The sequence below is a fragment of the Aedes albopictus genome, chromosome 2 (assembly GCF_035046485.1).
Source record: "Aedes albopictus strain Foshan chromosome 2, AalbF5, whole genome shotgun sequence".
Taxonomy (NCBI): domain Eukaryota; kingdom Metazoa; phylum Arthropoda; class Insecta; order Diptera; family Culicidae; genus Aedes; species Aedes albopictus.
The window spans coordinates 261,896,919-261,952,663 of NC_085137.1; the positions used below are offsets into that span (position 1 = coordinate 261,896,919).

General features: G+C 38.2%; 2 protein-coding genes and 2 long non-coding RNA genes across 8 annotated transcripts; 2 read left to right on the forward strand and 2 right to left on the reverse strand.

Moving 5' to 3' along the window:
• The first annotated feature begins 205 nt into the window (after positions 1-205).
• LOC109421517 (polypeptide N-acetylgalactosaminyltransferase 2) lies at positions 206-54,892 on the forward strand. Of its 5 annotated transcripts, none has more exons than XM_029872368.2 (3): positions 206-539; positions 693-1,110; positions 52,701-54,892. In XM_029872368.2, the coding sequence occupies exon 3, from the start codon at positions 52,904-52,906 to the stop codon at positions 54,623-54,625; it is 1,722 nt and encodes a 573-aa protein (XP_029728228.2). In that variant the 5' UTR covers positions 206-539; positions 693-1,110; positions 52,701-52,903; the 3' UTR covers positions 54,626-54,892. The 5 variants fall into 5 exon arrangements, with proteins under 5 accessions (XP_029728228.2, XP_062707661.1, XP_029728230.2 ...); XM_062851676.1 differs by lacking the exons at positions 206-539; positions 693-1,110 and adding exons at positions 21,940-21,955; positions 22,181-22,331; XM_062851675.1 differs by lacking the exons at positions 206-539; positions 693-1,110 and adding exons at positions 21,962-22,141; positions 22,181-22,331.
• Positions 30,179-30,821, reverse strand: LOC109411918 (uncharacterized). The gene is made up of 2 exons (XR_009997706.1): positions 30,709-30,821; positions 30,179-30,634 (listed from the first exon to the last, which is right to left on the reverse strand). It is a non-coding gene; the product is annotated as an uncharacterized LOC109411918 (long non-coding RNA).
• LOC115259673 (uncharacterized) lies at positions 31,895-32,986 on the forward strand. The gene is made up of 2 exons (XR_009997707.1): positions 31,895-32,013; positions 32,078-32,986. It is a non-coding gene; the product is annotated as an uncharacterized LOC115259673 (long non-coding RNA).
• LOC134288804 (uncharacterized protein K02A2.6-like) lies at positions 38,069-41,594 on the reverse strand. The gene is made up of 3 exons (XM_062854684.1): positions 41,341-41,594; positions 39,235-41,284; positions 38,069-39,070 (listed from the first exon to the last, which is right to left on the reverse strand). The coding sequence occupies exons 1-3, from the start codon at positions 41,592-41,594 to the stop codon at positions 38,069-38,071; spliced, it is 3,306 nt and encodes a 1,101-aa protein (XP_062710668.1).
• Positions 54,893-55,745: the final 853 nt, after the last annotated feature.

A 55,745-nucleotide genomic window follows, 5' to 3' on the forward strand; every position in this document is an offset into this window, starting at 1 on the left:
TGTCTTGGGTCCCATGAACATCAACCCTTTAGAAACGTTAATAAAATCACGTGCGGCTCAAGTGCACACGTGAGTGCATGAAACACATACTTATTCAATTTGTTTGGATTTATTATCATGAGTGTTGGTAGGTATTGCACTAAACTATATTATCTACGTATTTGTATTGGTTAGTGTTATGTCATTACGTTGGACTCTTGGGCTTTTTTTAAATCACTGCATTCCACAATGGATCCTAAATTTGCTAAATTTATGAACGCAAGGCGCTAGATTGCTAATTTGCTGTATGTATTTCTATATATGAAAATACATTTTACATGAAAGCCTTTCAGCATTCTACGTACAAATCATGTAAAACAATTTAAACCTTGTCTTCGTCAGTACCTTTCGATCATCAACATCATTTCTTCTTTTCATGCACTAATTTACTTACTGATACATGCATATATAGTCGGCAATCGTAAATACAGCTGTAGGATTGTTTATCAACATGTCAAAATTCAGGAGCTAGATGCATGTGCAATAATTATCACAAAAAGGTAAACTACTTTGACAGAGTCAAGGATAAAATATGTAAATTCATAACTTTATTGCTTGAATCTCAGTGTCGCCTACATTCGGGTTGATTGATTTCTTTTGAAACTATTTACATCGATATAACTGCCTTCAATATTCACTTGTTTACATTTCAGGGTTGTAAAAATCCAAACTGCTCTGCTTATCGATTTTTACAACGCACGCGTACAGATAGTTTGCATCTCCCAGAAGTCATTAAAAAAGGTCGAAATGCTAGACGCAATTTATTTTTAAACCACTCGCTATTTCCAAAGTCTTTGCAAGTCTAATTTGGCAATAAACATTGGGGCTAAGTGCGTTTGTAGAAAGTGAAAGTAAAAGATCATGTAAACGATCAAATAATTTCTCACACCACGTTGATTATATCTGTGAAAAGTGATTACGGCTGAGAATCACATTGAAGCTTTTCTCTTCTGCCTGAATCCTACGGAAAGACATCAATTCCAACAAGATGCATTGATCTACGAAACAGTTTTTGTCCTGTGTACCTTCACGAAAATGCGATAATATTCTTGAATGGACTGTCAGTCACAGGTACTGTAATTTAATATAAACAATCATCATGTTTCAAATTAAAAAAAGCTAAAATATTGTATTATTTCTCTTTATAGGGCATTGGTTCCCTTATTAAGCATGTGGTTCCCATTTTCATCCTACGAAAAACAAGGGATTGGAGCGCTGTTTGTTTTGTTTCTTATTTTTGTATTTTTTGTTAGAACTGAGCACCCATGTAAACACAAAGAACGGAATCAATCGGTGCCGTAATCACTTGTTTTCGAATAGGATGAATATGGGAGCATGAGATTACTGATGGCACACATACGCTATTAGACAGTTCTAATGACCACATAGTTTCAGATTACACTACCCACCAACAACATGGGATTGTTTCATTCAATTCTGCTAAAACACATTATTGCGACTAAGATTCGGATTTACAAAAGCAAAAGCAGATTTGACGGTTTTGAATGTTATAGTGCAGAAATATTGTTAAATCTTGTATGTTTTTTCGTATCAAGTTTTATAAAAACACTTTTATATAGCTATAGCTCAAAGATAGAAAGAGGTGCGTTACAGTGTTTTTGTTTTTGTACAATGATGACTGTGGCATCTCATTTGAGTTGCTTTATGAACATTATGCAACTCAAATGAGTTGTATAATGAAAAAAATCATTGCATAAAACTTTGTATGGAACTCTTGCAAAACTCGATTTTTTAGCACTCTTCATATTTATCCAACACGACAAGCTTCGTTGGATAAATGTACGACTCGTGCTGAAAAAATCTACTTTTTTGCAACTCATTACATAAACAACTATTTCTTCGCGAACAAATAACTTATACAGATGATTTTTGTTGTAAACGGGTTTAAAAACCAGATGATTTTTATTGCACAAAAAAAATAAACTATACAGCATAAGGTGACCCCATAGTCACAGCTGTAAAGGCGTGGGTATTTATTCAGCATGACTATGCTGAAGGTGATGGTTTTGATTTCCGGTCTTTTAATTATTTGTTATTGTGATTTGAATTATTTGTAAAGGAAATTTCCTTGACTTCTTTGGGGCTGTCCGTTTATTCCGTAAGGTATTTTTAACGATTTTTTGACACCGCTACCCCCCTCAAAAATCTAAATATTTTTGTATGGCGCGTAAGATTTTCCAAATCCTCCCTCCCCCATATATGCTTACGTAATTAAAAGACGGTCTCTTAGACATAAAGTATCTTACTACTTTAGGGCTTAATATTTTGCCGGGATTCAGCTTTCCGGGAAACGGTAAAAAAGATAACAGTTTCCCGGGATCCCGGAAAATAAAGAATTTTATTTTTAAGTGAAAAATGTATTTATTTGAAAGAAAATCGTTTAGTCAGATATCATATTTTTCCATTTCCTATTGTAGACTGTGCACAATACAGCAAATTTTATGATAAAATGGTTTATATTTTACCGTCAATGCATTTTACCAGCATTACTTATTGAAATTTTGAACGCCCAAGTAAAAGTTTTAATACTTTCTGCACTTACTTCGAGTTTCGACTGTTGGTGATTATGTTGGAAGGGGAATGGCGTTCAGTCTTTGGAGGAATAACTCAAAAACGGATTCTTAAGCTTTCATCCATCATTGAGTTATTCCTACAAAGACTGAACGCCATTCCCCTTCCAACACTTTCTGCACTTAGACATAATTTATTAGGGTTTTGTCAAGGATTCGTTAAACCCTTTTAGGTTTACTGAAGCAGTTCATATTGTAAAGCAGCTTTAACGACACAAGCAACTTCAAAACATTTTGTAGATTTATAAGTATCCAGCGAATAAAACCTATCTACTTGCCTTTTTGCCAAACAAAAATGTTATTGTAAGCGAACTGTTAAGTACGTATTAAAACTAAGTACTAAAACTTCTTTCAAAGCCGCATACATGCCATATCTTCTTGGTCTTAAAACCTGATAGACTGCAAAAAAGTAACCTTAAACCTTCTCGGAATTACCATAAGAAGCAATACGATCTTCTTTTGATTAATATAGGGTATAGGCTTTCCGTACGCTTTATGCGTTATCACAGTGCCCTTCTCAGGGCGCTGTTTGAACCCATTGTGGTACGCTTATGCGTTATTACAGTGTCCTTTTCAGGACGCTATGTGAACCCATTGTGGTACGCTTATGCGTGTATGACGATCCTATTCCCTTACCTGTCCTTTCCCCTGTCGTATTATTTTTCCTTCCCTTCTCCGTCAGGTAAATGATGAATAGGCTCGTGTTCATGGCGTTGTACAAATTTCCCAAATGGAGGAGAACGTGCCTCTAGAGCCGACCTACTGATACCTGATACTTAATACCCTGTGTAAAAATGAGTTTGCTTTAGGATATTGGCTCACGAACGAACAGGTGAACTGTTTTTTAACATATTTATAAACTCCTACGTGATCCATTTATAATTGGAATCATTTATAATTGGAAATGTTATTCTGATACCATAGGCACATGATGAACGTTGTTCTCATTTCCTTCTCCATTATTTAGTTGCAAATGTCTATCTATTAAAGCGCATGCATCGAGTGTACTTCACAAAGTAGAGTTGAATTCACCTTAAAATTTTGTTCAATTTGGTCAATATTGATGCTAATTATGGCAGAGTCACTGAAAATTCAAATCCAACAGCAATTTCAATTGCTTCTTGCCTTCAATACGAAAAAAAGAAGCATCATAAATGTGTACCATCGCACTTAATCATGCATGGAAATCGCATCCGAGCCAATTATATAAGATATCTTATACTACGGCACCGCACACGGATGAGCAGCAGAATGCCACCAACTTGAAAGGCAAGGCCATATGCAGCTGCAAACAGCAACGGCGATCACGATTCACAGAGGCCTGCCTCGAATTACCCTACTGCCATACTCGCTGGTTGGGGGAGCCTTCGTATTGACTCAGTCGTGGGTGAAAGTATACGATTACTACTGCGTCAACCCGACACCGTTTCATCTAACGCAGAGGTTCCCAAACTCGCCCAGCCAACAAGTATGTTAAATTTCAAAGAAATAAAAAATACCTATTTTGCCAATTTGACGTCATGTGGACCAAAATACGCCCCCCTGCCCGAAAGGTCCCAGACCCTAAATAAACAAAACATTACAAAAAATGTTTTAGCTCAAAAGAAATAAAAAAAGTGTGAAAGAATTGGTTTTGGACTTTCATTAAGAGTTTTGAACTGTCATTAGGAGTTTTGGACAATACATTTAAAGGTAAATAATGTAATGATTATTCGGATAGCCAGGAGATTGCCAAAATGTTTGGCATAGGCATTTTTTTTTTCTCTCACAAAAAAGTTCAACATGCTGGAATTTTTTAAAGAGTGCATCAAACAATCTCAATGTTTGACTGTTTGTCAACCTATGTTCATCATTGGTACAAATTTGAGCTCGATTGATTGATCTTTCGCAAAGTTAGAGCCGTTCTGGTTAAACACTATTTTTTAGACAACTAATTTTGAACTGTCATATCTCGGAAACCAGCGAAACCAGTGAATCGAATTGAATGAAATTTTGAACGTTTATCAACAATATATGGGTAACTCTCGCTGAGACCGGCCCACTATTTACACCTTGTCTTCAAAAATGTTTAAGGTGCTGATTTTCTGAAGTCCTCGCTAAACAAGTAAGGAAAGTGCATTTGATTATCAACAATAATTCGCTTTGAGGTGATTTTTGGAGAAACTTTCGAGTTATAACGGTTTAAATGAGCCACCATTTGACTAAAATCGAGGGGTCTGCAAACATTGTTGTGGGTCTTACTAACCCATCAGTTTGGGTAACCGAATGCATTTTCCTTACTTTTTAGCGAGTACTTTCAGAAAATCGCCACCTTAAACATTTTTGAAGACAAGGTGTAAATAGTGGGCCGGTCTCGGCGAGAACTACACATATATTGATACTTGATATGACTTTATAAAATGTAATATTTTCTCACGACGATAAAGACCCAAAAAGTGTCTATCCATTATAGCTTTTTTCAACGTTTAAAAAAAAAGACGCGGACACCGTCTTCAGCAAAAGGCTGCACAGACTGAATGAAACTTAATACTAGACAAGGGACACATGGAGCATGCACCAGTGGATACGGAGAAGAAACTATTCTCACGAAAAGTTCCATCGCCCGGAGCGGGAATCGAACCCTCACCCCACAGCATGGTGCACGCTAACCCTCAGTTACCCAGATTGATGTCAAAGCGACCCAGACTGAGCAAAACTGCAGTTACTCTAAACTGAGTAAAGGCACCTTTACTCAAATCTGGGTTACCGATGTTGGTGGCAAAATCTGGGTAAACAATACCCAGCTTCTCCGGGGCCTTGATTTTGTTAATTTATTTTTAATTTAGATTTTGATTAAAAAGCTCTCAGTTGCCACGTGCTATTCACTTACCTAATGCTGGAAAACAGTTCCCCGGAATAATTCCACTGTTTTCCCGTCATTTATCGGCATATTTTTTACGAAAACATTCATAGTTTCCAGCGTTCTCCTGACCGCTGCCATATTCTCAAGCCAAAAAGTGACAAAGTGCCGATTACCCAGATCTTTACCCAAATTCAGCGAATCTGGGTTTCCGGGTTACCCGGATTTTGACAACTGCTAACAACATGAAAATCCGGGTCGAATCGACCCAGTCGATGGGTAGTTTCAGGTTAGCGTGATGCGATTAACCGCACGGCTACGAGGCTCCACGAGTACCTATGTTTTAAAAACTTGTGAAGCATTAATATATTGATGACAATCGTTCAAAATTTCATTCGATTTGGTTCACTGGTTTCCGAGATATGACATAGCATAGCATAGCATAGCATAGCATAGCATAGCATGAATAATTCACTGGTTTCCGAGATATGACAGTACAAAAATAAGTTGTCTAAAAAATAGTGTTTTACGAGAACGGTTCTAGCTTCGCGAAAAATTAACAAATCGAGCTCAAATTTGTACCAATGATGCACATTTAATAGGTTGACAAACAGTCCAAATTTTGCTTTCACATATACAAAAATTCAGCTAATTACTACAAATCTAGTACTTTACTGATTGCGTCCTATAGGACACGATCGGTGAAGTACTGTATTTGTAGTAATGACCTGAAATGTTGTATGGCGAGAAGGTAAATTTTCCGTTTCTGCAAGGAAATTGTGCCAAAAGTGTGGGTGTTAATATTCCTTGTCTAAATTGATGCTGTTTGAGCAAAACATTGGAAACTGTGTTGTTGTTGTCTCCATTTCTTGTCTCTGTAACTGCACAGTTTTCCAAAGTTTTGCTCAAATTGGACAAGGAATCATAACACCCACGCAGAGCTTTTGTACCATTTCTTTGCAGAAACGGAGAATTTACCTTCTCACCATACACAAATTCAGCTCATTACTGCAAATCTAGCACTTCATAGTACGCAATCAGTGAAGTACTAGGTTGAAAGTAGTGAACTGAATTTTTGTATGATGAGATATCATATGATGATCAATAGGACAGATCAGTGAAGTACTAGATTTGTAGTAATGAGCTGAATTTTAGTATGGTGAGAAGGTCAATTCTCCGTTTCTGCAGTGAAATGGTGCAAAAAGCGTGGGTATTATGATTCCTTGCCTAATTTGATGCTGTTTGAGTAAAACTTTGGGCAACAGTGTTGTTGCTTTCTCCATTTCTTGCAACATAAACAACATAGTCATCCAAAGTTTTGCTCAAACAGCATCAAATTTGGCAAGGAATCATAATACCCACGTTTTTTGTACCATTTTATTGCAGAAACAGAGAACTGACCTTCTCACCATACTAATATTCAGCTCATTACTACAAATCTAGTACTACACCGAACGTGCCCCATTCTCCATTTCTGCAATGAAAAGATGCAATAGCGGGGGTATTATGATTTCTTGGCGAATTTGATGCTGTTTGAGCAAAAGTTTAAATAACTGTGTTGTTGTATTACATATTTATTAGAGTGACTGGAAGGGTCGCTCTAATATTTATTTCTTGCAAATTCAACAACACAGTTACCCAAACATTCGCTCAAACATCATCAAATTAGTCAAGAAATCATAATACCCACGCTATTTGCACCATTTTATTACAGAAATGGAGAATTGATCATATGATATCTCACCATACAAAAATCCGACTCACTACTCTCAATTTAGTACTTCACTAATTGCGTCCTTAATATCAAAGTTAATTGTTTATAAATAGCTCAAAACTAGTTTAAAGTTGAAATAAGTTGAAAGGTTCAAATAAGTTGGAAGTATAAATCAAGCTTTATTTTTTATTTTTTTTTTATAATATTACCAACCTTAACCAGAAATGAGTATTTTTGGCATAGCTGTTTATCGGCCAAACTCATAATTTGAGAACCCATGCGTTAAAGCAAATATTATATTTTTCTACATGTGTGTGATTTTGGCAAACTCCAAAGCATGCACAAAACGATAGTTGATTCCAGATTGAAACAAGTTTCCACGGTGCAATGTACTTGAACCGTGGCTTTAAATATTCACCTGTTGATTCAACTTACGGAAATCGTGATGCATTGAATTTATGTATGTATGTGCGCGGCTGTACTCGCCGATTGAAAGATTCTATCTTCAATAACGCCGTTTTATAAAGGATGTTCGGATGATTGAGTCCCGAGCAATGTCTGAGAGCAAATTGATAACACAGCGCAACATTTGTTTGTCTCAAGATCAAACTTATGTGTCTCATACAGATTTTGGGCCGTTGAATCCGAATCTGGGCTCAGATTTGTCCAGCACGTCACAGTTTTGAACTATACCTCAAATTAAAGGGCAAAACATGCGGTTTTGGGCTTTTTTAACTGCCAGTCATTGCATGGAAATATTTTTTTAAGCAATCAAAAGCAGTAAATTGATCAATTAACATCTACATTAACAACTCATGCAAAATATTTCGTTTACGAAATCAAATATGATAGATTTAAGCATTTTATGTTAGTATGGAAACTAGGGTGACTTGTATGGGAAATACGTACCTAACAAAAATCGCATAAAACTATCAAATTTGATTTGGTAAAATGAAATATTTTGCATGAGTCGTTAATTAAGATGTGAACTCGACCAATTTACCTTTCGATTGCTAAAAAAAAATCCATGCTTAATGGCTGGCAGTCAAACAGCCGAAAATCGCATATTTTGCCCTATAAATTGAGGTATAGCTCAAAATTGTGACGTGCTGGAGCAAATCTGAGCCCAGATTCGGATTCAACGGCCCAAAATCTGTCAGAGACACATAAGTTTGCTCTTGAGACAGACCAAAAGTTTATTTTTGTTACGCTGTGTAACTTATGTTGTGATATTGGAAATAACTCAGGATGTTGTCGTTTTAACGGTTGAGCAATGAGCAAATGACAGCAGGAAATTGTTCCTGTGCTAAAACATTCCCGGTGTCGAAGAACGTTAGAAAATGTTTTTACTGAAAATGGATTTTTCTCAAAATCTATGAGAGATACCCAACTTCCGAAGCTGGGTATCTCGCACAGATTTAATTGGAAGGCATTGGTGAAAATCCGCATAGATAAATACTATTTCTGGAATCGTTAATATGTATTATAAGATGTATTAAGGCTGATATAAATTTCATTTTGACTTTTTGACTCCCCCGCCTTTCAAACATTTTTGGCTGGATTTTGTATTGGGAGGGGACAGAAATAAATATCAAATTATGGGGTCTTGCTGAAAATTCTTCAAAATAAAAAAAACGATGAATTTTAAATATTTTTCAGATTAAATGCTGTATTACACTCGTAAACAAAATAAAACGAAAATCGTAAAAGTTCACGACCAAAATTTTTGATGCACAAATATGTGCTGATATAAAGATCATGCTTCAAGAAATTTTAAGTAGAACAGTTTTTGAGTTTTTCCAAAAAATTGAGCTGTACAGTTTTTAAAAATATCTAGCGCTGAGGTCAACCAATTTTTAATCTTGATGCTAAATAAAAAGCTAAATATAATATGTTTCGTCCATTTGAACACACTTTTTGCATAAAATTAGTGGGATTTGTATTATTGGTGATTATATTAGCCAATCTCCTTGAATATGAGCAAAATTACCAAAAAATAATGAAGACTCGTATTTTTTTCAGTTAGAAAAAAATAATTTAAAAAAAATGAGATAGCTCAAAGTACATTTGAAATATTAGATGTTAGCCAGTAAAAATTTCAGCTCAATCGGAGCATTGCGTACGGGAAAAAATGTATGAAGGGAGGAACTTTGCCTAAAAATAGAACAAAAATCGATTTCAAATCGACAATCTTGTATGGAAAGACGAAAAAATTTCCGCTCTACTGTATTTTTTTCCTTTCACGTTTTCGAACTCTGGGCACGATTCTATACTAAAAATGATCATCAGCAGGGCGCAAAATTTTCGAGCAGACGAGTTGAAGTTCACCGTGCGACAATTTTCATTCACTTGCCTGCATATAGGCCTTTTCAGTTGACAGGTCCGTGTATGCCACTGTTTACAACTGCCGAACAAAGGCGCAACCGCTGAAATGTCATTTTCATAGAAGAACTGTCAAAGGCTCCCAAAATCAGCTGATTTTAAACGTCTTCTGATCAGGCCTATTCACCATATTCATAGTCAGCTGCTCGATACTCGTTTGTCAACTGAATGAAAGTCAATAAATATTTGTAAACATTTTACAAAGTGTTAAATTGCTTATAAAATATTAATGTTTTGATTACATTTAACGGTTGTTTACACATATCTGTAAGGTTTCGGATTCGAAATCTAATTAAAACAGTTTGTCGATGTTGATAACTTACATTTATTCCTCGCTTCGAATTCACCCGCATCCAAAACACGCGTCCGCGACTATCTCACGCTCTGTTATTCTCCTACCGTTTCTCTCCACGGATCTCTACAACTGTCTGTCGCCAAGGTTGCCAACTTACCGATCTGAAAGTGCTAATGTAGTGTAACAAGTGGAATTGGCTTATATTATTATTAAGACCCTACATCCCCCCTTGACTTTATTGTTTTACATACTGTTCATGTCCGATATTCATCTAAGTAAGCTGGTTTCCGGTGAATGCGCGTTGGACGATCCGGTACTGCCTTCGAATTCATTTCATTTGTTGGCTCTATGTCGTCATCAGCCAAAAAGTTTTCCTCTTCAGTAGGGCTTGCTCCAGCTTGATCGTTTCGTGGGAAATGCTTCAGATGTGCGATGTTTCGCTTGAAAAGTCGGCCAGATGTAGACTGTAAAGTTGCTTCTGATCCATTCAAACTAACTATCTTGCATTCGTCCGGATCGAATGTGCTGCAAAGCTTATTCTCTTTAACAATGCGTTTTGCCACGACCGTATCCCCTTCTTGGAAAGTAGATGGTTTTGCTCTTCGCCTCGCATCTGCATACTCCGCCCCTTTGATTTTGTTTGTCCAATCACGGTCTCGAATTTCCTCGTCTTCAACACGACCTTCCTCAGCGAATACCGGAATTTTGTCCCGCAAAATACGCCCAAACATTAGACTTGATGGTGAAATTCCCGTGGTCGTATGTGGGGTAGAGTTGTACATGAGAAGGAATGATCGTAAGTCCCATATCCAGTCAGATTTTTGCGAAAGTTGACTGATTTTTAGCCGCTTAAGTATTGCACGGTTGGCTCTCTCCACCTCACCATTTGCCTGTGGCCAATATGGTGTGGTCTTCAAAAGTTTTATCCCGTACTGTTCGCAAAATGACTTCATTTCTTCGCTTATGAATTGCGGGCCATTGTCAGATCGAATGGTTTCGGGCATGCCAAACCTACAAAAGGTTTCGTGCAATGCGTCTACGGTCCGTTTTGCCGTTGTTTGTCTCATCACCACCGCCTCGGTGAATCTGCTGTAGTAATCGACCATGACAAATACGGAATGACCTGATGGAAGCGGTCCCATAAAGTCTACTGCAATGTCGGTCCACGGCTTTTCCGGCATCCTAGTTCGATGAATTGGCTCCGGTACCCCTGGAGAACCAACCAATATGCACTGCTTACAATTTTTCACAAAGTCTTCTGCATTCTTATCGATTCCTGGCCACCATACCTTTTGACGAAGACGGCGTTTCATAGCAGCAATTCCAGGATGTGCTTCGTGTGCTGCCTCGAGAACACGTTGTCGAAGAGATGAAGGGATGATCAGCCTATTTCCTCGAAGAAGAATTCCTTCTATTCCGCTGAGCTCGTTTCCAAATGGTTTGAATTCCTTCGGCATCTCATCAGTCGACGTTGATTGTAAAGCAGTCAAAACCTTTTGAATATTATCGTCGCCGTGAGTTGCTTCTACGATTTCATCGTACTTTACTGCGACTGGCATCGATTTTTCGGCTAAACTTCGAATAAATGCGTCGGCTGTCTCATCAAAATGCTTAGGAGAAGATACAGATAGTCTCGAAACCGCATCGGCTATATTCGCGTTTCCAGGGATATGTTCCACATCGTAAGAGTAAGCTTGTAGCCGAAGAACCCATCGCTCGATCCTCGCACAGGGTTTTGATCTTGTGCTGAATAGAAACTTGAGTGCCTTGCAATCAGTCAGCAGTACAAACTTTCTGCCTTGCAAATATAATTGGAACTTTTCGACACCCCAAACAAGTGATAGTGCCTCTCTTTCAGTCTGAAAATATTTTCTTTCTAGATCCGTTAGAGCCTTACTGGCAAAAGCAATTATCTTCGTCTGACCATTTTTGTCTTCTTGAAGGAGTACAGCTCCTAAGCCAGTCGGGCTTGCGTCGGTTATGAGCTTTGTGCGGTCTTTGGGGTTGAAAAATCCTAAGCACTGAATTTTGCAAATGGCAGATTTTATGGACTGAAACGCCGAACTTTCCTCGTCTGTCCATTTGAAAGGTACATTTGAACGAAGTAAATATCTCAAGCAGTCGGTCTTTGAAGCTAGATGTGGTATGAATCGACCCACGTAGCAAACTAGCCCCAAAAAACTTCGTAGCTCGGATACGTTTTGAGGCGCCCGAAATTGCTGAATGGCAGCCAACCTGCTTTCCTTCGGCCGAATTCCCTTTGCAGAAAGTTCGTGTCCCAGAAATTCTAGTGAATCAACATTGTATACACACTTTCGATCATTCAGCAGAATGTCGTATTCAGACAATCTATTCAGGGCAGCAGCCAATCTCTTATCGTGCTCTTCTTGGTTTGTACCATACACCATCACATCGTCGAGATACACAACTACTCCTTCAAGTCCGGCAAGAATCGATTCCATAACTTTCTGGAATAGCTCTGGTGCGCAGCTTACACCAAACATTAGGCGCTTATATCTGGGTAAAAATGATAATGGAAGTAAAACAATGATGTTCTCATGAAATTTCATCTATTTAAAATTCAGAAATAACAAATTCATCCGAAAAAAAAAATCATATACGCAAAACTTCCCCCATTACCTGAACAGCCCGTATTTAGTGATAAACGTAGTAATTGGTCGTGATCTCTCTGAAATTTCTACCTGATGGTAGGCGTCCTTAATATCTATCTTTGAGAACCGTACAGCACCATTGACCGATCCCAGCAGTTCCTCAACTAGAGGCAAAGGATGGGTCTCTCGGAGTACAGCCTTGTTCGCCTGACGCATGTCGATGCATAGACGTACTTCTCCCGAATCTTTCGTCACCGGGACCATCGGCGAAACCCACGGTGATGGCTCTGCAACGCGTTCAATGATGTCTTGTTGTAGTAATGTGCAAAGCTTCTTTCCAATTTCTTCCTCCAAAGCTATTGGAGGGCGCCTGTAAGGCTGTTGAACAGGCTGGATGTTGTTATCAATCGGGATCTCCACAGTTACTCCTCGGATTTTTGGGAAAGGTTGTCTCTGTTCAGCACGCACCGAATTTACATTCAGTCCGATCCTCAATACTTGTAGCTCCTTCGCTGTTTTGTCCCCCAGCAAACACTGTTGGCCGTTTTCTACAACGTAGAATTTCGAGACAGCTTTTCGGCCCCCTGCCTCGATCTCGGCGCGGAACATTCCTTTCATCTTCATCGGCTCGTTCGATGCGTACGCAATAAGGGTTCGGTCTACTGCCTTCGTCATGTCCACAACGTTTACACCAGAATCTTTCATCTGCTCCCAAACATCACTTGTAATCACATTCGCATCAGCTCCTGAATCAATAGTCATCGGGATACTGACCCCGCCAACCTTGAACTCAAATACGTTCCGACCCATGGCGAAAAAAATGTAGTCTGATGCTTGCTGTTTATCATCTTCTTCAGTAATCGCACGAATTCGCTTCGGCGGTGGCAGCCCTCTTCCAGGTGATTGTTGGCGCCGTTTTTGAGAATCGCCACGAGAGTAGCATCTTTTGGCCCAGTGGCCAAGCCGTCCACAATTAGCGCATTTTGTGTACTTTGCCGGACATTGATCATTTCCTTGGACGTGGCCTTTGCGGCCACAGCTGTAGCAAATAAAGCGGTCAGTTTGACGTTCAGTTGAACGGTTGTCATAACGAGACTGATAGCGAGGCTGAAACATGCCTTCTCGTTTCACGATTCGAGGTTTCCAATTTGGGTTCCGTTCAGATATCTTGTTAATCTCCCGTGGTTCGATGGATGGCGCAGGTTGAAAAAACTTTTTGCAATGTTCGGCTGATTCAACCATGCTTGTTCCTAAAGCAACAACTTCCTCCAAGCTTCTATCTTTCTGCAGAAGTTTAATGCGCAAGTCTTCTGAGGCACAGCCTTGCGCGATTCTGTCTGCAATGAGTTCATCTACTACATTTGTATCATACCCACATCTTGATATCTGTTTGCGGAGCCGCATAACAAAATCGGCAAACCGCTCGCCAGGAGATTGGGTAATTTGATGGAACAAGTGACGTTCATATGTCTTGCGACGGAATGGCTCAAAATACTCGTCCAGGCATTTGATCACCACATCGTAGAAAGGGGGATCTAATGCGACATGTGGAACCTGGTTTACGCCTGGAAGATGGCGCAGCAATTCTTGGAGCCCAGGACCACCCAAGTACGCCAACTGTGCTCGTCTCTCCGATTGAGTTTCAATACGTTGTGCAACAAAAAACGACTCCAAGTCCAACTTCCATATCTCCCATTCGGAGGGTAGTTTACTTGATTCGATGCTAACATCGAATGGCTTGATACGGCTTGGCAGGCTCATCCTGTGTTAGAAATATTAAGGAGTAATGTAAACAAAATTGAGATTCCTGTATCTTCATGATTGTGCACAGAAACCAAAATCGTCATTGTTGTTGTTGTGTGCCAGTAAAATTTTTACTTTACCATATTTGTTCACAAAATAAATATTTGTCGAAAAATATCAGGATCAAGAAAATAACGGAGCCCAACATTACCCAGTATGTTGAAGAAAAAAAAAAAACATAGCATAAAAAATGTTGCTCCTGGTCATGTATTTGGAATATGCCTTCCTTTCTCCATCAGAGGAATCAAATAAAATTTTCCACTTACCTTTTTAAAACTGCAACATCCCAATGAGAACACCTGAATCTACATCAAGTTCTGTCGTCCTTCAATATAGAGCATGATTAGGGGAAAAAAACAACAACAACAGCCAAGTAATATAAATGTGCACTGTTTGCTTAATATTTTTATCCTTTTTCACGTTTAATTTATTTAGTTTTCGGTACACAACCATATCTCTCTCCAAATACATCAATAGATCGGAAGCACATCTCTTAGTGGTACACAACCTCTCTCTTTCTTGCTCTGCACAAAATGTCGATCAATCAGGAGCACATCATTTCGTGGTACACAACCTATATCTCTCGGACTTCACAAAATACATTAGTTGATCAGGAACGTATACTTTGGTGGTACACAACCTCTCTCCTCCTGCTTTTTTCATTTATCTTCAGAACTTCACATGACCTTCACAAAATATCCAGTATCGCTCCGGTGGTACACAACCTTCTCTTCTCATCTCCCAGCATTTCCAAAAATAAAAAAAAGGTACTTAACCATTTTCTTCTTTCTCACTCTGTTTCTGGTACACAACCGCATTTTCTCTATTGCCCCTCATCCGGTATACTATTTCAGTACAGTGCAATATCCACCTTCAGCTATGCGTGCAATTGATTTGATTCCACTTGGTACGTAACCTTCACTTTTCTCATAACCGAAATATTTCGATTCCCCGATCATCACACAAGCATCTCTTCTTTAGCATAGGTTTCTCTTTTTTTTGCAATTCCAAACTAACCTCACTTTGTTTCCCCGTTCAACTTCGTGACGTTCTCTTCGTTTTCTCGATTGGCACCATGGTGAAATAAAAGACACACAACAACAACAATATCGATGATTCTCACTAACACTGTTTTCGAAGCTTTTCGAAAGTATTTTTTCATGTTGCACATAACCTCCACGCTTACCTTCTGCTGGGAGTCAAGGGCAGAAGCAGCGCCCCTTTTTCTTCTCGCTCACTGTACTCGGAATTTTCGCCGTTCGCAACAACCCGCTTTTTCACTCGCTTTCCTGAACTAAAACCGAAAATTGTTTTAATTTTGATCCTCGTCGCCAAAATGTAAGGTTTCGGCTTCGAAATCTAATTAAAACAGTTTGTCGATGTTGATAACTTACATTTATTCCTCGCTTCGAATTCACCCGCATCCAAAACACGCGTCCGCGACTATCTCACGCTCTGTTATTCTCCTACCGTTTCTCTCCACGGATCTCTACAACTGTCTGTCGCCAAGGTTGCCAACTTACCGATCTGAAAGTGCTAATGTAGTGTAACAAGTGGAATTGGCTTATATTATTATTAAGACCCTACAATATCTTTTCCCATTTGATTGTAGTGGGGTGTTTTTGGAAGGAATCGTAGCCAAAAACGTAGGTACATAATTATGAAGATGTTTCTCGATCGGCTTCATATTCACATATGCATGTCGCACTATCAAAGTTATCCCGTTTTACGGTTTCTGCAATAAGGTTTGGATACCTATCAGCCATTCCATGAAAAAAGAATAAGGCTATCCATGAGACAGATGCGATCAGCTGATATTTTTTGTTTACCATGTATTTTTGACACTCGATGATCGGGGTGACAGTTGAAAACCAGAGAAAATAGGTAGAAAATCGTTCAAACGGCAACACCTTTTCTGTTTTGATTTCATCACTCGGATGTTGGCAACTGCCGTAAAGCAGATTAATCCACCCATCGAAGGTAGTACGTATCTCGTATACCGCATCTGAAAATTATTTATACTATTGTTTTATTAACTAGGAATTATCAAACTGGTGTTCCAAAATGGAACAATTTTCAATCATTCAAGGAATCAATGTTGTTTACACTGTCATTCGTGAAATTTAAAAACTTTTCTGAAAATATGTTTGAAATGAACGCAATACTTATCTTCACTTATGCTGCAATCGTCAAGGTTTGTTGATTTTGTTCATTAGGATACCAGTTTGACGGTTCGATAAGGTATTTTTGGCTTCACACTATAGACGGTGCCGCTGGAAGTTCATTCGGGCAGCGAATTTTGACACCACAGCGGGGTCGACTCTCAACAAGTTCTACCCAGCAAAATATTTGTTTAATTTTTTGCAACTGGTGCGATAAAGTTGCAAAAATATGAGCTTGTGCATTAACTATATGCATATGCATCACTTTAAATGGAAATTCATGTAAGAAATCAAAGAAAAAAAATATCAGCGCATTTTGGTAATGCATCTCCGAGTAGAAGTTGCTGAGAGTCGACCCCGCTGTGCTGTCAAAAATTTTCAGGCTTAGTGAACTCAATGTTCATCGGTGCACTCGTCTATTCGCTTCTCTATTTTCTCTGGTGAACACAAAGGAATTTGTTAAGGACCGACGACACTTGACGAAACTTTGTTAAGTTATACTCACACTGTGTTTACATTTCTGGCGGTCACCCCCATTGCGAAAAGTCGTTATGGATTGCCTTATAGACTCGAAAATAAAAGTGCTCCGATATTACTCAAATACGGTGAGAATGATCTTTACCAAAAATAGTTAGACCCTAGGTTAGACCCGTAATTTTTAGTTTCGCCATTAGGGTGGCCATTTTGAAAATAGGGTGGTAAAAAACGACATTTATCATTATTTTTTATTTTCAAATCGTCATGACTTTAAAACCAATAGACCGATTTGAAATCTTTTTTCACGAATGAAAAGATTATTAGTTCTTGATTGTGAAAAAAAAACAATTGTATTCTTTCATTTGCAAAAAGCGTCAAAATATTATTTTTTATGATTTTCACAATGTTGTACCACTACATTTTTTTAATTGTTTTAATGAAAGCTTAACTATTTTTACATAACATATAAAAAATAGAAATGCTCTTTAAGCCGTTTTTTTTTACATTTTTTGAAAATTTCAAGTCTTGTGTGCATATGCGTATGGAATGACCATGCGTCTCCATCATTTCAAAATAGCTGTTTATTTTATTTATTATTTATTGTTTGATAATTTTAATATATTTATATTTTTATAAATTGTAATTGGTATAAAATTAAAGATTATAACTGTATTTTTTCATGTAAAAGTACGTCTTCCGGTTGTTTACTATTTATATCAGGAATACTTTATTCTAACGAGCCTGGATAAAACAAATAGAAGAAACGTCAATTTTTTGTCATCCCCATAGTTCCAATCGAGCATCAAGTAGGACACTCCTCAAAACGACAAGGATGGGCCACTTTGGTATACTCGAGAGACTTCACTTTATCGCTTAAAACAGTAATCAGCAGTGCATCACGTAATGGTATGCATCACGTTCATGTACAACCAAAAATCAACGAACATTCATATGACATACATGCTATTTATCATCCACCCTCGTACGATGTCCACGATTTCTTGAGTAATCAAGAAACTGATTATATCTAATACTGCACATAATAGCACTTGCAACAATTGTTTTGATAGGCGAAATAAATATTACTATAAATTTGGCGAACAATAATAAAGATATAAAAAGCTTTTACAATCACATAATTTCAAATGCACTAAAACCTTTCTAACGAAACCTTCTAGTTCCAAAATTTCAGATAATGTTATTTATTTACCGAATGGAAGATGCATTTCGTATTTGTAATCATTCAATATTTTCAGAAGTCAATGATCATTTGATAATGTTATCTAAAATAAAGCTATCTGTTGATACTAGTTGTATGTATTAAGCAAATTAAGAACTACATGCATTACTCCAAATTGAGTTACGTCATTTCTAAGTAGGTTAATAGTTATTTATGCAACAAGTTGCAAAATGATGATTTTTTCAGCACGAGTTGTACATTTATCCAACGAGGCTTGCCGAGTTGGATAAATACGACGAGTGCTGAAAAAATCGAGTTTTGCAATGAGTTGCATACAACATTTTTTGCAATTATGACAACAAAATACCCTTGAGTACGATCATTTCTGACTATCCCCACATGTCTCAAAAAAAAAACCACGTGTGAGCATCCGCACAAGCGTTAGTTTTTCAATCAGGTAGGCTGTGTTCATAAGTGTCACAAGTACTCGGAGTCACGTCGTCAACAAGTGTTGTTTGCTGCTACCGCTTCTCACTCTACGTCTGTTTGGCTGATCAAATCAGAATGGAAATAGCTTCTATTCAGATTACATCTGTCGAAAAGACATAGAAGCAGCCACCGCATCCACATAAGACCACGGAAAAATATTAGTGTTTCGGAAAACTTGCGAAAAGTGTACCGCTGCAAAAGTGCCGAAAGGTAATACTTTTCGGCACTCTTAACAGTGCTGAAAAGTACTACTTTTCGGCACTCTTGAGCTAGTAAAGAAAAGTAGGCCATTTTGGCACAGTTTTGGCGATTGAAAAATGCAATCTTATGCCACGTAATTGCAAAAAATCAATTTTCGCACCGTCGGTCACTTTGGATTTCAACCAAAAGCATAATAGCGTAATGCATGTCAATATATTGCGTTGTTTATGCAGTACAGTGGTTTTTCGGTTTTATCACGATCAAAAAAAATTTTACCGTGATATAAACGAAACCGTGAATTTGGTGAAACGAGAAAAATGTATTTTTTTCATTAAAAATCGTTCAGCTGTAATAGGGTATTGGTTCCCTTATTAAGCATGTGGCTCCCATTTTCATCCTACGAAAAACAAAAGAATGAAGCACTGTTTGTTTTGTTTCTTATTTTTGTATTTTTTGTTAGAAGTGAGCACGCATGAAAACAAAAAGAACGGAATCAATCGGTGTCGTAATCGCTTGTTTTCGAATAGGATGAAATTGGGAGCGTGAGATTACTGATGGAACACAAACCCTATATATGAGTCGTAGTTCACATTTTTTAACAGTTGTGGTGGACTGGGCAATGCAGTATTGATTTTATTTTGATTTCGGAATGTTTTAGAACAAGTGTGATAAAAAGGAAACGGAAATCGTGATAAAATCGAATAGAAAAGCGTGAATTCGGGCGAGTAGTGATTAAAACGACTAGTGAAACGCCACTGTACGTACAGCTTCAACAGCATGGTTACTTGGGCAGTTCAAACACCAAACTCACAAAAAAATTTAAAAAAAAAACATCAAAAGTAAACCATTTGACAAATTTGTCGATATCCGACCAAATCCGCAGGGGTGTAATCTTTCATGGTCGATAGAGCAGATTCGATTCAATATATCTTCCTTATTTTTATTATTCGTCGTAGCATAAAATGTTAGATAAACTGATTACATGTGCGAAACACCAAAAAATTTTTTCGCGAAAAAACAATTTTTAATGGTAACAACCTATTCGGTCTATAATTTAAACGTCAAAAATGAAAACATCAGTGATTGATATAACTCGTGGTATCATCGATTTATAATTCTGTTTACGATCTGAAAATGATAATCTATAGTACATATGTACATTTAATACCATTTTATTAAGGTCATAATGCGACAAAAAATAGTTGCATTATGTATGATTCATCTGGTTGGTAAAGTGCGGAGAATTGGTCGTTTAAAATGGATTTTGTAGTGCCGAGTTGCAAAATATATATATAGTACGGTAAAAATGCTACTGACCCAGCTTGACCAAGCCAGACCATACCAAGTAATATTTTCGAATGCAGGGTCGAGAATCGCGGGCAATCCTGGTCGGGATTAAACGAGAATCTAATTGATTGTCTAGAATAGAATATTTTTAATCATTTGAGAAGACTTCAATTGGAAAACATAAACTTGACAATTATGTGTACGCTAAACTCACAAACAAACAGACGTAACACCATAGACTAATTTCAAGACCTCGATGTACCAAAGAAAACGATCAAATTCTCGGTGACCAGTCCGGTACCCAATAAATATTTATAACCGTGTATTTTTTTCCGTGTAAATTGCCTTTTGTGTAAATTTTATTTAGCGTGTTACACTGATCTGACAGCTCTGACAGTAAGGGACTAAACATAAATTACGTAAAGTGAGTACCGAGGATTGTTCACAATCTGCGAACTTGACTGCGGAAAAAAATTGCGACCATGACGCCGCTGGTAACACCCTGATCATTCCTGTCGTACACCGCTTTAACGACCAATTTTAAAATTTGATAGTTGACAAACGTGGCACTCGCAACGGTTTCGTTCGAGTTTGACGTTTGCTCACTACCGCCACCTAGTTCATGGATGGTAAAGCTCAGTCTTTCTAGCATTGGTCAAATAAGCTTCCGTGACTATGTTGTAAATCGAAAAATGTTGGGAGTCTTACCACCGACGAACCGACGTGACAGCTAGAACAAACAAATTCAAATTTGTTGTCCGCGACGCCATGATGAAAAATAGCCGAACACTATCGCCACCTCTATAACGGCCTGCGTTGGTATGCTAGCTTGATACCAAACCCCCGTGTGTTAACATAGGAAGAGGTTCGCGTCTACGCTGATTTGACAGAAGCGTTCGCTCGCTTTGCTGGTCGACCGTTAAATTGAGGGGGGACAGTTTTGAAACACCACTGTCACGTCGGTTCGTCGGTGGTCTTACGTCTGTTTGTCTTACAAATCTCACGTTTGTGATTAGGGCTCTGTATTACTGATTCCCTGACAGATAGAAGGCAGTAATCCAGATCAAACTTCACGTCCGCACCAATAGTCTTTTTACGACTACGGCTCAATGAACTGACATTACGTTTATTTTTCGCGCACGCCTATTATTACTGGGCTTGATTTTCTAACTTCTGATGTCGCGGTTAGTGATCACGCTTCAGAGCAAATTTCTCTCCTATACTTTAGCATACATACCAGCGATCGGACGGTACATTTTACCGCAAAATGAAACAAAATGTATACTTTCACATTATCACCACTGACTGGCATGATTCGATGGTATATCCATCGTCAAACCCTCTCTATTGAAATGTTAATCATGTTTTCCCACCAGTAGCGTGGTCGATCCGTTATATTTATTATGTTGACAATTGAGCGGTTTTGCTTGTTTGAAATTGTAACGGAAATCCATTGACATATGGAACGTTTTCGAACTCCGGGAAGCACACTCCACGACGGACAGTGGACCTTCAAAATGTAATGAACCCACACCGACGAAGCAGGTGGATAAAAAAAATCGTTCACATTTTTTTCGGACTTCTTCATTTGCATAGAAAACTGAATGTGTGAGTGCATGCTTCATTTCAATTTCGTTTTTTTTTCTCACTCCAATTATTACACATGCCATCACAGCATTACTCTCGGCAACAATCGTACCGTACCAGCATGCACCACAAAACCGACCGCATGAAACAATGAATGGAGAGGTACGAGATGAGAAATAATGCTTTCAAAGTCAGTTGCTAATCTTGCACCGAACCGCACGCATATTGCTAGTGCGCGCGGCTTGTTTCGATTGAGCTTGGCGGATCACAGTCACCAATCTGTTCGGATTGTCCAAGGTACGAGACCTTTGATAGCTGCTGAGACCCCCCAATTAAAGCTAACTATCCTAGAGATGTGATATTGGTTAAGCGAACGAGACTAAATTCGTGCTGCAATGAACCACCAGCGCCGTTTTTCGAGTGTGAATTAATGGAACACAGTTATGCAATGTACATCAGTGAACGGGTGTTTAATTTCTGTTGGTAATGTTTTGAGTGCATCATCTAGTGATCCATGAATAGCGGGCCAGTGGATAAAATGTAACAAAGTGATCAATGAAAACTTGTTGGCGCATTTGTGTTCTATGAGAAGTGGCCGCACTTGAGGTCGTGACAATACGGATGCATCGGAAGCACGAGACATATTATTTTTTCACCAATTCGTGTGAACAAGGTAAACCAAAATATATTTAGATATGCACCGTACGTACGACAAGTGAAAGAAGCATTCGCGTGTAGTGAAAGGCAAATGAAGATACTTTATTACCATAAAGCCGTCGTCACCGTCGTGATGCGCATTTTTTGCGTAGTAGGTATAAGCGCACGACTCGAAGTAAATTGCTTTAAACTATTTATCTTGTCTGCCAGTCGCGTCGCTGTTGCGTATCAATTCAATTATTGGACTGATTCTTCACACACGATATGACCATAGAAATCCACGGTTTGTGTTCTTTGATGATGAGTGGTTTGTGTTTGAATGAGTTATTTCCACGTGACTAACTCTGCTGAAGGGAGAACAAAATATACCGTACTGCCCCTCTCCGCATGTCAGCCCCATGTAGTTTTTCAAAGCACCTACATTTTTCACTATAACTCCCAATTATATTGAAAAAACCGATTTAATCCACCTATGGTGAACAGAACCCTTCTTACACTTATTAATACTATTGTTGTATTATTTGTATTTAACACATTTATTTTGTGTGATGAACCAAAAGTTCTAGAAAATATTGTGGACCTTGACCATGGACTAAACTACCAGAAATGCCAGACACCTTCTAGAATCTTGTGTGAATTAAAAAAAAAAAAAACTTACATATTCTGGAATATTGTATCTTTTGTTAACTGCCAAAAGAAATTGAATCGATTAACAAATTGATAAGGCAATCAGCGAGATACACTTTGTCTAATATCTCTTAATCAGTCGAATAAATTAGCTCCGAAGTGCTTGGTATTCATGGTTATGGTGTAAAAAGGACAAAAATAATATATCTACTATGCTAATCAGTTTTGGAATTAGCTAGTTATTTTGGCTGTCCAGTTCTTGCATTTTTCCCACAATACATAAATTCAAAGCTTTCATTTAACATATTTTTAGTTTTCATATAATTCCTGTTTATTTGTAATTTGTTATTTATAATTTTATTGAAAACAATAACCCGACAAAAACAATAACTGGAGATGGATCTCCAGTTAGCCTAGTGGTTAAGGCTATGGATCGCCAATCCGGAGACGGCGGGTTCGATACCCGTTTCGGTCGGGAAAATTTTCTCGACTCCCTGGGCATAGTGTATCATTGTACTTGCCTCACAATATACAAATTCATGCAATGGCAGGCAAAGGAAGCCCTTTAATTAATAACTGTGGAAGTGCTCAAAGAACACTAAGTTGAAGATAGGCAGGTCAAGTCCCAGTGGGGACGTAGAGCCAATAAGAAGAAGAAGAAAACAATAACCTGCTAGCACAGACTGTCTGTGCTGCTAGTATACACTTTATATGAGGTCAGCAATATTGATTGAACAATAATTTCCCATAGACTGGTCAAAAGCACATTCAAGATAACAAACGAATATAATAATAAAAAAAGGAATTTATTGAAATACTCTTCGAAAGATATTTCTGTAACCAAATGTCCTATCGAAATAAAATTTCGGGGCGATCTACTAGGATATTGTAGCTTTCATGTGGTGCCAAGAGAACCCAAATCGGTGGACAGACGGCTGAGATATTTATTATGATACACTTGGTCAAAAATCTCAAAAAGTTTAGTTGTATAAATCCTAAGTACTCTTCGCAAGATATCTCTGTAACCAAATGTCCAATCGAAATAAAATTTCAGAGCGTTCTACTAGGATGTTGTAGCATTCATTTGCTGCCAAGAGAACTCAAATCGGTTGACAGACGGTTGAGATATTCATCAATATGCTAAATGTCAAAAATCTCTCAAAAAGCTAACCTATAGTACTTCAAAGTACTCTTCGAAAGATATCTCGGTAACCAAATGTCCGATCGTAATAATATTCAATAGGGTTCTACTAGGAAGTTGTAGCTTTTATTTGCAACTAAGAGAATCCAAATAGGGCCCATATAGCCGAGGCGGTAAACGCACGGGTATTCAGCATGACCATGCTGAGGGTGACGGGTTCGATTCCCGGTCGGTCCAGGATCTTTTCGTAAAGGAAATTTCCTTGACTTCCTTGGGCATAGAGTATTTTCGTGCCTGCCACACGATATACGCATGCAAAATGGTCATTGGCAGAGGAAACTCTCAGTTAATAACTGCGGAAGTGCACATAGAACACTAAGCTGAGAAGCAGGCTTTGTCCCAATGAGGACGTTACGCCAAGAAGAGAGAGAGAGAATCCAAATCGGATATCAGACGGCTGAGGAACGTGCGTGACTTTTTTGTAACATACGCACACACACACATACACACACGCACAGACATTTGCTCAGTTGGTCGAGCTGAGTTGATTGGTATATGAGACTCGGCCCTGCGGGCCTCGGATCGAAAGTTCCACTCAGCAATTAATTCTGAATTTCAACAAATTTTCACACGTCTTGCTTCTTGGTGTATGCTATTGTGATGTTTTCGACATATGAAAATTATTTTGACATGAGTTTAATCAATTTTAGGGTGATAGGGGTAGGCGGGGCAATATGGACACCCTAAGGTTTTTGCCAACTTTACCTGGCAAGATGTCAAAAAAGTTTAGTTTTGTTATACATGTATCCTTTTAAAGTTTATTTAGCATCTATTGCATAAGAATGCTCACGAAGAAAAATGATTTATCCACTTCAAAAAATGTTATGAAAAATGTTAGTTTTTCATGACCGTCTTCAAGCATACGGGGCAGAATGGACACCCCCATGGGGCAATATGGACACCATGAGACTTTTACGAATTTCTTACATTATTTACACCTATAAAGTCATTTCATTACAAAACAACTATTATGGATGAATAATACGCCGAAGTAGTTCATTTCTGTTCAGTTAATTTAAATTCAGGCTGTTTTGGATAAAGCTTCGTTTTTGTCGGCATGTACAGCTGTGCCTAGAACAACTATTTTCCACTGCTGTCGTTTTTTGACCAATTTGTTTCACCCTGTGTCTACTATAGTGAACATTTAACTGAAAATATACTGAAATCGAAGAATTCGGTTGGTTTGTGATTTAGGTTATATTTTTTCCTTGCCGCTTCTTTCAAAAAGGTGAGTGTCCATTTTTCCCCGTCAGCAGAAGATATTTCCAAACTTGATTTTTGATATAATAAAGAAGAAAATATAAACATGTTGAGCATGTAGATACAGCAAAACTACTTGCATGTGTTCTAGAAACATCAGGTTTTAATCGACCTGCAATAAGGTACACCGGGGCAATTTGAAACGGGTGGGGCAAGATGAAACAGCGGGTTAACATAATGTTATCCAATGATGGCAAACAGTTTGAATGCCACAACACATAGTTTTTGATTCAATCAATCTTTTGGCGAGAGAAAAAAAAAATCATATTGTATTGAAATCTATTTCAAAACTTCGTGTTTCATCTTGCCCCACCCGTTTCAACTTGCCCCGGTGTACCTTAAATTAATCACTAAATCTTATTTTAGATGGTGTGAAAATTATAATTTCCATGCACATAAAACGGAGGACGCAACTTTTTCGTGTAAAATCAAGTATAATTTTAATTTCAAATGTTTCTTTCCTGAAACTACGTTTTAGACAAATGGACTATATTCTCCATTCATTAAAACACAGACAAACAGACGTAACACTTGCGAAATTTTCTTCGACCACGCTTTGAACGATCATTTTAAATTTCCATAGTTATGGCTTCCACAACCAGAGGCGCGGGCATCGTTTTTCTATGCGTTTGACGTTTCACACTAGCGCCTTCTGTTGACGATATGGCACAACACACTGATTCGTGCAACTTTTCCACCAGGTGATGGTAGTGTGAACTGGGCAATGGGTTTCAATAAAAATTGTTTTTTTTTTGTCTGTATTAACGAGATTTTTAACCCTAGGCTAGTTCATCTCGGGACCCACGTTTTACTTCCCTTCCGAAGGAAGAACCCACATTTTGTGAGTATGTTGGGAGTGGGATTCGATCCCAGGTCCTCGGCGTGCATAAAAATTGTTCAAGGTGTTACGTCTGTTTGTCTGTGATTAAAAGTTCAAAAAAGTTCGCATACTTCAAAATATTGAGGGTGTCCATTCTGCCCCGGGTGTCCATATTGCCCCGCCTACCCCTATGGGTTGAGTTTATTTTTCATGGTTAGTATAATGGGTAAAATTTTCCCTAAACTACAGAAACTATCTATAAGCAAGAATGAATGCTGATAATCTACAATATGAAAATAATAGCTTGCAGATATACAAAGATGTACTTTTTTGGACATTTTTTTATGAGTTTCGGTAGACTAATTCAAAAAAATGCTCATGCTGTGAAGATTATTAAGGATTATTTGATAACTCCAAACACTCTCACGTTTGTATATCACAATGGGTACCTCCATCTGCTTATGCTAAAGCATACTGGAGGTACACTCCCGTTAAAAAGTTTGGGGTCACCCCCTCAAAAACATGTCATTTTTTTAGGCCCATATCTCCGCCAATTTGCGTCCGATTTCAAAACCCTAGGTTTCATTCAAAAGATAATAAGTCAAAGAAACTTTGAACATGATTTAAAAGAAACTTTTTCAAAAAATTTTGTATGTAAACTTAACCCAAAGTTGCCAAATTTTCTAAAAAATGAATATAAACTTACGGCAGTGTCGCTGGAAGTTGGGTCGACCAAATTTTAAGATGAGAGCGGTAATATGACCCATTTTCTATTAGCTTTCAAATGCTTTTTACAGAACTTAGCTAAAAAATCTAGAAAAAAAGTTATTAAGTAAATTAATCCTTGATGTCATCGACCAAAAGTTTGGGGTCACCCCTCAAAATGCTGTATCGGCCAAAAGTTTGGGGTCACTTTCGTAAAACATGGAAAAGTGATTTGGTGATATCTTCGTCATCTATAGTTCAATTTTAATTATTTTTGGCTCATTTCAAAGATAATTAACTAAATTTACGTTTGATGTCTTCAACTAAACGTATTTAACGATTTTTGTATATAAAAATGTTATGTAAAGTTAGCACATTTTACCACACTTCAAAAAATGAGGCAACTTTACGTTAAGTTTTAGTATGTAAATTTCAACAAATATGTGTGGTTCAATGTCTATGCAGTAAGTATCATTCATTTTGTTTCAAATAAGCTAAGAAGAATTAAAATTGAATGAAAGATGACAAGGATATCAACAAATCACTTTTCCATGTTTTACGATAGTGACCCCAAACTTTTGGCCGATACAGCATTTTGAGGGGTGACCCCAAACTTCTGGTCGATGACATCAAGGATTAATTTACTTAAACTTTTTTTCTAGATTTTTTAGCTAAGTTCTGTAAAAAGCAGTTGAAAGATAATAGAAAATGGGTCATATTACCGTTTCCATCTTAAAATTTGGTCGACCCAACTTCCAGCGACGCTGCCGTAAGTTTATATTCATTTTTTAGAAAATTTGGCAACTTTGGGTTAAGTTTACATACAAAATTTTTTGGAAAAGTTTCTTTTAAATCATGTTCAAAGTTTCTTTGACTTATTTTCTTTTGAATGAAACCTAGGGTTTTGAAATTGGACGCAAATTGGCGGAGATATGGGCCTAAAAAAATGACATGTTTTTGAGGGGGTGACCCCAAACTTTTGAACGGGAGTGTATATTCTATCATATACACTTTGATAATTACACAAGTTTACAAAATAAAACGAAAATCGTGAACTTCTGTCAACGACCAAAATTTTTGAAGCACAATTTAGTGCTGATTTCGAAACCGACCTTCAAAAAATTTTAAATAGAACAGTTTTTGAGTTTTAGCTTAATATCGAGTTTTGCAACTTTTCAAAATATGTATTTTACTAAAATTCAAATATATTGCGTTTTGTTAAACCAATTTTAAATCTTTTTCCATAAATTAAAAACTGAATACAATACCAGTCGATCATCTGAATACAGGTTTTGCGTCAGATTGATGAAATTCATGATATTGGCGAGTTTTCGGGACGATCTTCTTAAATTTTAGCAAAATTCTCAAAAAATTTTGAAGAAATGTATTTTTTTTTTTAATAAGAAAAAACCAACTTATAAATTCTTTCTCGACGTTTTTTTGACATATCATATGTAGGCGAGTTACAGTATAAATTTCAGATCAATCGGAGCATTGATTACGGAGAATGAGATGTTTAAAGTAAGCGACTTTGCTTAAAAATAGAACAAAAGTCGATTTTAATTCATCAACCTTGCATGGAAAGTCGAAAAAAATCCGCTCTACTGTAATTTTTTTCTTTCGCGTTTTCGAACTCAGGGCATGATTATACACCAAAAACGATCATCAACTTACCGAGTTCAAAAATGCTGTAAACTTGTGTTACAAAATTTCAGTGTATTGAAAGTGGTACACATGGGTGTTCAAATTCCACTGTCGCTCCAATACACACATTTTCAGAATTAAAAGTTTCCTAAAAATAAAGCATCAGATCATCAATATTTTCCATTGTAATGCAAGGAACATATGTGCCGAAGACACCAACATGATTTAACGTTAGTCTCTCTTGCAATCACTCATTTCATGTGTGCGCATAATTTAACACCATGTGAAAACCATGTGTACCACTTAGAATACATTGAAAATTTGTAATTATCAATATGTATATGATAGGGTAGGGGAGACTGAGGAGACTTGATCTCTGGGGAGACTTGTTCCCCGCATATTTGCTCGGAATCAAAAACATTTTTCTTCTAGCATAATTTTTCCAAAACTACTCCTAGACAAACGACTATGTTTTGGCTACAAGTGATTTCCATTGTACATTGCATTATTTTTTAACGGCTGATGGTTTGTATTCAGTCCTTCAGAAATCTTTTCGGCGATTCCGAAAAATCTCAATAACTTTGTGAAAATTGAACCAAATCGTGTCAAAATTTCACAGCACATAGTTTAAATAAAATACTTTCAAACTTATTTATTCAAATAAGGCTGTTGTTAACATATTTTAATTAATTCAGCTTACACGCAGAAAAATTGTTTGTACGATTGACAAAATGTAGGGTCAAATTCAACGAACATGTTTGTCATCTGAGGGCTAACAAACATTTTTGTCGAATTCAACCCGAAATGTTTGTTGCATTAACAAACGTGTTTGTTAGCACCATAATTTGACATGATTGTTATTTCAACAAAAAAATTAGAGGTTGTGACAAACAGGTTTGTCAATTAGACATTCGTAGCTTTGTTATTTCTTCTTTTTTTTATAAAAAAGCAAATTCATTTGTTTTTGTTTTTTTTATTTCTGATTATATATTCCATGATTTTGTTTACAATTTCCAATAATTGACCGAAAAAAAACTTATACAGTAGCGTTTCGGTTTTATCACTAGTCATTTTATTCACTACTCGCCAAATTCACTCTCGATTTTATCACGCTTTTCGTTTCGTTTTTATCACGCCTTTTCTAAAACATAGCTAAATCAACATAAAATATAAGGCGTTGTCCATAATCTGCGTAGACTAATGTTTGGCCATCTGAGACCCCCTCGTTGACTTTTGTTCATATAAAATTATCGTAGACTTTGGTCAGGAACCCTCCTCTCCTAAGAATCTACGTAGTGTAACTCGGAAGCTCATGGGATAGGGATCTACAGGGTCGTTTAACACATTCCTTTCCCACTGTACACTGGCCACAAATGAGAGAATCAAGCAGGACAGGATAATTTACGAATCTCCTTTCCACAAACGGTTAAACAATCAAGGACGGACAAACATAACTGGGCAACGTCTGTAAATGGAATGAGAACTGGAATCCCCGAACGGCGAGGTTTGAAAGTTCCGTTATGAACTCGGTAAAACGGGGCAAAGTGGTGTAAGAATTTCACATTAAGGGTTGCACTTTCTACTAATAAGCTACCACGGAAGCTAATTACAATTTACAATCATTTATTGGTGACGTCAAAAGGGGTCTATACTTGCATGCTCTTTGGATACTCGACGTGGATCCGGATCCTGGTTGATGAGGTAGCTGGGGGTAGCCGGTCGAAGACCAGCGTCATCACTGGTGTCGGCTCGTCCAGGTGTGCGGACGGGTTGCCAGACTTTGGGCGAGAATTGTTACGGCGTGTTTGGCAGATATCTTCCCGATGGACTTTTGGAAGATGGCGGTCGAATAGTGCACTACCGATGACGGGCATATACTCGGGGTTGACACAATGGCGGTTTCTGGAAAGCCTGCCGAACATCTACAATGGGCACAACGTTCGCTTCATTTCCACAGCCTCTTCACAACTTCGTGCGGGTTCTTCCGTGAACTTCTCCGCCGTGGTAGAGAACTGGCTGTTTTAGAAAAAAGGCACAAAAGAAAAAGGCCCCTTGCATGGACCTGACCACCAAGTATTAATGCCCTGCGACGTCACTGTATCTAACCTCACAATTTTGTTCTAGTCTAATAATTACCTTTTTCGTATCTTTTTAATTTGTTTGTCTTCGTTGGTATTTTTGTTCGTAGAATTACATACTTTTAGCTACAATTTTAATTCAAATTAGGTTTTTAGGATACAATTTTTACCAATTAACACATTAACACACTAACCATACTAAAACAGTTTCTTTTTTACTAAACATTCACTAATCTTACTAACACATTTTGTTGTACGGATACTTGTTTTATAACGATCCTTTGTACTCGACCCTAAACAAAGATACAACACAAAAATTATAAAACTTTACACCACAAAAGAGGTTTTTTTTCTAACCTCGACTTATTACAATAACCGCGCGCACTACGATTCCGTTCGAGGATCAAAGTCACAAAGAGAGCTCTTTTGTCGATCATTGCCGCTTTTATAACATCTATTACACATAAATTTAATGTTAAGGGCCATGTTTGTCCACCCTTTACGTTGTATCGCCATCTGTGGATTGGACACTAAACCACTAGGTCTGTGAGCTATTATGTTTTTCCATGTTCAAACTGCTCGAATCAATCGATTTGTCATAGCGTGGTAAATCTCGAGAAAGGGGGACGCTCACTCACTTGCCGCTGGTGTTGTCAACCCGTGAGTGTGTCTCTCCCAGTGTGTACGTTTCTGTAGGGGAGAATTGGGCAAAAGGATTGATGGTGGAGCCAACAAGTTAATATTGGAACCGAACGGTTACATTACCCCATCGTTCCTCTCTCAAAATGAACGAAGTTCATTTTGCATAGAACAATCATTCAAGGGAATTAATAATTTCAACCAACATCATTTCTGATTTGATGAATTAAAAAAGTTTTATTGTCTGTTTGCGGGTACACCCTATTAACCTTCGTCGCTCACGCGAGAAGAAAAGGTTCTCATTTGAGTAGTAACTCATCACCAACACTGTTGTGTTGAAAGCTGTCATTGAAAACAGATGATCAATATTTTTGTTTACGTTTACGCGAGTACGACGGTTTGCGCGATGCCGACTATCTCGAACGTTTTGGCTACGAAAATTATCGCGATTCTCGGCAACAAGTGCAAAATTGTGTCCGTGAATAAAAAGCTCTCGGGATGAGCTCGAAAAGAACCGTGATTCGCGAATCATTAACCGGTCGACGCTTCTCTTGTCTGTTTCGGAATCGGTTCGATGGAGAGGTTTTACTTCGGGAGACGATTGAGCGATTTGCCATGGTAAGCTAAGTGTTTGTAAACAATAGTATTGTGTATCCTAACGATTCAATGCTTTTCTAGGTATGCGACAGTGCATCCATTGAGAAGTGGTCCGGACCTGTGAATGGTAAGTAATCTATCAATTACGACTCAATTGATTACTTTCATCGATGAAAGATTTTTGATTCTAGGTGTTTGGACTTCAATCGTCCATTGAACGTACGGCGTGGGATATTTTGACATCGCCAGTTCGTTCTCTTCGAACTGGTCCCACTAAATCGGTTTGTAGAGCTCGTACCGGGTTTGGTCGCCGGTGATGACCGAGCCTACTTCTACAGATTCCTGGTCACGACGGACCGGTAACCTCAGGTTCTACGGATAGACCCGAGCAAAAAGTTGCTATTATTATCGTACTTTAACGGTAGTACGCAGAATCACCGAATAAAGATTGGTTTTGGGGTTTCTTGGGAACGGGCACTCTGGAAAGAACTTCACAGGTTGGCCTTCGGAGTTCCGCCACTTATATTGGTGGAAATTCTCCGAATATTTTCAAAAACTGGGAGTCAAATTTCGCGTTTTTTCGACGGTTTCGCGTTTTCGTACAATTTCGCGGATATTCGTGTTTTGTCTATTAGTTTTGTGACACGGTTCGTGATTGTGGACTAACGGATGGACGGTAAGTATGATGGTAAGTACTGACATTTTCAGGTAAGTTTTCGCGTTTCGTTTTTGATTTGTCGGTAGACTCACGGACGGTCTACCAAACCGATTCAATTTACGTGTCTCGCGTCGCGGTTTTGATCGGATCGGCAATCTCGATTGCCGCGACCAATCGACTTCGATTTCGGTCGGGTTCGGAAACGGCGAACCTGGTTGGGTATGACGCGATTATCGATAATATTGGCATCTCTTACCGGTTTAGGTGACAGTGATGAGAGCTGGACAGATCGGTCTTTCCATCTCGTTGCACGCCGGTCGTGCGAACTTCTCAGTCTTCTACTAGGCATACCGTTCATATCGCGATCGCGTTCGGATTTTCTGCACTTCTTCTAAAAATAGAAAATTTGTTATTCTACGGATGACACACTCGGATTGAAAAATACGATCTAAATTGAAAAAAAAAACTATAATGTTTCCTCACGCGAATTTCATATCGTTCCTAGAGTTTTAACGCGATTCCGAAATGACATCCGTATGTTCTAGAATCGGGATCATCGTACCTTAAGCAGTAGGACGATTGAACAAACTGCCTCTTTACTTCTTCATGGTTCTTGTAGTTACTACCCTTCGTTTGAAGAACGAAGAAATTTGCAAAACAGGACACTGTTTTTACCTCCCTCTCCGGGAAGATCGGAAGCAGATGGGGTTTGAATGTAATTTTTGTTGGGCGCCAATTTGTAACTCGGAAGCTCATGGGATAGGGATCTACAGGGTCGTTTAACACATTCCTTTCCCACTGTACACTGGCCACAAATGAGAGAATCAAGCAGGACAGGATAATTTACGAATCTCCTTTCCACAAACGGTTAAACAATCAAGGACGGACAAACATAACTGGGCAACGTCTGTAAATGGAATGAGAACTGGAATCCCCGAACGGCGAGGTTTGAAAGTTCCGTTATGAACTCGGTAAAACGGGGCAAAGTGGTGTAAGAATTTCACATTAAGGGTTGCACTTTCTACTAATAAGCTACCACGGAAGCTAATTACAATTTACAATCATTTATTGGTGACGTCAAAAGGGGTCTATACTTGCATGCTCTTTGGATACTCGACGTGGATCCGGATCCTGGTTGATGAGGTAGCTGGGGGTAGCCGGTCGAAGACCAGCGTCATCACTGGTGTCGGCTCGTCCAGGTGTGCGGACGGGTTGCCAGACTTTGGGCGAGAATTGTTACGGCGTGTTTGGCAGATATCTTCCCGATGGACTTTTGGAAGATGGCGGTCGAATAGTGCACTACCGATGACGGGCATATACTCGGGGTTGACACAATGGCGGTTTCTGGAAAGCCTGCCGAACATCTACAATGGGCACAACGTTCGCTTCATTTCCACAGCCTCTTCACAACTTCGTGCGGGTTCTTCCGTGAACTTCTCCGCCGTGGTAGAGAACTGGCTGTTTTAGAAAAAAGGCACAAAAGAAAAAGGCCCCTTGCATGGACCTGACCACCAAGTATTAATGCCCTGCGACGTCACTGTATCTAACCTCACAATTTTGTTCTAGTCTAATAATTACCTTTTTCGTATCTTTTTAATTTGTTTGTCTTCGTTGGTATTTTTGTTCGTAGAATTACATACTTTTAGCTACAATTTTAATTCAAATTAGGTTTTTAGGATACAATTTTTACCAATTAACACATTAACACACTAACCATACTAAAACAGTTTCTTTTTTACTAAACATTCACTAATCTTACTAACACATTTTGTTGTACGGATACTTGTTTTATAACGATCCTTTGTACTCGACCCTAAACAAAGATACAACACAAAAATTATAAAACTTTACACCACAAAAGAGGTTTTTTTTCTAACCTCGACTTATTACAATAACCGCGCGCACTACGATTCCGTTCGAGGATCAAAGTCACAAAGAGAGCTCTTTTGTCGATCATTGCCGCTTTTATAACATCTATTACACATAAATTTAATGTTAAGGGCCATGTTTGTCCACCCTTTACGTTGTATCGCCATCTGTGGATTGGACACTAAACCACTAGGTCTGTGAGCTATTATGTTTTTCCATGTTCAAACTGCTCGAATCAATCGATTTGTCATAGCGTGGTAAATCTCGAGAAAGGGGGACGCTCACTCACTTGCCGCTGGTGTTGTCAACCCGTGAGTGTGTCTCTCCCAGTGTGTACGTTTCTGTAGGGGAGAATTGGGCAAAAGGATTGATGGTGGAGCCAACAAGTTAATATTGGAACCGAACGGTTACAGTAGTTTATAGACATTCCCTGATTGTGAAACTTCTTATTAGCGCTTTCCAAAGTCTGGAATATTTGACCTTTAGTATGAGAAAAATGTGGGAATAGGTTTCTTTGAACAAAGGTTTTAAATCTCAGAGTAAATATAAAACCGAGTAAATAATTTTCATAAATGATTAATATTTTATTTTCATTTTGATGTTTTTTTTTCCTCGATTTCCCTAAAACAAAATTATAGAGATGTTTGGTCATTGCACATTTACCATTTCAAAAATATAGATTGTAAATGTCTAATTAACGAAAACCGGTAGGGAAGCAATTCATACAAACACGATTGATTGAATCAAGGAAACTTTGAAGATTTGACGAATAAACTTTATAAGACAATTCACAATAAATTTGACAAGATTACCATTTGTTATTTCTTCACATTCATGATTGCTGCTTTAGTTTCCATTACCTCGTTCATTGAAATAAATGCAATTCCATTTAGTAAATTGTCTGATTTTTTCTTACAGCTACATATATAAAAGAGACTTTCGATAATCTACTAAAAAAACTTCTTTAATTCTCGCGCTTAGTATCATACGGGCATATCTACAATGATCGTTTTTTCTTCATCGATTTTCTCTTCGGATTATTCCGAGAACTACGTTCAATGTTTGGATAATATCTTGGTATGTTTCGGTGATGGACGACTAGGACAAGCTTCTAGAACAACGAAAACAACCGGAAATAATTTACCAGCCCAGTTATTAACAAAAGAGAAAATCGAAGAACAAATCAATCATTGTATAAACGCCTGTATGATACTAAGCGCGAGAATAGTACAATGTCCTCGTAAGTTTTGACTCCGAAACACGGTTGGTCCGTACATAAACTACATAGACTTCAAGGAGGTGGGGGGGGGGGTATCTGGATAAAGTCTTCGGTCCATGAAAACATTCACAATTTTGTTGGAACGAAAGTCTACAGGGGGAGATGGTTGTTGGATATTACCCGAAATGGGTCTCTGTAGTGCATGGACAGCGCCTGAACAATACATTCATTGACAGATTACTTAAGCTGTGAATTACAATTCAAACATTTTGTAGTTTATTAATTTTTAACAGAAAATTTTCATTTATTTTTCATTTCGCCAAATTCACGGTTTCGCTGAATTCACGGTAAATTTTTTTTTGACCGTGATAAAATCGAAAAACCACTGTAATAAGTCATAGGGTTGTGATTTTCATTTAGGGGTTCTCGGGTTAAGAAGAATCTCGATCCACTGAGTGGATTCCACTGGGAAGCTGTTGCACCGGGTGTAGAAGGTGAAAATTCCTACAAAGATTCCAAAACACTGATAATTTAGTATTATTTTGGCACTTTTTCTAGTTAATTTTATATGAAATACTTAAGAACAAGTACGGCGGCGACTTTCGAACCCACATCACCCCGACCTTTTGATCAAAGAAGCGTCGGGGAATCTTCCGGCTAGCTGATGAGCCTTTCTGTCACAACTCCAATGAATTAAAGACTAGTTGTAGTTTAGGTCTATTTACTTCGGAGGTTGGAACAGTAAGGGTGCTATTACACTCTTTGCCCAGACGCCAAATGTTTGACCAATTTTGACAGATAAATTTTGGCAGGTTGTTTGGCTCTGTTTGTCCCTATTCGTTTTTCGAGAGTGACAAATATTTTTGTTTGCCAGGTACACCTTGGCCAAAATTTAACTGTCAAAAGTGGTCAAATATTTGGCATTGGTCAAAGAGTGTCATACTAGCTTAATAATTGTAGAAAAGTATAATGTCAAACAACTTAATTAACATAGGCTTCTTTGATCATGGCTTCAGGCCATTCCTCTATAACATCTCCCCCTTCAGAAAAGATCATATGGTGAGAGCCACGAAGGAAGCCTTCGGTTTCGTATCGGGTTGTTAGTAGGTTGGGGTTCATTATCTTCAACATTGTCTGCAGGAACATCTTCTTCAATTAGCGGAGGTAGCATTTCTTCAGGTTGTATATCTTCTGGTGGCAGTTCTTTGGTTGGTTGTTGAACTTCCACCGGATTCTGCGGATGTTCATTGATTGGATCATTGCGGTTGATTGAACATGGAATAGGAATATTGAATTCTTCAAGCAGCATGGTCCATGGTAGCTGATGATCTGCATCGACATCTTCGAAGGAAGTTTCCAGATGAGTTTCCAGATGACGTCCCCTCAATTGGTTGGTGTGAGAGCGGATAAGACGACCATTGTCCAGAAGTACATTGTAGTTCACAGAACCTTTCCTCTCAATGATCTTGCCAGGAACCCAAGTGGTCACATTTCGATGGTGAATCTGCGCATACACCAGATCGTCAGCAGAAAACTCTCTTTTCACGGTCCCATGACGTCGATTGAACTGTTTGTTTTGCTTGTCGTTCACGACTGCGGAGGTAGTTCTCCTGGGCTTCAGCAAATCTAACGGTGTAGAGACAGTTCTTCCAAGGAAAAGCTCTGCAGGAGACTTGCCATTAGGTGCGCTTCGATTCGGGGTCGACCGGTAGACGGACAGGAAAGTTTGAAGATGCTGAAACGTCGTGGTTTTTCCTCCTTCTCGAAGCTTCTTGAGTCCTCTCTTAACCCTTTATAAGGCCGAGAAAACTAGAAGAGTTGTCATCGCATACTATTATGCAGATGATTATATACATGATTACATGTACAAAACAATTTTTATTTGAAAGAAACTCTCAAAAATCTAGGTGGCAATATAGTTGCCACTGCCCGTTTAGGCCAAAAACGCTGGTGGCAATATAGTTGCCACTGCCCGTTAACCCCAAAAACGAGCTTTTGAGGTGGCAATATAGTTGCCACTGCACGTTTAGGCCACCAGCGCTGGTGGCAATATTCTTGCCACTGCCCGTTTAGGGTACTTTTCTTCTTTTGACTTCGACAAAAAGCCGGAATAGAGATTTTAGAGTGGATTGGTGCTTAACACATAATATAAACTGTGTAGTTCAGCTCATGTCAACCCAGAATTTGATTATTTCTTAAAATATTTACCAAATCTATAATTTTACAATAAGTTTGAGCTAATTTTCTTCACGCGGTCAAAATTAGCCATTTTTGAGACTACAAATGGCTCCTAAATTGTTGTAAAAGCTTTGTTTCGTACCAAAAAAATACCAGGCGTTGTTAGTAGTCCCAATTTTGCGTAAAAAAAGTTCGAAATAAATTGTTATAAAACAGAAAAAAATACAAACAGTAGGTGGCAATATAGTTGCCACTGCCTTATAAAGGGTTAAGGGTGTCTACGAAGCGTTCAGCCTGTCCATTAGACTGCGGATGGTATGGTGCAATTGTCAAGTGCGTTATTCCATTTTCATCACAAAACTGCTTGAAGCGGGCGCTAACAAATTGCGTTCCGTTGTCCGAAACGAGTGTCCTTGGGTTACCAAATCTTGCAAAGATTTCCTGAAGTATGTCCAACGTCGCTGATGTGGTAGTGCTTCGTGTACGAAAAATTTCCGGCCATTTTGAGAAAGCGTCGATTACCAGAAAATAGTAGAAACCGTCAATCGGGCCAGCATAATCGATGTGCACTCTCTCCCACGGCTTCGATGGAACAGGCCACGATTCCAAATCCGTTTTGCGAGGTGACTTGGCAGCTTCAGCACATGATCTGCAGCACCGGACAAGTACTTCGATGTCATCATCAATCTTGGGCCAGTAGACGAAACTTCTTGCAAGCGACTTCATCCGGTCCATTCCTGGGTGACCTCTATGTAGCTGCTGAAGAATGCGTTTCCGAAAACGAACAGGAACAACAACTCGATCTCCGAACATGATGCATTTTTGGACGATCTGAAGACTGTCCCGGCGAGTGAAAAACTGCTGGACGGCTGGGTCACTAATCTCCGTGGAATGTTCGGGCCAACCTTCGTTTATGTGAAGCATAACTGATTTCAGAGCGGAATCCTTCGAGCTTTCAGCAGCGATCATTTCTGACGTAACTGGTAGACTTGATGTGGAATCACTGAGAACGGCTTGAACATCGGCTTCCATTTGTATAGAAGCAATGACATACTCCTCGTCGACTCGTTCATGGCACTTCATCAATCTTGAAAGCAAGTCAGCATGTCCGAATTCCTCAGTTTTCACAAATTGGATGTCGAAGTTGTACAGCATCAGTGTTAGAGCCCAACGTTGAAGTCGGTTGGCAGTGTATACAGGAATGCCTTTCTTGCTTCCAAACACCTTGAGTAGCGGTTTGTGATCCGTTTGCAAAATAAACTTTCGACCGAATAGCATCGGAAGCGGGTTACAGCAAACACTAGAGCCAGGGCTTCTTTCTCAATTTGTCCGTAATTCTGTTCTGCAGCGGTGAGAGATCTTGAAACATGCGAAATAGCCTTCACTGATCCGTTCGGAAAACGATGCATAATAACTACGCCTACGCCATCTTTTGATGCATCTCCTGCGACAATAATGTCCTTGTTTGGGTCAAAATGGGTCAGCAACAGGTCTGATTTCAGCAGCGTTTTGAATTTCTCGAACGATTTCTGGCAGCTATCCGTACATTCCCACTTAACGTTCTTCTTCAGCAAGTAGTCCATGGGTGCTCGAAGATCCTTCATTTGCTTGACGAAACGTCCATAATAATTGATGGCTCCAAGATATGATCGAAGCTGCGACACGTTCTTGGGAGCTGGCATCTGCGAAATAGCACTTGTCTTCGCTGGATCTGGTCGTAAGCCGTCTTGATCGATGATGTGTCCTAGGAACTTGATTTGTGAAAGGCCAAAGCGGCATTTATCCATCCTCAAATGAAATCCGTATGCCTTGATCCTTTCCAGAACTTCATTGAGACGTTGGTCGTGCTCCTCCTTAGTCCTACCGGCAATCATGATGTCATCCAGATACGGTTTAACTCCTGGAATGCCGGCGACCATGCTATCGGTGATTCGTTGAAATGCACCGGGGGCGGACTTAATTCCAGGTGGCAAGCGGTTGTATTTGAACAGTCCTCGATGAGTGTTGATGGTCAGGTACTTTTGCGATTCCTCCTCAACCTCGACTTGTAGGTACGCATCCGAAAGGTCGAGTTGGGAAAAATATCGGCAGCCTGCAAGATCAGCGAAAATATCGTCTGGGTGCGGAAGTGGGTGTCCATCTGATTCTAGCGCATTGTTCAGTCCGGTAGAGTAATCGCCACAAATTCGAACGGACACGTTGTCTGATTTCCGGACCACGACTATCGGTGTGGCCCAGTCGGAAAACTTCACTGGAGAGATTATTCCCTTGTCTTGAAGGCGTTGAAGTTCGGCATCAACCTTTGGAAGTGCTGCATATGCGACTGGTCGTTTTGGACAGTACACTGGACGGGCATCGGGTTTCAGGTATAGTTTCACTTTTGCTTTTGTGCACCTACCAAGTGAGCTTTGGAACACTTCGGGGAACTTCAAACGGAACTTCTCAACGGTGTCTTGCGGCTTTTGATGGACAGCGTTCACCAGCGAATTGAAGGGTACAGCCCACAGATCGAACAGTTCGATTGTGTCTATTCCAAGGACATTCAAATCTGGGTTTGATGACACGTAGACAATACCTTCGTTTGTTGAATTCTTGATGGTAAGCTGGGCCTTGAACTCGCCAACGATGTTGATTCTGTCACCGGAAGCGCTGATAGCTGCGATCTCCGAGGCTTCGATAGCTGGTTTCCCGATTGCTTCCCAGGACGGTGTAGCGATAATCGTGATATCCGATGCACAATCCAGTTGCAGCGTCGCCTGATTTCCGTTGATTCCAAGGGTGACAAATTTCCTTTTTCCTTGGAGGTCGATACGCTTCACCGAAATTCCTTTAGACTTCACATACTCTTTCGTCTTCGATTTGTCGAATTTTCTTCCAGGTCTGGATTTCGTTTCCGCCGTAGAGCAGTATCCCTCTTTATGCCCCTTCCGTTTGCACTTGCCACAAACATGGTCTTGATATGAGCATTCTTTCACGAAGTGTAGGTCACCGCATAGCCAGCATGGAGATTTTGGTTTCTTCTTTTTCGCAAGCTTCGATGAAACGGCGTTGACGATGGATTTCTCCGGAACGGGTTTTTCGATCATTTTCGTGTCCTGCTTCAAATTGTTGAACCGATGGCACTCCTCGACAAGGTTTTCAAGTGTCAGCTTCGTACCTTCCGCCGGAGGAGCAGTTTCTTCAGCTTCAAGCTTGCTGATCAAGCGTGTCCGAATGTCTGCATCCCGTGAAGACTGTAGGCTGCAGACAAAACGAAGAGCCTTGAACTGGTCATCCGAAAGCTTGGAAAGCTGGAACGCTTCGCAGTGCTTGTTCACGGAGGCAGCGTAACTTGAAAAATCGTCGGCATCGTTCTTAATGTACTGGAGACAGCGGTATCTATCGTTGAAGAGCGAGGTCTGTCGGCCGTAGAGTTTCTTGAATTTGTTGACCGTTTCGTCCAGGCCAAAATCGCGAGGATGCTTGGGCAGGATACTGTTGACATACCGCTCATGGAACTTGGTGCCAATCTTCCTCAAGAGTAGCCTCACCTTCGCCGGATCGTCCAGATTCTTGCGTCGACCTTGAAAACGTCTTCGTAACGGGCATACCAAGCGTCGAAAAATACTCCACCGTCAGGATCGTAATAGAAATCTTCAATTCCCGTGGCCAGCGTTTCGATGATTCTCTCGCTTCCCGGTTGGTTGACTTGACCGGCCCGGTTGATCAGTGATATCTGTTGTTGCTGACTTGCTACCAGTTCGGTGAGCCGGAGAATTGCGTCCTTCAAATCCTGGTTGGACATCTTCAAACGTGGTTGATCTGGATTCTCCTGAGTAACTTCTCGTCGCCAATTGTCACAACTCCAATGAATTAAAGACTAGTTGTAGTTTAGGTCTATTTACTTCGGAGGTTGGAACAGTAATAATTGTAGAAAAGTATAATGTCAAACAACTTAATTAACATAGGCTTCTTTGATCATGGCTTCAGGCCATTCCTCTATAACACTTTCCTCAAACTTTGCACCGACAAAACAATTCGCGACTACGAAGGTAAAAGAGATTCCAACACTTTGTCGCTCTCATGGTCGCTCTAATGAAAAACCTCGTAAGGAACTGTCAGAATGTGCGTGAAAAAAAGCAAAAAATATTTCCCTCTCGTTTTTTCTCACGTAAACCTTCACGCACATTCGACAACTTCGTAGTCGCGAATACACTGTTAAGTTTTGTACACACTTATCAAAATATACGCATTATCAACAAAGGTGATTGTTGATTTGCATAACATTTTGTCGTTTTAACTAAAAGTGATAGTTGATCCGATAAATAGTTTTTGTTAATCCGACTATCATTGAAGTTTGAACTCAACAAACCATTTTGTTAGTTCAACCTCACCAAATTTCTGTGCGTGTAGTATTACACAACAGTGACATGGGGAGACTTGATCCCTCGAGGATTACACACACATTATACATGTGAAAAATAAAATTCTATTCGGAAGCCTCTATTTACTTGGAATTGTAGTTAGTCTATTCAACGATAAAATGTGTCAGGTAATTATAACTTTAGTACAAACCAAGAAAAGGGGGATCAAGTCTCCTCATTTTGGAAATACGGCATATCCTTAAAAATTGAAGGAAATCTTACAATTTCAAACACTCCATATTCATCGAAAATACAAGAAAACTCGAAAAGAAAATGAATAGCAAGACTCTGGAATTATTTTCTCTTTAAATAAACCATGTGCTCAAAGGGGGATCAAGTGTCACCCATTTTTGAAAAATACATCATAAGACATGCCTCCATAAAAACACATTTTTGAAAACTTTGACAATAATTTAAAGGCCTTCTGTTGTGTATTAACTTGCAATAGATGTTTACCTGCCATTTTGCACGGAAATCGGATCTAGATTTGTGTTTTTTCTTAAAGTTTCGGGTAATTTTAGAAAAAGGGATCAAGTCTCCCCAGTCTCCCCTACTATATCCCTCTAATACCCAAATTTTTGAATTTAATCTAAATATCATTTTTCGTCATCTAAAATCGGTTTAAACATGTTTTGGAAGATGATACTCTTCAATTCTCGATTTGATGAATTTCGGTTTTTGATTTTTCTAATTTTTATTTTCGAACATCCCCATAATTTTGTATTTTTTCTGGATGCCTATTTGGGCGGCGGACTTTTTGAGACGAAAACATTTTGAGATTTTACGATTATGGTTGAAATATTTAAATTTTTAATTTTTTTTGTCATGGAAAATTTTATTTTCCGTGTAATTTCAAGGAAAATAATTTTAGAGTGTATTCGACTCCCTTAAACTATTTTAATATGATAGCATGATTTGGGAAAAATTTAAAATAGCCAAAAGGTGACTAAAACATCAATTTTTCAATGATTTTTTAAAAATGTAAAAACGGTTTAAAAGACACCAAAAACCATGTTGAGATTTACAGAACAGTCCTAAATATCAACCACAAATATAAAAAATTTGATTGCTCACTAAACAAAAATTACAAAAATGCTCAAACTATACCTCGTCTAAAGGCGGGGTTGTGCATTAAAGTGATATGTCTATATATAACGTAAAACGAGAATTTAAAAAAAAATGGTTTCATACTTTTACAAAAATTCTATATTTTCCTTATTTTTGTTCATCTTAACATATAGAACGGAATAATGAATGCTTAAATAATATGAAATCCTACTTTAACGAGCCCTGAATTACTAAGTTGCTTCAAGATATGATATGATTGCAGTCATAGCAGCTAATGCATACCGTCACACACTAAATGATTGGGGAATTGGGTGCGGTGACTCCATCGATGACATTTTCAATAGGTATAGGTAGTCAGTAAATGGACCGATCAGCTGAAAAAAATGCGCGCAACTGACAAAGCATCATCGTAAGGAGATGGATTCGTGCCTGCCTCAAAACACTTCTTCCATTCAAGTGTAGGTAGATGCATGCTTTGGATAGCTAAGCATAATCCGACTGTTTCTCTTTACTTTCTATGTGCTCTTATATACGGTAGGGTGAGCACTTGTCTGAATTGCAGAGTAGAGTAATTAAAATCTACCGCAGAGAAAGGCAATCGTTAATTTACGACGATTATCTATTGTTTTGTGCTGGATGAAAAAAAAACTATGCATTAATAAGGTTGGTATAGGAAAGTCAACTCTAATGCAAGTAATTTCACTGCTTTTTCTATGAATGAGATTTGTATTCCGTAAAATGGAATAACTTTTATAGTTTTTCAGCAGATATTTCCATGTCAGTTTTTTCATTAGTTTACGTATGAGTTCTCATTAAATAAATTGTTTTTCAAATTTAAATAAACAAATCTGGCTTACTTTTCCAAATACATATACATTTTTCTTCTTCTTATTCTTGGCGTGATGTCTTAACTGGGACAAAGCCTACTTCTTAGCTTAGTCTTCTGAGTTTTGAGAGCTTACACACTCAAAACAGATTTGCGGGCTCGGCAAAAACGCGCAGTAAAACTATCACCTGATATCCCAGCAAAAAGTGACATTTGTTAGCTGACTCTCAGCAAAACGATTGCCGAAGCTCAGCAATGAACTGTCAAAATTGCTGAGATCTCAGCAAAATTGTTGTTTGCTGATTACTCGGCTGTGCAAATCTCGGCAAAAGAATGGAAAAATGCTGATATCCCGGCAATCTGAATTAAGTGTGTAGGGTAATTCATGTATTTTGGACAGGCTGAAGACAACGTTGGAAAAATCATCCCCTAGCTTCCATAGAAAGCAATTGATTATTTCGCAAAGTTGCTAATACGCTTATAATATGACAGTACTTTGCGTTCCTGGTGACAAAAACCTTAACGAAAGCATTTTAAGCTGAGAAAACCACCAACCGCCTTTTAGAATTGCATTTTGGACACCGAATATATGTTTTGGACACCCTCAAGTATATATAATTTGGACAGGGCAATTATCTCAATATTTAGCCATGTGTACTGCTAAATCATGGAAGTAGCATAAATTAACAAATATTTTCTCACGAATAATCAAATTTCTCCGCTTAACAGGCATCTATTTTGATAACTATTAGAGTTTTAGTTAAAATAGGGAAAATATCGCCAAACCCACAGAATACGCCTCCAAGTATGCAATTGTACAGCATCCCCATGTAGTTCGTCAGTGACCAAAATATATAAACAGTAGAAAACTAGTAATGTATTTTGGACACCATCTATTTTAAGCGTTCTAGATGCATGTTAAGAGATTGGCTGCCTAATGCTTCTTTATTGAACACTTTTCATCGCAATAAGGCTTTTAAAATTCTTACAATTATTAATTCAACGATTTTGAGGCGAATATTGTATGTGACTGCGAAATGTATGTCGTCTTGCATACCTTAGCATTTGAGGGGTTTTAGGGAAATGATTTACATTTTCGATAATTTTGAAGTAAATTCTTAATTGTTAAGCGTATTTTCACAGTAAGTCATCAGAATAGGGTCTGCCTAATCCAATAATCGATATTGAGAAGTATCTACTTTTATAAGCTCTCCGGAACAAGACATACAACGCCGTACCTGTCCAAATTACATACATGTCCAAATTATATTTTTTACCCTACTCTGCTAATGATCATTTTGCATGTGTATATATTGTGGGTGGCAGGCACGAAGATATTCTACGTTCCAGGGTTTCCGAAACTTGCTGCACCGAACGGGAATCGAACACGTCACCCTCAGCTGTAGGTAGTAATGAGCTGAATTTTAGTATGGTGAGAAGGTCAATTCTCCGTTTCTGCAATAAAATGGTGCAAAAAGCGTGGGTATTATGATTCCTTGCCTAACTTTGAGCAACAGTGTTGTTGTTTTCTTCATTTCTTGCAACATAAACAACATAGTTATCCAAAGTTTTGCTCAAACAGCATCAAATTAGACAAGGAATCATAATATCCACGCTTTTTGCACCATTTCATTGCAGAAACGGAGAATTGGCCTTCTCACCATACTAAAATTCAACTCATTACTACAAATCTAGTACTTCACCGATCTGTCCTATGGGACACGTCCAGAAAATCGAGCCTTAAAACTTTTTTTTATATTTTTTTGTTCAATATTGTAGAACTTAATAAATGAATGGAGTTCAGAGTCTCGTTTCAGTTCACTTAACAAAGTAGAACCAGCATCGTTGAGCCGAATGGATATATTTTGACTGGCTTAACAAATTGTTCTTGCTTTTCGTCAAAGGCTGTTCTAGGTGCATTGAAATGCAGTTGAACAGTTGAACTGCTAACTGAATAGGAGATATGCCCTTCTTCAATTTACAGTCTGTTCTTTCTAACGATGTAACGTTACAGACATGATTCGCGCCCAATTTATTAATTCTATCTAGTGTTTTTCCCAAGGTTTTTCCTTGTTTAAAAATGGGTTGTTCTTTCGGCCTGAAAGAACAACACATTTTTAAGAGAACAAAAAAATATCAGATAAAGTCAATAGTTTGGCCAGTTATCAAATACGCAACGTTGTAAGCAGCATGTGCCAATAAAGCACATGGTTACCAACATGTGTTTTATTGGCACTTGTTTCATTCTATATACATAGGAGATTTGCCCTTCTTTATTTAATAGGCTGTTCTTTAAAGTTACAACGTTGCGTATTTGATTGGCGGCCAAACTATTAACTCTATCTGATATTTTTCCTTGTCTTACAAATGTTTTGTTCTTTCAAGTTAGACTGTTACAGAGTTGTTTGATTGCCAAACTGTCAATTGCACCTTTAGAGATTTTCCCTTCTTCTAGCAATGGGCTGTTCTTTCGAGGCCTGTTTTTCGATCGCTTTCGTTTCAATCTAGCCTAATAACAATTTGGCTAAGTAATATTGTGGCCAAATATATTTTCGGCCTAATAAGCCACACCCAGTCGGTAGGCAAAAACTTGAAGTTGGCCTCTTGTTATTTACAGTTTTAAAGGTTTAGTATCAAAAAGGCAAAGCACATATGAGAGAAACAATATAAGTATTAGACTGTCCCAAAAAAATCGATGTTCGAAAAGTCAAGGTGCTCAACCTTTAAATGAAAGATACGCATATTTGAAGCATTTTTGTAGAAAATTTCGATTTTCTAAAAAATCATTTAGAGGTTCCGCTAGGGCGATTTTTGAAAAATGGCCTTTTTTTTCATTAAAAGTCTCAAAAAAATCATTTTTTCGTAATATTTTTTCAATTTCTGATTTTTTTCAATATTTATGTATTTTTCTATGGAACTCTAGGCATTCTTGAAGGGGATAAGTTTTTGGAATATTGTATTTATATTGACGGTAGAACCGTTTTTATGGTAATAAAAAGACCATTTTTTAAGAATTTTTCATCTAAATATGAGAAAAAATACATGCACGATTTTTTATTTTCAATTTTGATAGTTTTATCTGATAGTACTATTTGTATGCGTCATTTTTCTAAAAAAAGATTTAAAATATTTTGTCTAGAAGCTGAGATATTAAGATTTTAGTAAATGGACAATATTTTAAATGCTTTCAAAACTTTGTATATTTGGAATATTGTAAGGTTTTTGATACACTCCAATGCAATGTTCGTATATTAAGTTAAAAAACAGCTTTCCTTGTTTTATGGTCAAGCTAGTTTAATATGAATCTTTTATTCTGGGCTGGTTGGCAGTAGATTCATGAAGAGCTTTTATCTGAATAACTACAACAATGACGGGTATCGTGGTTACTGGTAGCAACGCATTTAGTTCGAGATTACGTCGTGGATTTCCCGACTACTGCGCCCATTTTTTTCTGAAATAGGAGCGACCATTCCATGCAGAGATTATATAACATTAATAAAATCAATAAAAAACATAGTTAAGTCATGATTTTAACTGAAGACTTGAACTTGAAATGTAATGGACAATTTGGTATAAAACTCGGCAACGGGGGTGCATAGTTAATCGGTCAAAATATTATCTCAATTCATCAAAGAAATGAACGTTTAGCAATCAAAGGATCGCGTATTGCTTCAAAAGCCTATTATAGTCTATTATTTTCTAAGTATTTTAAAATCAGTCTTGCCTTAACAAAGCTATTTTTTATTGATTTCATTACTATTAGGTTATCTCTGCATGGAATGGTTTTTGCTACTTCAGAAAAGGGGTGTAATTGTCGAGAATTCCACGACATAATATCGAAATTAACACTTACGTGGCCGGCAGGGTACCCGGGTACCTTTTTCAATTTCAAATCTCGATATTTTAATGGTTATTGAGACTAGGATGTTGGAACTCTGTTAGATCTTAGAACTCGTGAATATACATCTATTACTGGGGTTGACCAAATTTTAAAGTGAGGAGGGGCAGGGGGAGGGGCTCCTGAATTTTTTTATGACGTGGAAGGCCGGCAGGGTACCCGGGTACCCACGAAATTGAAATGATCATATCTCCGTCATTTTTTCATCGATTTTGGAAATTTTTAGCTCATTCAACTCAGAAACTCATCATCTATCAGGAAAATTTTTGGTTAGACCGATCTAATCACCGTGGTTTTCGGAAAATCCATATTTTTGGGAGCATGTCCTTATACCATATTGAAACCCACATTGTTAAGGCTAGGATATCTTGAAGTGTTTATGGTCAACCATGGCCTCACGGGAAGCGTGTTCCGAAATCACAGTTTCAAAGTCAACACGTTTTATGATTCCAGGCCGGTCAAATACAATATGCCAAAGCAATTTTACGATGCTTGGTACCGAAATTGCTACTAACCTACTGAAAATCCCGTATATTGTATTGTATAAAACATGGATCCGGAAATCCGTATTTTCCGGTACCTATGGGGATAGGACCGGTCCAACCAAATACGATCTCGATAGATAATGAGTTTCTGAGTTGAATGAGGCAAAAACTTTTAAAATCGGTGGAAAAATCGCTGAGATATGATCATTTCCATTTCGTGGGTACCCGGGTACCCTGCCGGCCTTCTACGGGTGTTTTTTTTGCTGGCCACACTACGGTTAATGCTACCTGTCATTGTTGTAGTTATTCAGATAAAAGCTCTTCATGAATCTACTGCCAATCACCCCAGAATAATAGATCCATGTTTAAACTAGCTTGAACATCCAATAATGAAAGCCGTATTTTTAAGCCTAACTTCTTCAATATACGTACATTGGAGTATCACAAAGACTTTACAATATTCCAAATATACAATGATTTGCAAAAAAATATTATTTTTTTACTTTTTTTTACTAAAATCCTAATATCTCAGCTTCTAGACAAAATATTTTAAATATTTTTTTAGAGAAATGACGCATACAAATAGTACTATCAGATAAAACTTTCAAAATTGAAAATAAAAAAATCATGCATGTATTTTTTTTCTCATATTTAGATGAAAAATTCTCAAAAAATAGTCCTTTTATCAGCACAAAAACGGTTCTGCCGTCAATATAAATACAATATTCCAAAAACTTATCCCCTTCAAGAATGCCCAGAGGTCCATAGAAAAATACAAAAATATTATAAAAAAATCAGAAGTTGAAAAAATATTACGAAAAAATGATTTTTCTGAGACTTTTCATGAAAAAAGGCCATTTTTCAAAAATTGCCCTAGCGGAACCTCTAAATTATTTTTTAGAAAATCGAAATGTTCTACAAAAATGCTTCAAATATGCATATCTTTCATTTAAGGGTTCAGCACCTTGACTTTTCGAACATCGATTTTTTTTGGGACAGTCTAATAAGTATAAGGTATAAGGGTATAAGAAGGCGAGTGCTACAGATAAATTTAATACAGTATACTCTTCTTTAATATAGCAAGATTGAGTTTTAATATGGGCGAAAGTAACATGATCGATTTCTCTTCATCGACTCTCTCTTCTGCAAATTAAAGTGACAAGATGCAAATTAAATTGAAATTTTTTACACTTAGACGCTAGATTGCATCGCAACCTAGCGATTTATGACCAAAAAGTGCAACCATACTTGCATCTATTTTGTTACATATCATTCCTTTATTTTGTTTTCTTTCGAATGTTATCTTTTGGAATTACAGCTGCCAGAATTGGCATTGAAAATTTTCCTTCATTAAACAATGGCTGTTCATTCGAGATGTAGTGATAAATTGTTGGCATCATAACTGCTAATATTTTTTAATGTTTTGACGAACACTTGGGAATAACGCTGAAAGGCTTGTTAAAATTGTTCAACGAATACCAACCAAAATAAGTCAATTATTGTGCATTTAACCTTCACATACCCGACCCCCGACAACTCATTTTGAATATGCTGGCATTTCGGCAATTTTTATCCGATTTTGACCCCAGTACAAACCGGATTATCTCCGGAATAATTTCGGATATTGCATGGCCACTTGGGTGTAATAAACTTGCACCAATTTATGATCGATTGAGGGCGACTTCAAAAAAAAAAAGATAAAAATAGATAAAACGAAATGCCAGCATTTTCAAAATGAGATGTTGGGATCGGGTACGTGAAAGTTAATAAAAAGGTTGAAATTTAATGAGTCTGGGAATAGCGATAACAGATTTCCGGAAAATGTTCCATTCCGGAAAATGGGTTTCCGGGAAATGGGACATTCCGGAAAACGGGTTTCCGGGAAATGTTTTCCGGGAAATGTCATAGAATCGCATGAAACGTTTTCACCGAATTTGGTAATTCATCCGTGGATCCACTTGAGGAATAAAACTTACGTTGCCCCGTTGCCCTGTCTTAGTGTCTTAATAAAATCTACAAAACCCAAGCAGAGGGGAATATCAAATTAATAACTACGAAATCACAAAACCTGTTTTTATATCTTGTTTTGTTATTATGATAATTCAATAATAACAAAACAAGATATAAAGGCATTACGTTTCCATAACATGTTTTGTTGGACAATCTTATTTTGTTATGACCAAGCAATTGGTATGCGGCCCATTAATAACATTTCAATATTATATTCTGTTGTGGAACAAGTTTGGTTATTATTGTATTATTGAGAGTGCACACATACTTTATGGTATTGCTATCTAAACTAAAACAAATTTTGAAACAAAACCTACATCATTCTACAACGTTATTTACAGCATTTGAGGGAAAGCAACTGCATATTCACTCATCAATTTGTCTTCCTCTTCCATTTATCATTACATCCAAACTGAGACAAAGTGCATGCCCCATATCACTAGCTAGTATTCCGTGGGAAAAAGTCTGCATAATGCACCAGAAAAACTGTTTAACGATTTTTTGAAAAGTGCGCAAAGTTAGGCCCTAGGAGCGCAAAGTATGGTACGCTTACGGTATCACATTTGATAACATGTGTGGTATATTACGTGACATGGAGGTGCTGTAATGTGTACAAAACAAAGTCCCTGCTGGGCGGCGCGAGGTTTTGCTAAATTTCTGAAATTGACTGAGTTGTAGCTGAAAAGTACCCAAAATACCAGCCACTGCCCAAGTGGCGCAGTACCCTGCATACATCTAAACGAGAACATAGCAGACGATATTGAAGGTTTTTAAGGTTTTCAAAGGGACGTTCCAGATTCCGCCTTTAACATGTGAATTTCAATGATAAAAATGTCAAACTTATGGAGTAAACTTGTTTGAACGAAGCTAATACAGACAGCTGAATCCAAAATTGTAGATGGTTTTAATGGGATTTTTCAGAATTTTTTTGTATTTCACATGTTTTCCCTATCGTTCCAGAGGATGAAGTCGAATCTACCTATTTGAAAGATAGGTGTATGATTAGTTGAAAATACACCTATTAGGGAAGAGAGAAACTGAAGTTCGCATTCTCACATGTTGGTCTAAATATATAGAATTCTCAGCCATCACAAAGTCATATATGATGTAGAATAGGATGCTAAAGTGGAGGCCATAAGCACCACACGCTATTTCACTTTTGACACAATTTCAAAAGCCTGTAGACCACTTTAAACCGCACCTTATATTATACGCCCTTTTGAGAAAATATTTGAGAATTTTTTAACACAATGTATAAACTACCAGAAATCACATTTAGTATTGCATGTTGATGATGGGCTACTGTGGGTTCGATTCAATAAATGTAAGAAATATGATTCTTTCAACCCGGATGCCGCTGTTATTTTGTCTGTTAGCAAATTCATCCCTAGCCGGCGTGCCGTAGTGCAGTCTAGTACCGCGCACCATTAACATTTACATAAAACTTTCGCATGTCATTCCAATTCATGCTTCCTTGTACTTCAGAAATCACACTCCCTTCGTGTTGCCGTTTATTGCTGCGTTGAATTCGTGTCTCTTCTACTCTTGCAACCGGTCGCCACTACGGGTACCGGCATTCGGCATACTACTCGTTTATCACCTCTTGCACTGTTGTTGTCAAAATTATATTGAGTTGTCAAAAAAAAAAAGTCTCACAAAACCTAACACAAGCTGCCTATACTTATATGGGAGAACAAAAATTGTTCACAAAGTTCTTACAAAATCTTAACACGGGGATTTTGAACACAAACCACTACCACAGGCATTTGGATTGGTCTAAATAAATTGGTTTCTAAGTAAAACTGAAAAAATGTGATTTTGTTGCACGCTAAGGAAAAGTTATTCCAAAATGAGCAAGATGAGCACAAATCTTATCTAAACTGGAACAGCTCAGAAAAGGAAGGATTGCACTGAGCTAAACACTAAAATTCAATCAGTCTATGCCATATAATAGTCTTGACATTATCAAGAATATCATTCTGCTTAAACTGATGATATTTTCGCACCAGCGCTTATTTTTTCTGTTGTTCCACCTTAGCTCGAAAATTTGTGAATTCTGTTACTGTGTGGTTACATTCGTATATGCCTTTTTACATATAATAGATAACCCATGTCCCATGCTATTGGACACTAAAGAGAATCCTAAAAATGTATGTTAATGGATAAGCTAACAGTCTTTTTTATTTCTTCTTACTTTCAGGGCCTCGCGTTTGAGAAATCCAGAAATGGACGCAGATGTACACAAAAATCTCAGCGCAAGTTGATTCCTAGTTAGATAATATAGTTAGAAAAGATACCTTAGCACCTTGATGTGTGCTAACAAATCTAGTCAAAGGGGCAACATCACCATTCAAATCATCAGTGTATTATTAAAACTACATAACAGTAGTCAGTGTGTATAACATGCGGAGAAATTTGAAGATTTTTCTGATATTAGCGATAACATGGATACTGGTAGCAGTTTATTACTTCGAAGGAAGCTACAAAAGTCGAAACCGAGCGTTGCGATTACGCGACCACCAAACACCTGCCGTGACCCCTCAGTCATTCGCGGCAGAATGGCAGCAACACTCGTATAGTCCGTCAACCTCGCCTAGGCAGAATGCGGTATCGAACTCTTTACTGCATATGTCCTCGCCCCGGCACACGTGGGACTATTTCGACGAGATGGGTTACATACAGAAAGGTAGCCTACAACAGGGCGAGGATCCGTATTTGCGCAACCGCTTCAACCAACAAGCAAGTGATAGTTTGAAAAGCAATCGAGAACTTCCCGACACCAGAAATCCCATGTGCCGAAAGAAATGGCCTAGCAGCCTACCCCCGACCAGTGTAATTATAACCTTTCATAACGAAGCACGAAGCACTCTGTTGCGGACGATTGTCAGTGTCCTGAATAGATCTCCAGAGCACCTAATACACGAGATTATTCTAGTAGACGACTACTCCGACTTCCCGGAGGACGGCCAGGAGTTGGCAAAGATTCATAAAGTTAAAGTGATTCGAAATGAGCAACGTGAAGGTCTGGTGCGGTCTCGTGTTAGGGGTGCAGACGCCGCAACTTCATCCGTTTTAACGTTTCTCGATAGTCATTGTGAGTGCAATGTAGATTGGTTAGAACCGCTGTTGATTAGAGTAAAAGAAGACCCTACTCGTGTTGTATGTCCTGTGATTGATGTTATTAGTATGGATACCTTCCAGTACATAGGCGCTTCGGCTGATCTTCGAGGTGGGTTCGACTGGAATTTGGTTTTCAAATGGGAATATCTGAGCAACACAGAAAGACACGAGCGTCAGAAGGACCCAACGACTCCTATCAGAACACCAATGATCGCTGGTGGCTTATTTGTGATAGATAAAACATATTTTGAAAAGTTGGGAAAGTATGATACTCAAATGGATATATGGGGAGGTGAGAATTTGGAAATCAGTTTTCGCGTCTGGCAATGTGGTGGTAGCTTGGAAATTATCCCTTGTAGCAGGGTTGGTCATGTATTTCGTAAGAGGCATCCATACACCTTTCCAGGAGGTGGCAGTGGAAACATATTCGCCAAGAATACAAGACGTGCTGCTGAAGTATGGATGGATGAGTATAAACAGTATTACTATGCTGCAGTTCCCTTGGCGAAAAATATTCCATTCGGAGATATTGAGGAACGGTTAGAACTGAAAGAAAGGCTCCAATGTAAACCCTTCAAATGGTACTTGGACAACGTGTATCCACAGCTTACGATACCGGAACAGCAAACCAAAGGTAGCTTACGACAAGGGCCATATTGCATGGATACTTTGGGCCATTTGGTGGATGGAATTGTTGGGCTTTATCAATGTCACGACAGCGGGGGTAACCAAGATTGGGCCATCACGAAAAAAGGACAAATCAAGCATCTGGATCTTTGTCTAACGTTATTAAATTTCGCTGTGCGATCGCGGTTCAACATGGTAGTGCTAAAGTACTGTGATGAATCTGCGAATCAGCAGTGGCACAAAAGAGAGGGCGGACTGATTCAACATAGTAAGATAAATGTTTGTCTAGACTCGCGTTATGTAAAGGAGAAAGGCATCACTGCAGAGCGATGCAACTCGGCTCTTGAGTCGCAGCATTGGAGGTTTTCCACCAAGTGAGACCAGCAGAAATAGCAACCAAAACACACTATAAACCGGTACAACTAACTCCTCTTGGATGTGTTTCTTATTATTGTTCAGCTACAGAGAGTTAAGGAAGTATAGAATTAATTATGAAAGTGAAGAAGCTAGCTATAAATACTTAATGATCAATTAAAATATATAGAAAAGTGCTTCAAAGCGCAACGATAGCATCGTGATTGTACATTCCAAGTAATGATTAGTTTTTATTACCATCCATAATAAAAATCTTTGAGAGAATTGTAATTCCGAAACCCAAATCATTACTCGATGACAGTCCACATTTTATGATTGTTCTGAATTACAAATTCTTCTTATACAGTTTCGTAAAAAAAATCCGTATTCAAATACAATCAGCTGTAACACAGATAACAGATATTTATCATAGAAAAAAAGTTTAGCTTAAAACCTGTGTAAAAACTATAAAAACCAAAAAGGTTGCCCACTGCTTCCATCTACAACAGATTGCTGCAGTAAATGCTATCTGCCAGGGATTGTTTGCGTTTGCCATTTGCACTCAAGCGATATGAATGCGATCGTTACACCATCTCTAAATAAATGGCAGTTAGGTTCCCTTATTGAAATGACGGTTGAAAGGGTTTAAAGGGTTTACACACATTTCGTGTGCTAACATAAACTGCTGTTATCTGTGGCTGTAATAAATTGAAACGGGACTGCATCGACTCACATCTTCTACGTGAATGTCTGTGATTTACGAAAATACATCCTCTTACCGATCATGGCAATTAATTTTGTGTACCGTAAAATGGGGTAACTTTGATAGTTTTTCAGCGAATTTTCTCAATATTTTTACATGTAACAGTATTTCCCCGAGTTTTATATTTTTAAAACAAGTACTGGGGTATCAGTTCTCAATTGCAATTAAAAGATTCGATAATCTGAAATATTTTAGATAACTTTTAGTTTTTCATATAACCGAAAATCAGATTTTCATTTTGGGGTAACTTTGATAATGCCCAAAAAACACATCAAATCTCAAAAAATAATCACAGATTGCAATCTTAAGCGTATGAACATGATGAGAGAAGGCTTGTGGAATATATTAGATAAAATTTTTATATCAAAACAGTGATATTTT

Coding starts and splice junctions, on each gene's coding strand:
- LOC134288804 (XM_062854684.1), bottom strand. CDS start 41,594: ATGTCCAACCAGGATTTGAAGGACGCAATTCTCCGGCTCACCGAACTG. Junction 41,285..41,340: donor ATCTGGACGATCCGGCGAAG/GTGAGGCTACTC, acceptor GTATGTCAACAG/TATCCTGCCCAAGCATCCTC. Junction 39,071..39,234: donor GAGATGCATCAAAAGATGGC/GTAGGCGTAGTT, acceptor TTCGGTCGAAAG/TTTATTTTGCAAACGGATCA.
- LOC109421517 (XM_029872368.2), top strand. CDS start 52,904: ATGCGGAGAAATTTGAAGATTTTTCTGATATTAGCGATAACATGGATA.